We start from the raw sequence: 58636 nt of genomic DNA, 5'->3' as shown, positions 1-58636 counted from the left end.
ATGTGGGATGTTGAACCCTCCCACAGACAGAGGAGCTTCTGTCACTTCAAGTATGGCAGCCTAGGGCCAAGTATAAGGAAATTCTTTTGTCTCTACAATCAATATCTTTCCTATTTTCTCCTGCTTCCTCTGTGTCATCAGAACAATTTCCTCCCATCTAAACCAATAATGTTCCTTTGAAATCATCCAGTTGCCTATAAAAATGTTAAAGATTCGTATCTGGTGGAAGCCTGCTCTTGAAGCTGCAGTGGAGCCATTCAGAAACAATTTCAAATCTTTGGCCACATCCTGCAGGGTAATTATAATCTTTCTCTCTGATATCATCAAGCCCAAGTCCTAAGAGACACAACCTTCCAGATTCATTGATGGAATGAATCTGATAATTTACTAATTTGTTGCTCACAGCAAGTCTAAATCCAGAATTCACTCTCTGTCATTCTTTGAACAATTCTGAGGGCACTATACTAAAAACTGGAGTAAAGAGGAGAAAAAGCAAGTAAAATTTGGCAATGATATTATCTTTGCTAAGAAAGAACACAAAAAAATAAAAGAAACTAAAAGATTGATATTAAGACTACTGCCACTGTAAAAAAATTTTTGAAGAATTACATTCCTATTTAAGCTGCTTGTTAGGGGGAAGAAGTGTATGGAGAAACCTTCTCTTTACCACTCAAGGTGTTTCCTAATAAGAAAACAAGTTGGATGGGATATAGAGGAGTGAATGCAATAGGATATCCTAACTTACTTTCAAAGAGCTATGTCCTTATCAGAACCTCTTTCCTGTCCTTTTCTTCTATATACTATTTCCCACACTAAACTGTAAGTTATATAAAAGAAAGCAAAGAGAACTGAAATGATATATACAACTTACATTAACAAAAGCTGTACTAAGGCTTTAGCTCAGTGGTAAGAGTGCTTTCTTAGCATACAAGAAGCCCTGGGTTTGATCCCATTCACTGCCAAAAATACATTAATGAAAATTTGTATTCCACTGGCCTCTTTAAAATAACTTCATTAATATAGGAATTTGTTGCCCAGGAAAACAAAAGTTGCAAAAAAATTTGTTGTTCATTGCAGCAACTGCTTGAAAGAACCATCAGTTCTTCAGCTAAAAATGTCAAATAACATTTTTCAAGATTGCAAGACTCTTTGAATCCCTTGTCTGAAAATCCATATTTTAATTACAGAAAGATATTTGTTGCATGTTCTTAACCATATAAGGAAGGTTAAAAATGGTTAATTTCATAGAATGAGAGGGTATAATAAAGGTCACAAGAAGCTGCAAAAGAGAAGGAGAATACAGAGAGGATGGACAATAGGTACCAAAATACAGTTAAAGAGTAGGAATAAATTCTACTGTTCTATATCACAGTAGGGTGGCTACACAGTAAAAAAAAAATTATTCAAGCTAAGAAGTATTTTGAATGTTCCTAACACAAAGATGTAATAAACATTTGAGGTGAATGAAATGCTAATTATCATGGTTTGATCATTACACATTGTATACATGGATGGAACTATTACTCTATACCCCATAAATATATAGAATTATTACATACCAAGTAAAAAGTAGATAAAGGGCTGAGGTTGTGGCTCAGTGGTACAGTGCCTGCCTAGCACATGTGAGGCACTGGGTTCAATCCTCAGCACCACATAAAAATAAATAAATAATAGATTTTTAAAAGGATATAAAATCCTTGACTTGCTATGTCCATTAATCCTAAACTATTATGCCAAGTTTCTTTCCTCATCTTAACCAATTTGTCCAAACTTCAAAGATCCTCTTTGTGAGGTGTCAGAATCAGAATAAATATTATTAAAGTCTTTCATTCTGAAATGCTAATGATGTTGTGGAGATAGTGTGATCCTGTTCGACTTTATTTAAAAATATCAACTTTGTCTTATGAATAGGTTATTTGATATTTTTGTAATACAGTATATGAAGAGTATAGTCACTACTGCTATATGTCATGTGACAATAGACTGAGCCTTGGTCCTATAACAAATATCTATGGATATTTCTGAACCACACACTGTCTGAAAGAGCAGAAATGGTCAAGGAAAAATTTTCCACTCCATAGATTTAAATATACAATAAAGCACCCCACCAAAGTAAATACATCTGAATATATTTGTTTTCTAGGAGTGGACAGAGTCATTGCAAGCTTGACAAATAAAACAGAAGAAGGGAAGGAAATCATTGATCAAAGCATGTACAAAAATAGGTATTAAGGGTTGGGGGTAGAGTTCAGTGGTAGAATTCTTGCCTAATATGCTCAAGGCCCTGGGTTTGATCCCCAGCACCTAAAAAAAATGAAAGTTTTAAGATCTTTAATATCTATTATTATTCAGTAGTTCTGAGACACATCCATTCCTAAGGGTAATGTAGGGATGTCAATTCTCATAGTTCCCGGAAGAGAAAGTAAAAACAATAATGATGTGCAAACCCATTTAGTTCTCATGAAAAAGTCTTTTCTGAGGCAGGAAAATCCAGTTCACCATTTTACTGCCTGACAGTGTGCAACATGCCTATTATTGTGCTTGTGTTTTGCTGTTCACAATGCTGTACCAGGGATAATTGTGTCTTAATTCTTCCTACAGTCTTCATTCTTTCTAAGATTCAGCAGGTAGGTCCACAGATCAGTCCTCCCGTGAACTTAAGTGTGAATGTCAGGAGGAGACAGTGGACTTTGAGAGGGTTAAGCAGCACACTATGTGACATCTGAGTTGCAAGGGTCTAGTAGAGGTTGTTGTTATCCTTACAGATAGCACCACTGCCATAGGACTTAGAAATTGTGGAGGAGATGTGACAATGGAGGAAGGTGGTCCTAGTTTTTTCTGTGAGATGGGGAAAGTGTCAGAGGTGCTATTGAAGGTATCCGAATCCTATAAGTGCCTGCATGACCATAGTACAGAGTCCTGAGTCCTCAGTGGGAACTGGAGCAGTGTACAGGGCAAGTAGTGAGGAAATATATGGAAAATGGGGGTTATGTGGAGTTATGACTGTGTCTTCAGCACCTAGTGAGTGGCTACCCATGTTCTGTATCAAAACTTCTCATCTCTGCCTTTGACAGTACAGAAACAGCTCTAGAGGATATCAGAAAGAATGAGGGAGAGACATTGTGTGCAACACAACACATTTTCTTATAGGAGCAAATGGAGCTAGTTAATGGAAGTGTGTATTATGAGCAAGCTATGCCATTTACATAGACAGAACATGTTTGTGTCTTTCAAAACTGTCAGAATTGCTTGAATAACAATAAACTCACAAAACTCCATAACTTTACTTCAATGGCTATTCCTGGTATTTGTGACCATGGCAATTCCAAATTATTTTATTCCATTCCAGTCTTACTTACTAATATCTATAACATTCAAATCACACATCACTCTTCACATAACAACATCTAGGTTACAGCAAAGCTGAGAAAGTGTTAAAGTAACAATGGGATTTAAAAGAGGCAGTACAAGGATAGAAATGCAAAGAGTCACTGCAGGTGGTCAGAAAATTATTTAAACACAGACTCAGGAGCACAACTGCCAACAGGAGGGTACAATCAACATTTTGAAGTGGGCCGCCATCATCATGGGCAACCATGCTGAACTGAATCCTGGGGACAGAGGTTCATCACTATGGTGATCTTCCCGAACAAGGCTCTTGAAATGTGACTAGGTGATACATCAGTGTGCAGTGATACAGTTTGAGGTACCCCTTCTTTTATGGGTCTTAAGTGAGAGTCTGGTGTGATTGATAAGCTCATGTGTCTGATGTTTCTGATATGATTTAATATACCCATGTGTCCATGTGTTCCTCGTCTAATTTGGTAAGTTCATAGGTAGTAATTTTTATTGGTGTGAAAAATTATTTAACCAGTTTATGCCTTATGGTTGTACTGGGTAGATGGTGGTTCTTTACTTGTACAAACAAGATGTAGAATTATTGTACATTGGCATGTGTACTTAAAATGAAGTAACTCAAGACAAACTGCTATGTTATACAATTGAATAACTCAGGAAAAGAAAGGAGTAAGGCACAGCCTGCTCTCTAAAGTGTGACAAAAGCATTAGTCACTTCAGTTTCAATTCTCTAAAAGTATTTTCCTAAGTTTCTCAATGATGAGGAATCTAGTTGCAGAACCAAATATCATCTGAAATGACCTGTCTTCTACCATGTGTCTTGAGATAATGTCTCTGCCACCATGGCCAAAATAAATGACTTTGCAAGCACTTGGGAAGCATATATAATTATACTTTGGGATTTATTTTGAAAGTATTTCCAAATTTTTAAAAAATTACAAATTAACAATTGCCATGGAATTGCTCTTATATAACTATCCTCTTCAATGCATTTTCCAATTACATCACTCTGCTTTCAGTGTGAATTATGAGTGAGCAAGTGAGAATAAGATCTAAATCTAGATGAAGAGATGAAGAAGGATCTACTCAGCTGATTGAGTCTATGGTTGTGAGTGCTTTAATATTTAATGTTTTATGCTAAAAGAAATTTATTTTTAAAAATGAATAGCTGAGATACACTGAAAAGGTTTTCCATGCTGATAACAAGTGGCAGTGGGTCTCATAGAGGAAGGACTGACCCAACTTGAATATATTCTTTTTTATTTTTGTTTATTTATTTTTATGTGGTGCTGAGGATCGAAACCAGGGTCTCACACGTGAGAGGCAAGTGCTCTACCACTGAGCCACAATCCCAGCCCCAACTGGAATATATTCTGCTATGGTCTGAATGGATGCTCTTACATTTCTGAGAAATATGCCTGATGACTTCCTTCTTAGGCATACTAACAACAGATGGCACACATCCTTCCTACCATAGATAAAATACCTTCCACAATAATTGCACTTAATTCCTGTGGGTGTGACCTCACTATTGGAAGAGTGACTTTAGTAACTCCATTAAGAATAAGTATATGGGAGAGAGGAAGATGGCAGAGTAGAGGAAGTCCTATTTCTGGCTGCTTTGTGACGTGAAGCTGGGAGAGCAGATGGGCAGCTTCTCCACGGGGTCTTACCTAGACAGAGTACAGCATCCTAGAGAGTGTGGGAAGACCCCTTTACAGTGGATTTTCACGGAAATCGCCAGCACTGCGACTACCTATGCAGAAATCAGAGCCTCTGGGCACGAGTAGATCTATAGACTCCATACCCAAATCCCACAGTTCGAGCTCATGCATAGCTCATAAGCAGCTTAGCGGAACTACCTATCAGCACCTCTGCAGAACTCCAGACTGTGATCCAATCCTACGCAGGTCACTCAGCTGCTGCTTATCCACAGCACAAGGCCAAAGCCCAGCTCCCCCCACATCACGAGACACCCCAGCACTGGAGGCAGACGGACTCCATCTGGGAAAATCTTCCTTGCCATTTTTTTGGTGGGCATGGCTATCAGATCAGATTGCAATTTGAGCAGGTACCTGATTTCTAGTTCCCCCACCCTCCCCAGCATAGGTAACTCGACACAGTGACCACCCAACACAAAAACAGCTCTCAGTTGGACAGGAGTGCAGGGGAACAGGGCGCTGCCCACGTGGAGTGAGCCTGGGGGTGACAGGTCCCACAGTTGGGACCTGATAAGCAAGAGAGGGGAGGGGACTAAAGTCTGGAGCATAACAGACCAGGATCTGGAAAATCTCTGGGCAAGAGAGGGAGACGATACCAGGGGCTCAAGTCAGATGAGTGGTCGAAAAGAAAGACCTGTGAGGTGCTATTTCCCTGCTGGGACTGGTGAGCCGCACTCCCAGCTTCCAGATGATCCAGAGATCCAGTCTTCACACCCTGGTCACCTACACCATCCTGAGAGCAGAGACACCTACTGGATGAGATAACCCCACCTACTGGATAAAAAGAGAAAGAAACAGATCTCTAAGAGTATTTTTTTTCCTCTTCTTCCTTCTCTTCTACCCTTCTATCCTCTGACCCTCACATTCCCAACATATGTAAAACCAAGAACTTTGCATGAAATAGGACTTTTAGGACTGAGTCACCTGAATAATATAATATAGAGGAGTTGCATAAGCCCCTTTTTTCTCTTTTCTTCTCTTTTTTCTTTCTTTCCTTCCCTTTTTTTCTTTTTCTCCTTCTTTCACCCTCCAAATTTTACTATTTCTACATCCTGTATTTTTCTAAATACATATGTGTGTTTGTTTTATGTGCTCTACTGGCTTCCCACAAACTTTTCTACCCTAAATTACTTCCTGTCTATTCCCCTACTGCTAACCCTCATCATTAGATTTCTCCTTCACATTTCCTAAGATATATTAACTCTATACCCTCACATCTTTCCCCCTCAGCATATAGTCCTATGCCTGACCCCCAGTTCATTGTCCACCACCAGAAACTGTAAACCTTTTGATGAAACTACTGATTATATTGTAAATAATAATTGAATCCAACATTTCTGGACATTGAGACCAAACTATAAATGTTTTAATAACAATAATTTGTTCATAGGTGATGTATTGTTGATATTGGGATCTGTTAACATTGTCCTTCCCCACAAAGGAGGGATCTTGGAACCCTACAAGAACACTACAAATCTATAGGATAAAAACAATAACACCAGATCCACAGAGCTGGAAAGGAAGACACATGAGCAACATGAAAAGACAAGGGAAGAAAGTACCACAAACAAATCAAGACACCACATCATTAGAAGCATTGGCAGCTACAGCAGAAAAATGACAGAGAATGATTTCAGGATATTCATGGTTAAAATGTTTTGGGATCTCAAAGAAGACATAAAAGAACAAATACAGAAGTAAACTGAACCAGAGTCATATTGAATAACATGAAAGCATTTTCCTACTTTAAAGCTAACAGTGTTCAGATTCTTTTTAACAGTAATTGCATTTGTAATATCAGTTTGTATGAAATATGCTGAGGCACTAAAGTAATTCTACTATCAGTTTTAGCATACTTAATAAAATTCTGGACAAAAAAACCCTTAACTTCTAAACCCATCTTCTCTCTTAATAAAAATTATAAATTCAAGGATTAGAGTTGTAGTTCAGTACCTGCCTAGCATGTGTGAGGCCCTGGGTTTGATTCCAATACTACAAAAATAAAATAAAATTTTAAAATAATGAATTCAAATAAGACATATTACATCATTTTCACTTCTTTTTTTTTTAAAGAGAGAGTGAGAGAGGAGGGAGAGGGAGAGAGAATTTTTTTTATATAAATTTTTTTTAAGAGAGAGTGAGAGAGGGGGGAGAGAGAGAGAGAGAGAATTTTTAATATTTATTTTTTAGTTCTCGGTGGACACAACATCTTTGTTGGTATGTGGTGCTGAGGATCGAACCCGGGCCGCACGCATGCCAGGCGAGCGCGCCACCACTTGAGCCACATCCCCAGGCCACATCATTTTCACTTCTGATTATTACATTCACTGGTTCTGTTGGATAGAATACAAAGATATTATGTTTTGCATGGGTTCTTTTTCAAAAAAATATCTGCTTAAATCAAATTATAACATCTGAATTAAGATTTTATTATTACTAAGTGAATGAGAAAACACTCTGCTTGATTTTTTATGGAGATTTGAATGCCTCTTCTTAGGTTATGTCAAATTCTGACTTATATTGCTAACCCTACCTTAACCTTAACTCTTAAAGAAGAATAAAATTAATTACTAATTTAAAAAGATAGCTCTGTTAAATTACAGGGGTATCTATTAGTTTACGTAATGTTGAAAGTGGAAGAAGTTCAACAAAGAATATGAATGAGACACCAACAGTTGTGGAATGTATAATTAAAAGGAAATACATTCTTGAGCTCTGATATTTTCAAAATATGGAAGAAATTGTAGATATGCTAGTAAAGTATGCATTATTAAATATATCTATCCCAATAGTACCTGAATCTAAACATCAAAAATATCATGGAAGAACTTCTGGGTTTTGCCATTTATCTCTCAAATTTTTAGAAACAAATGTTTGACATTTCCAAGTGTCTTGTTCTCCCTTTCCATTTCCCACTCCCTCCATCTATCTCCATTTGTTCCTTTTTTTCTTTTCTTTCCCTTGTTGTGAAACATAGTACATAACTCTTTCCATTTTGATGTTAAAATTATAGTAATGGCTGAAACTAGTATGACCATATGATTTATTTTACAAACTGAAATGTTTTCAAGTATAAAAACATATGTTATTTGCATTTATACCTGAACATTAAATGGAAATCAAGGGCATGTGGCTACCATACTTATAAAATCACATAAAGGTAAACTAGCACCCCCAAAAAAAACAGTTCTGTACTTTTGCACAGCAAGGAAAAGGCAAATGTAATACTGAAATTTTATGTTGTATCATTTATGCAGTTCCAAACAATAACTTCTTTAGCTATCTTATACTTTATAGCAAGTGAAAACATTTCAATTATACATGTTTGTCCATTTCTTTTGTTTCTTAGGTTTATTATGTATTAGATTGTTAGTAAAAGTAAGCACAATTTTTAAATTCTACTTAAAACTACCTTCTAAAGTGTTCATTTGATTTAATCTGTTCTGTATTCAGTGTCTTGGCTTCATCATGCCACTAGAAAGTATGGCAAGTTTAAAACCTAGTAATAATACATGTGCCAAGAAGTCTATCTTCAAAGTCTCCACAGAGGTCTAACCATAAGCCAAAGGGGGTTCCTAGGGTTATGATTGTAGTCTATTTTAGGCACACATTCTGTAAGGGTCCTGCTAACAACGGAGGAAGAGACCACCAAGAGACCGACTCATGCAACAGCAAAAGGGGGTTTATTGAGGATCCAATCCAGCGCGCTGGGGCTCCAGGCTCACTCAAGAAGGAAGAGTGGCCAAGAGCCCTGAGCAGGGGTTAAGCAGTGCTTAAGTACACTTTTTTAGGGAGGGCGGGGGCTTTGCATACATCAGAGCAAATCATCATGAGGCACGGGAAAATTGAACAACAACTCTCAAACATGATTAGTCCATTCATTGGCGGGAACAGGTCAGGCAGGGGTGATAGGTCAGTCCTAAGGAGGGGGGTACATTCAAACTGATTGGTTTGGGCCCTGAATGCCTATGTGCCAAACTGCACAGGGTCCAGGTTATTTAACAACTAAATGGTCAGTACCGGGCATTGTCTTAACTGCCTCAGGAATTTCAGGTTCTGTGTGCAGTTCAGAAACTTTACAATACCTAGTCCTTTACATTTTAACTCAGGCTTTGCAGCTTAGAAACTTTACCCTTTCAACTCTACCACTGAGCTACATTCTCAACTCCTTGGTTGTAAGCCAATGGACCCCATTTCTAGTTGGAACAACTGAATTTCCTGTTTCCAATTGTCACTATGTTTATATATTTGGTTCTATAGAAACAAAATTGAATGACATATATGTCTCAACCAATTTGAACTCACACTGAAATAATAAAAATGGCCCATTTTCACTAAAACACATAAATATATTTAGTTATCCCATTTTATACATGTGATAACTGACAATCTGAGAAAATAAGTACCTTACTAAAGGTCAAAACACTAATTCCTGGGTTGGGGCTAGGGCTCAGCAGTAGTACACTTGCCTGGCATGTGAGGCACTGGGCTTTATTCTCAGCACTGCATATAAATAAATAAAACAAAGGACTATCAACAACTGAAAAATAAAACTAAAAATTAAAAAAAAAACACTATTTCCTGGTGCAATCAGTTTTCAAACTAAGATTCTTGGGACTCACATGTCCTTTCCTTTTTTTTTAATAATAAGGTCTTGAGGGGGAGGAGCCAGCCACCGCGGAGGTTCTAGTCTCTTTGGCCTGGCGGGATCCGCCCCCTTCTGCGGGGTCACGCTGAGCCAGCGCCGGGCCTGGGACCAGGCCGCCTCCGCCTGCCTCTCCTCGACCATAGATCCCCGCAAAGTGAGCGAGCTTCGGGCCTTCCTGAAAATGTGTAAGCAGGATCAGAGCGTCCTGCACACCGAGGAGATGCGCTTCCTGAGAGAGTGGGTGGAGAGCATGGGGGGTTACTCATAAACCTAAATCAGAAGAAAATACCGAGGAAGAAAACATTAAGAGAGATGAGCCATCAAGTGAGAAAAGTGATCTAGAAATTGATAATGAAGGTGTAATTGAATCAGACACTGATGCTCCTCAAGAAATGGGAGATGAAAATGTGGAGATAACCGAGGAGATGATGGATCAAGCAAATGAAAAGAAAGGGTCTGCCATTGAAGCCCTGAATGATGGTGAACTACAGAAAGCCATTGACTTGTTCACAGATGCTATCAAGCTAAATCCTCGCTTGGCCATTCTGTATGCCAAGAGAGCCAGTGTCTTCATCAAATTACAGAAGCCAAATGCTGCCACTGGAGACTGTGACAGAGCCATTGAAATAAATCCTGATTCAGCTCAGCCTTACAAGTGGTGAGGGAAAGCCCACAGACTTTTGGGCCACTGGGAAGAAGCAGCCCATGATCTTGCTCTTGCCTGTAAACTGGATTATGATGATGATGATGCTAGTGCAATGCTGAAAGAAGTTCAACCACGGGCCCAGAAAATTGCTGAACATCGGAGAAAATATGAGCGAAAACGTGAAGAGCGAGAGATCAAAGAAAGAATAGAAAGAGTTAAGAAGGCTCAAGAAGAAGGTGAGAGAGCCCAGAGGAAGAAGCCAGACACAAGCAGGAGCTCAGTTTGGCTCTTTTCCAGGTGGCTTTCCTGGAGGAATGCCTGGTAATTTTCCTGGAGGAATGCCTGGAATGGGAGGGGCATGCCTGGAATGGCAGGAATGCCTGGGCTCAATGAAATTCTTAGTGATCTGGAGGTTCTTGCAACCATGCAGGATCCAGAAGTTATGGTGGCCTTCCAGGATGTAGCCCAGAACCCAGAAAATATGTCAAAATATCAAAGCAACCCAAAGGTTATGAATCTCATCAGTAAATTGTCAGCCAAATTTGGAGGTCAAGCGTAATGCCCACCTGACAAAACCCTTACTGAAGGAAAAGCAACCTAGATCACTTAATGGCTGTCAAAATAATACAAACCAGTGTACCTCTGACCTCATCAGGAGAGCTGGGGTGCTTTGAAGATAATCCCTACCCCTCTGCAGCAAATCCATTTTACAATGGTTTGCCATTAGGGTGTTCATTCAGATAATGTTTTCCTACTAGGAATTACAAACTTAAAACACTTTTTAAACCTTAAAAATATTTAAAACTCAAGGGGGTGTTATTTCCTACATTTTTATTTACTAATCATTTTGGATTTTTTTCTTTGATATTGGGCAAGGCAGATACTAAGTATGGAAAATACATAGTTGTAATGTGAGTGAAATATAGACTTGCTAGTGGGAAGGAAATAAATCTCATTTACATAGATAAGTTTCAGTTGAATGTATGGTTACTGAGACTGAGGCATTTTGATTTGTCATTTAAAAATATTTTTAAATGATTAATTTCAATAAAACTATTGGGACCACCAGTATTTCACTCTAACCTGGGTAGGGACTGGAAGTACTTGGTAAGGCAGCCGCAGAAGGTTGAACCAGGACAGTTCCTTATTGGATAAGCTTTGCCAGTCTATAAGGCACATTGTTGCTGCCCTTGCAAAGAAAAGTCCCAACTTTTAAAAATCTTTGTCCTGGGAACCAAGGTCAATTACTTGCAGTGTTTTGTTTTGTTTTACTTCTCTTTCAATCTGAAATGTATGTGGTGGGTTTTTCCTTCCATTAAAATAAAACTGTGTAGAAAAGGTTGATTTTTCTTAATATATTTTGGATTACACTTAGAGAGAGACAGTATTCCTTTCTTGCCCAAACAAAGGGTGGGGGGGGGGGTAATCCAAAATAAGAATCAGTTAAAATGGAAGGGAAAATGTATTCTGTATTTAGTGTAGATAAAACATTATAATGGAAACAGTTACATAGAGTCTTGTTAGTTCCAGCCATGTTTCCCAGTCCACATTTTACTGACTTGTTATTCTCTATCCTGGAACCACAGGAATGAGAGATAAAGGGCCAAGAGCCACACTTCATATGGCTAAGGAAGGTACTGGGGTAAGAGACATGATGCAGTAAAATCAATTTGCCACCCATCTGGAACCTGCTGGTAGTAACACAGGATCAGACAGCGAAGGATGTTTGAACTCACTAGTTTGTCTGAATATCTTAAACTAGCCTTCTCAAAATCCCAGCAATAAACTGGGCACAGTGGCACACACCTATAATCCCAGCAGCTTGGGAAGCTGAGGCAGAAGGATTGCAACTTCAAAGCCAGCCTCAGCAAAAGTGAGGCGCTAAGCAACTCAGTGAGACCCTGTCTCTAAATAAAATACAAAACAGGGCTGGGAATGAGGATCAGTGGTCGAGTTCCCCTGAGTTCAATCCTCAGTACTCAAAAAAAAAAAATCTCAGCATAAAACACTGTTTTTATTCAGTTTTTAAACAAGTTTGTATACAAATTGAAGTTTACATCTCCATGTGCTGTTGCTCAGTGGTGCCACCAGTGTTTGTTAAGACTGGTCTCTGAAAGTTTTACAATGTCTACCAAGCCCTATACCTCATTACACTAAGTGCAAACATCCTTAATCTCTGTAGTTAGTGGGAAGAAAACAAGTTCTGTGACTGAAGCACACAATAGACAGGAATGAAGAGATAACAGAGGTAATTTTTTTAAAGGTAGGAATTTTTTAATACCTTTATTCTATTTATTCATTTGTATGTGGTGCTGAGGATGGAATCCAGGGCCTCACATGTGCTAGGTAAGCACTCTACCACTGAGCTATCGCCCCAGCCCCACAGATGTAATTTTTAAAGATTCTCCTTACTTGGATAATACAAATCAGGACATGTTGGTGAAGGGCTGTTGTTGCTTTTATTCACAGTGGTTCAGAAGGAGCACAGAAAACATTCTTCAGCATGCTTTTAGACCCAAAGGAGGGGAAAATGGAGTGTATTAGGAGGAGGAGGACTTGTTGAAGTCCAAGATGGAGTAGAATCCCCATGTTGAGAAAAGATAATGCAATATTGTGGCTTTCAGGGATGTTTCGTGTTTATGTGTCCAAAAAAAAATGGCATTCTCATGCCAAAAAAGACACCTAGAAGTTTAAATGCATATCACCTCATGCATGGAAGTAATTTATTTCTCAAAATCAAAACTTTACATGTGTGTATTGATGTCCATTCCACTTGCTCAAATTTTCAAATGTATGTAGGTTAAATACCATTGCTTAGAAATCTTTATCTGTCCAATCATTTCCTTAAGTCTTTTAGAAGCAATGTATCTAAATCAAACTGATTTTACATTTAAATCATGATGCACATAGCAAGCCTACCTTCCAGTCTCACCAGGAGTATATGAAGTTAACTGTTATGCCTCATGCTCTCCGATTTTATTTGCTTACATAGTTTAGTATCTTTTCCAGAGAATAGGATTCAAAGGGTTTCAACCTTGGTATAACAATCTGGTTCTGTGGATAATAATTTTCCCTTGTTAAAGAAAGTCACTGTAACAAGTTTCTCTTTAGACTTGTGATTGTGAGATATCATTCAAATAAACATGCCTTTGTCCTGTTCCCAGAACTCATCAGTACAGTATTCTGATTTATTGTACCAATTTCCTAGGAAAGGCCTCATAGCAGAGATGTTAAGAAGCCTGGTTTGGGGGAAAGTAAAGTCTGAGGAAGAATCCCAGCTCCAACACTTGTTTGTGGTTTTAGCAAAGTTACTGTATCTCTGCCTGCCTCAGTTTTGTGGTACATATCTGCGGGGTAGGAGATGTGAGAGGCATAGATAAGTTTTGAACCCTGGACAGAGACTGGAACATTGCTGAGAGCCATAGCTAAGAAAGAATGACGCATGGCAATTTCCTTGTCAGCTTACCCCATGTTGCTTAGAGGGAGGACTCTCCATTGTAGAAATGGGCTTGCCTTGGACCCAGGTCATTTGCAGTGACATTGCATGAATGTTTGAGAAAGGTGACCCTGCTCAAGGACCAGGGTGGATCTGGGTTTAGGGAGGATCCTGCTGGATTAGGGTGGGTCCAGGTTTAGGGTGTATCCTGCTAGGAATAGGGAGTATCCTGCTGCCTCAGGCGCCCACCCGCTCCTTGGGTTCCCCTTGAGTTCTCACGGGATTCAGAGAGTATTTGGGATGTAGAACCGAGTGGAAGTGTGGATTTTCCCCAGAACATGCGTGTGGAGTGCCGGTATGAGTTCGGGAATAAAGAATTGCTGTTTGAATCTACAAGGCTCTGAGTGGCTCGTGATTTTGTGACCAGCCAGACTGCGGTAGAACATAGTTCCTATAATTCCATCTCCTCTGTTGGAATTGGGCTGTGAAACCTGCCACTGCTCCCTTCTCTCCATAGTATAGACAACGTGAGTTCAGGGCCACAGCCTATCATAACCTTGCCATTAACCATGGGCCTATATAAGGAGCACATCTATGAGAACAAAGGCACCAGGAACCCCAAAAATCTCCCTTAGTTTGGCAACACTCACTGGAATGCTGGAGCCAGATTACATCACACAAGCTAACCCATAAATATCCAAGAATCTTGTAAAACATTTATGAAATTGTTAGCAGCTTGAATTCAGCAACAGCAGAGGTATTTATACCAAAAATGAGCTGACAATGCCACACAGGAGTCATCCTCCCATGCTTACCAGAGCCAACATATCAATGAGACCACCAGTGTACTAGGATGGAATGAGGTTACTCCAGTCCAATTCTTTTTGTTTACACATTTGAGGCACATATTTCACTTCATCCCTAAGTGAGTTGGGCTAAGAGTAGGTAAAACAATACATTGCAAATATGAATTAGCTCTCATAGTTCATGCAGTAGCCCACTACCAAAATTAGAGTCTCCATTCTTTAAGTGGATATTATAGGAAATGATACAGCCTTGAGTGAGTTTAACCCATCTCAAGAACCAAAGTGGGGGGCTGGGAATGTGGCTCAAGTGGTAGCTCGCTCGCCTGGCATGTGTGCAGCAAGGGTTTGATCCTCAGCACCACATACAAACAAAGATGTTGTGTCCGCCGAAAACTAAAAAATAAATTTTAAAAAATTCTCTCTCTTTAAAAAAAAATTCTCTCTTAAAAAAAAAAAAAAGAACCAAACTAGGTAGGCTTGTCAAAGTCCCTTAGGAGGTTCCCAAGTCAGTAATAAACTGATCCTTGTCTCCCGGGTGATGATGTGGGACCAGAAATAAAACCCTTGACAGAGCTAGGATAACTCAGTTATTCTAGCTATATCCTAGCTAGGATAAAAACCTATAAAAAAATTATGCATCAAAAAATCCACTGGTTTATAATGGCTCAAGGTATGACAAATTTAATAACTCATAAACAAACTCCACATTCTGGCTTCTAACCTTACTGAATAGGCTTCTTGTTCTTTATCTTGTTTTACCAAAATTTTAGCCATAGGCCCAGGCACCATCTGGACATAACATTCAATAGAAAATAAACGCCTGACCCTTCCTGTGTGGATCCTATTGTGAGCAAGGAAACTTTTCCTTAACACATAGCTTTTAGATTGCAGCTTTCCCATAGCTCATTTGAATCTGAAAATATTGATGTTTGTGGAATTTTTAACAAATCTCCATCATGTTCCACTCAGTAAAAATAGTTTATAAACTATTTTCCTCCATCCAGATTTAACCCTTGTTGAATAAGCAGAAATTTCATTTATGGTTTCATATATGATTATTGCCCCTCGCTAATGTTTTACATTTAATTATGACTAGAAATATTTATTTAAAAACCTACGTTATGTTCAGTCCACGGGCTCAGAGAAGGAAAAGATAGACATGATCCCTTCCCACAAGGTGCTCCTAGTCTCTTAGCAAAGATTGTGATAAGTGCTTTCTATTAAAGGAGGTCAATGAATGGACTCCTTCTGTACAGAGCAGGAAAATAACCTGATTTCAGGCAAATATCCTAGGGAAAGATAAGTGTAACCCAAGAGCTGAAGGTAAATCTCAACTCGCCAGAAAAAAAATGGTAGGAAAAGCATCCCAGAAGTACGTGTAAGGGTGTGTAAATCAGAGTGTGGGACATGTAATAAACAGAAAGAGACTCAGATTGATTGGAATACAGAGTGTGCCATGCTGTTTGAAGATAGTATATCAAACATAATGAGTCTCATTAAATATGTGTTGAGTTAATTAATTTTTTGTAATGACCCCAATTGGAAAACATTTTCTCAATTCTTAGGAAACTACTGAGAAGATATCTATGAAGGCAGTGAATATGTGACTTATGTGTACCAAGTATGGTTCTGAGCCATGAATCACTGCAGGGATAGAACTTTGGCTCAATTTCCTTTATTATCTAACAGCATGACATGACAGCATTTTCACAACTCAGTCATTTCCAGATAATCATAAGAATCATTCACTTACATCACTTTTTGTAACAGCTTTATTGGAATACAATTCACACAGCCTACAACTGACCATTTAACATTAACAATTCAGTGATATTTAGTGTATTCACAAAATTTTAAAACCATCACCACAACTAAAGAACACTCTAATCGTCCCAGAAAAATCCCGTAAAAATTAGCAGACCTTTCTTATTTCCTCCTTTTTTTCCCCATTCCCCATCTGTAGAGAATAACCAATCTAATTTCTGTCTATATAAATTTTCCTCTTCTGGAAATTGGACATGGTGACACATACTTATAATCGTAGCAACACGGGAGGCTGAGGCAGGATGATCAAAAGTTCAAAGGCAGCCTCAACAACTTACCAAGTCCCACAGCAAATGAGTCGTTCTCTCAAAATAAAAGGTGAGGATGTGGTTGTAGCTCAGTAGTAGAGTGCTTGCCTAGCACATGTGAGGCACTTGGTTTGAGTCTCATCACCACATGAAAATAAAAGAAAGTTATTGTACCCATCTATGATTTTTTTTACCTTAAAAAGCATCAAAACAAAACAGACTACGGATGTGACTCAGTTTTTAGGCACCCTAGGTTTTATCCCCCCAATATTAAATAAATTTGCATATTTTAAACTTTACACAAAAAATGGTATTATACAAAAGGTGGTATCTTTCTGAATGGCTTGAATTCCCAAAAGGTTTCCAAGATTCATCCATGATTTCCTTTTACTGATGTTTAGTGGGATTCCATATGGATATACATTTATTTTTCAATTTGTCAGTCCATTGGGATTTCTATTATTTACTCTTTTGAAAATTACACATAATTGGGCTGGGGATGTGGCTCAAGCGGTAGCGCGCTCGCCTGGCATGCGTGCAGCCCGGGTTCGATCCTCAGCACCACATACCAACAAAGATGTTGTGTCCGCCAAGAACTAAAAAAAATAAATATTAAAAAAAATTCTCTCTCTCTCCCTCTCTCTCTTTAAAAAAAAAAAGAAAAAAGAAAATGACGCATAATTCATGAACATGCATACACAAATTTTTATGTGGACATAAGTTTTCATTTTGGGGGGATATGTACCAACAAGTGGAATACCGGGCCACATGATGCTCTGTATTTAATTTTGTGGAACTGTTTCGAAAGTGACTGCATCATTTTACATTCCAACCAGCATCTTATGAGGGTTTCACTTTCTTCACATACTTAACCAACATGTTTTTTGGAAAACACCCTAGCAGGTATGAAGTGCTATCTCAACATGATTGACTCATAGATACATTTACCTGAAGCTAATGATATGGAGCTCCTTTTCATGTGCTTATCAGCCATTTGGATATCTTCTCTGGACAAACTGTATTTAGCTTCTTTGCCCATCTTCTAATTGGGTTTTCTTTTCTATTGAGTTGAGAGGTGAGAGTGTGTATTTTAGATAGAAGTTCTTTATCACATATGATTTGCAAAACTTTTTTATTACACTTTGGGTTGACGTTTCACTTTCTTGATGGTATTCTTTGAAGTATAAAAGTTCAAACTTTGGTGATGCCACATTATCTATTTTGCCTTGGGTTGTTTGTGCATCCATGTCACATCTAGTAAATTGTTGCCTGAACCAAGGTTTTTGAAGACTTATGTCTCTGTTTTCTTCCGATAATTTTAAAGTCTTACATTTAGGTCTGTAAGTCATTTTAATTGTAGACAGTGTAAAATAGAGTTCTAAATTCATTCCTTTGTGTATGGACATCCAGGTTATGCCAGGACAATTCGCTGAAAAGACTTTTTTACTAGGTAACAGGCTTTGCATCCTTGACAACAATAAGTTGACCACAGAAATACTTCTTTCAGAAAACTCCATTTTATGCCACTATCTAAAATTATGTCAGTACCACACTGCAGTAAATCTATAGTAGGTTTTCAAATCAGGGAGGGTGAACCTTGCAACTTTGTTGTGTTTCAAGATTGTTTTGGCTATTGTGGAAGCCTTTTCCCCCTACATTTTTATTAGGGCTTTAGAATTGTACATAATGGTGGTATTTGATGGTACATACTTGTACATGCGCACAACAATACAATTTGGCCAATATCACTCCCCAAGCACTCCTTCCCTCCATCCCCACCTCCCACTTTCCTGTACAGACCAAACTTTCATTTCCACCTTTCTTTTCCTTTTTCCTCTCTAGCTTCCACATATAAGAGAAAACATAGCTCCTTTTATGGTTGGAGTTTGACTTACTTTGCTTAACATACTGTCTCTAGTTCCATCCATTTTCCTGCAAATGACATACTTTCACTTTTCTTTATGGCTTAATAATTAACTCCATTGAGTACACATACCACATTTTCTTTACCCATTCAACCATTGGACAACTAGGCTAGTTCAATAGTTTGGTTATTGTGAGTTGTGCTATAAACATGGGTATGCACATACCACTGTAGTATGATTTTAATTCAGGAAAAACACCAAGGAGTGATATACTTGGGTCATATGGGATTTCCATGCCTAGTCTTTTCAGGGCCCGCCACTGTGATTTCCATAGTAGTTGCACTAATTTACAATCCCACCAACAGTGTAAAAGTGTTCCTTTTTCTCCACATCCTCTTTGCAGGAGACTTTCATTTCATTAGAATTATAGCACCGTCTTGTAATTTAGGGAGATAAGTAATTAGAATTTTGATAGGGTTTGCAATGAGTCATAAGATCTCCTTGGGGAGTATAATTGACACTAATAGTAAGTCTTCTAGTCTGTGGATGTGAGATCTGTGTACATACATGCAAGCACACATACATGCTCCCAAGTGTGCATACACACATTTGCACGTGCATGAAAACACACACAATGGGTAGGTTATGAGCACCTCCTTCTTGCTACTCTCCGTTAATACCATGCCATGGAGAAAGGCACTGTGATCATGACAAACTATGCATTCCTAGGACATACCGTTGGCCATGGAATTGCCAAGTCAAAGGATGTTTCCTTACCAACATCAATGGAGGGCCTATTAGGTGCCTGACACTGTTCTAGGTGCTGGGGAGAAAGCAAAGAAAATAGTAAATAACAGTCTCCCTCTACTGAGGGGGAGGTGCAGACACAGAGACCTGCAGTTGTCTTGTTGATTCACAGTTCCATCAGTGATGAGGGGAAGGAATGTCCCATTCTGACATCCTAAGTACCACTCCCGGGGCAGGGGCTCCAGCTAGGAGGCTGGACTCTACACTAGGCACTCTACAAGAATAGGAATATGCAACTCATGCATTAGACAATATTAGGAGACGGGAATGGAATCGTCCACTAAGCAGTGTTAGGGTCACAAAGGCAACACCCACTGGATGCGCTGTCAGGGATGGGGTAGGGAATAGAGATGAAAAGACTCATTAGAAACAGCCTAATATTAGCACCAGGGACTGAAATGGAGGAACTTATATTCGACGCACATATGACTACGTCAAAGGAACCCCACTATTATGTATAAAGATAATGCACTAATAAAAACAATTTTAAAAATAGCTAGCTTGAAACTGCCCCTTCTGGGAGAATCAGCAAATACTGGGGACACTGAGAAGGAATAGGCTGGATGAAAAGGGTGGGTGAAGCATCCCTTCACTGAAATGTACCACTAAAGGCCCAGATGAAGCAGTACACTTTGGGATAGACCACTGGGGAAGGGAGCCTTGTATTTTAAAATAAACCATTCTGCGTCATGTGCAATGGGCTTCTCACCAAGCAGGAACCTTAACACATCCAGTCAGGGTGAGGCCTCTGAAGACTCTCAGGTCACTGTCATTCCATTTATGGCCCCAGCTACTTGGCTCTACAGATCCAACCCTAGTGCATCCAAGAAAAAAGGCGAAGAGTTAAGTGAATGGTTCTGGGGTGGAGCAGCAGGGCAGAAATTAAGGATGACACTAAAGTCTGTTTGGTTTAGATGTGATTGCTCATTCAGGACCTTCCAGGTTACAGAGCATGCACCGTCTGGGTGTCAGGGGTGTTATCTTAGTTTGGAAGCTTACAGCCCCAAAGGTGGGGCTTCAAATAGCGGGTGGAGAGTTCAGGATCCTACCCTGGAACCTCAGTCAACTCACCAGTCCAAAAGGCAGAAGGTATTACCAGGTCAGTAAGATCACTGGCTCGTTAAAAAACGCCTAATTGATCCCATTATATTGATCTGAAAGCCCACTATCAGTTTATAGACACACAAAGAAAACCATTCACAGTCAGAAATATGTTCCCCAGAATACCCACGGGTGCAGTTCAAAGAGGATTGGGTTCCTCCAGAACCAGTCCTGATTCCTCCAGGGAGATGGCAACCTGATCCATAAAAAGAAGTAAATGCTTAAATGATGTGTTTTTAGGCATTAGGCAGCAGAGATGTTGAGAGCATCTTGGTAATTAGGGCTTAGGTGGATTCTTAAGGAAACGAATTTATCACCAGGCATCAATTAAGCCCTGACTTTGTTCAAACATCTCCAGAAACGCTTCAGGAATGAGACTGAGTCCTCAGGGAGTGGAGATCCACCAGGGTATCAGAGATGAGCCAGTGTGTGTGTGTCTCCCAAGAAGATGAGGCCCACCCGGAAGGCCACATCAGCCTCACACACAAAACAGCACAGCCTCCCAGCTGTGACTGCCCATGAACCAACAGCCCTACCCCACGGTTGCTAGGTGTATGTGTGGAAAGATATCTGTACTATGTCAAATTACACCAAGCTATGTGTAAGTACAGAGACCCTCACACTCCAATCCCTTTATACCTGATTTATGAATTGGAAGGGGACAAGCAAGCATACTCAGAGGAAAACAGAAAGGACTAGGAGTGAGGAGCTGATGAGGGGGTAGGGTCAGAGGGACAGTAGCACCCCTCCATATCGGTGTATGGTCGGTGCCATATAGCCCTGGCACTCTGCGGCAAACACTTTCACCATGTGCCCCTTTCATCTTGGGTCATTCATGCTCAAAGGATCTGCAGATGGCCATCTGTTCAGGGTTGAGGAGGGCAAAGGAAATCAGGGGGCTCCTGGATCCACATGCTCAAGAGTCAGAAAGACACCATTCAGGGTGAACAGGATGCTGGGCAGGAAGTCCATTATTGAGCTGGAGGCGGGTTCCAGAAGCATCAGCTCTGCTATGACCACTAGAAGACCATTGTGGTTCACAGGGACACACTAGGCCTCTCCTTACCCAAAGAGTGATACTGTGGCATAAGGGCATCTCAGGCCTGAGGGCAGTGAGGGTTCATTTCCAGGATGGCACAAGACATCTTAACCTAGAACATATCCCCAATTTGGTAGGCACAGGACTCCAGGGTGCATCAGGCCTCGGTATATGTGAATCACTACCCAGAATCAGCCTCTGAGGGCAGAACCTGGGTCTTCATCCCCTGGAAAAGGATACTCAGGTGCTTGGACCAGGGTCCAGACGTAGGGGTTCATTCTCATTCTCCGCTATTTCTCTCTCTCGGTAGTAGCGATTTAACTCAAGGACACTCAACCACTAATCCACAGAATCTGCCCAATTTTTGTATTTTATTTACACAGAGGGCTGAACTGAGTTGCTTAGTGTCTTGACAAATTGCTGAGGCTGGCTTTGGACTCACAAGCTTCTTGTCTCTGCCTCCCAAACACCCGGTATTAGAGGCATGCACCACCATGCCTGGCCCTCCTTACTCTTTCATCCCACCCCCGTGTCTCACTCAGGAGACTGGGAGAAACATGGCTGTGGCCCTATCTAGCATGTATCCTGGAAGGAGTGTCATTGTGGGTGTCACTAAGGCCATCCATCACATCACTGAGTTGTTTCAAGGTCTGTGTCCAAAATGAGAGGTCCCTGACCCATTACAGGTTGTCAGTTGTCTGACTAGTTTCAGGATGTCCACCCAGGATGTGAGGTCTGTTGAGCCCTGAGGGGCTTGTGTCCAGAGTGAAGGATCTCAGGGTTCTTTATGAATGTGAGTGCTGGTGTGTGAGGTATGTGATCTGTTTTAGTTGCTGTGTCTACCATATACATTCTCTGCAGTTTTTGTTCTGCATGTCCAGAATTAGGGTTTGAGCTCTGCAGAGTAGCGATGTGCAAAATATGATGCAACCCGACATTCCTCACGCTATGCTCATGAGATCACAGATGTTATCCAAAACAAGGGTGTCTGATCTTTTTTGATTCTGGATCCTGAATGGAACCTCTGTGACCCAATCATAAGTCTGTATCCCAGGGACTGAGGTTGCTGCAATTTTGAGGGGTTGACCATTTCCTGGTTTGCAAACTTTGGGCTTTGTGCACCAGGCTCTGACTTCTCTGAGATGTCGGTTACACATACCCTCATGCATGAGGTCTCTGTGTTTTCAGTACCAGTCCTCTCAGATGTGCATGTGCCTGCAGACCAGGGTAGAAATCCAAGCTTTTGTGGATGTGTATGTCCAGGGTGGGAGGTCTGGGAGCTATTTGGGTTTTTAAGTCGTGAGTTATGAAGCTGCTGGCATGCAGTTGAGTCTATACTTCAGAACTTGACATCTCAGGGCTCTTCTGAGTCCCTGGCCTCATTCATTGAGCTGAGCCATCTAGGTTCAGTCAAGTGTGAGGTATTGCGTGTCCAAACATTTGAGGTCTGTGAGTTGTGCTTTTCTGGATTGCGTTCTGGGTTCTGCGTGGCACTGGGATACTTGGGGTTTGGTGACTTATAGGGTGAGGTCCCTGAAGTAGCTGGAAGTTCATGTCCAAGGTGTGATGGTTCTGAGCTGAGGGAAGATCTGTGTCACAGAGACAGGCATGGTCTGCCTTTTGTTCAGTATTCCAGGGTCTCAAATACCTGAGCTATGAGTAGGTTCCACTCTGGGAAGAGAGACATTGTCACATTCCCAAGTTCAGACAGGAGGGTTCTGACCACCTCCTGATGTTTCATTTTCACAACTGTCCAGAAACAGTGAGAGGTTATCCTGAGACTTCGTTCACTTCAGCTCCCCAAAGCCCAAATTCCTTATCTAAATGTTTAGTTTAGTCAGCTTCCTTCAGAACCTGCCCTGGGTTGAGAATCCTGCTGCTCTTTAGAAAGACAAGGCACCTCCCTCAGCCACAGCTGAGGAAATCTCAGTGACAAGGGAAAACGGGCCCCCCACCCAAGGACGAACGGGACATACCCATCTTGTCCTGGGATATTATGGTCTGCTTCCTTCTAGGCCTCACGACACCCAGAAAGTAACCAAGGCAGAGGCACTGCTGCAGCTCATCACCCACACAATTAAGGGCCTGGATCCCAGGACACTGCTGGGTAAGAGAAGACACTAGCTCTTGGGAGCACCTTTGAAACTCTATGGGACTTTTACCTGAGAAGCACTGACGGCACTGTATCCAGACCCCTTCGGACCCTTCCTCCCATTGGACACATCTGAAATCAGAAGTTGGGGCTGGGGAAAAGAAAGGGATGCCGGGAAAGGCCATCTCTGGCCAGGGAAAGAGGATGGGCCCAACTGTCCAGCAGGAAATGCAGGATGAAAGGGCGCAGATCATTTACCAGAAACGTGGGTTGGGCCGATGATAGTGAACTATCTCATAAGATCACCTCCATCTCCAAGATACCCATGGTTTCATGGTATGAACTTCTGAAAACCACACGTTACACACTGCTACATGAGAGACAGGTTCAGAGACAGAACTCGTGATTCCTTCTCTAGTAACTTGGAACGTGGTGACATGACAGGTTCCTGATAACGACCCAAGCCATTTCCACGTTGCGCACAATGGGATAACAAGCCAAGTGGAGAATGGGATGTTCTCTTCAACTGCCAGGATTAGTGTTTCAAGCCAATTGTACCAGAGCAGGAAGCTTTAGCCATTTCCCAAAACACCCTCTGTTGGAGGACAAGCAACCCCTTGCTTCTACCGCATGTGTTCCCAAACCTGCAGAGTATTGAGGACAGTGCCTTCAGGATCATAGACAAGAGCACCTTGTCTATCACATGCTGGGGAAACTTCCTTCTTTTTTTTTTTTAAAGAGAGAATGAGAGAGGAGAGAGAGAGAGAGAGAGAGAATTTTTAATATTTATTTTTTTTAGTTCTCGGCGGACACAACATCTTTGTTGTATGTGGTGCTGAGGATCGAACCCAGGCCGCACGCATGCCAGGCGAGCGCGCTACCGCTTGAGCCACATCCCCAGTCCCCAGAAACTTCCTTCTTAATGACAAGTGAGCTTTGTGGGACTCACCTTGCACCTTGGCCTCAGAGCACTATTCGCTGTGGAGCCCAGCTGCCAGTCTCTGGAGGGGTGAAGTCTGGGGAAGCCTTCTCACCTGCAGGGTCAGGGGAAAGGGAGTCACACCCCATGACGTTTCTAGCTTCTCTTATTCTCCAATTCCATAAGGCCAATGGGAACTTCATGGATGTGTGTTGAGCCTCCCCTCTTGTAACAGGCATGGGAATTGTCTCACTATTATTTAACAGTGAGATCCTTTGGGGGCAAGTCATCTGAGCACTGAGGGAGGTAGAAATCTTCTGCTTACTTTTGAAACACACACAAAAAAAGGTTGAAAACGAGAAAAGGGACGAGGGAAACAAGTTCACACACAGAGTTCAAAGCATCTCATAGTCACCCAACCACATTAATCACACTGCTCTTCTGAGTGTTTCCTAAGGTGACGCGGTTTGTTTTCAACTTACCACTTCAAGGAATGACTTGAGGCTCCAAACTAGGGCCAAAATGCTGACTAAATTAAAATTTCTGGAAAGTCAGTGTGTGGGGTTTGAAACGAAACCGGGCAGCCTTGAGACTCAGATGACAGAACTGTTCGGCAATAATTGTGCCTCAGACTGATGCAGCTGCTGCCACACAGCGACCTGGCCTGAGCACACTCAGGCCACTACCAGATGGGGGAAACTAGGACCCAACAGGGTCTCAGTCCAGTGGGAAAGGACACACGACCCTTCCAGCGACAAACCCTGTGGATGGTCTTCTCTGAGCCAGGGCAGCTTGCAGAGCTAGGGTTCATCTGGGAACAGAATTAACAGAAATCCCTGCCCAGGGACCTGGGGATGTGACTCAGAGGTAGAGTTCCTGCTTCACATTTGTCTCTGATAGGGACATCTACATCAGCCGCAGCAAAGAGAATGGGACTGTGGCCCTGAGTGGGCACGTCCAGGAGGGCAATAACATACTCTTCGTAAGTGTTGAAGGCCTAAAGAACCTACTCTAGACCTGTTTCATAATGCAGCCTATGCTCCGTCACTGTAAGTGCAGCACAGGTTACAGTGCAGAATGGACTGAAGAGATGTCGAGGTGAATGGGAGCCTTAGCTATGGTGCTCCTGCCAGTGTCTGCCTTCACCATGGTCATGGCCTAGGCTGTCACGAGACACTGGTAACACCTTTGGAAGGCTTCCTGTCTTCTAGTGCTCCCAGCGAACTTCACATTTCTCTTACCCTCCTTCCCTCCTGTTGTCCCATAATCCTTCTCTCTCTCTCTGCACAGCTAACACATGACTTAAAGGGCCTGATTCCCACCCAGAAGCTTGCTGTTCAAAATCTCCAAGTCGTCATATTCTCATCAAAGTGTAAAGGTATAACTGGGAGGAACGCTGAAGAAAACAAATGAGGAGTTTTGTGTTTTACTAAGACTGTCAACAGAAACTCACCTACTACCCAAGCCTGAAAACACCCATCACCATGAGTGACAGCATTTTTCTTAGCTGGCATGCCATGAAGGCCAGCTGCAGGACATGAGATAAAGATATACATGGTACACACACATATGCATATGTGACAGCATGATACCTATGCCTTAGGGAAACTGAAGAGGTGAGAAAGCTACTACCTGGTTTCTAAGATTATGATTTAAAAGATGATTTTAGCTGAAGAATTTAAAGAGCTATTTGCAAAGAACATATTGCGCCATAGTGGAAATGCCCACTCAGCGTCATCTAAAAAATTAACAACTGAAGGAACTAACTGAAAATCACAGAAGAATGGTATTTCTTTTCACAATAGCTAAGGTGAAGGAGAGGTAAAATTTGCTACAAGATAGCAAAATCTGCTCCCATCAGTAAGTACTAAAAACCTTGTGATATTAAGGTAAGACTCATCAATCTCTAGCTACCCTAGTGGTTTTTTGATACCTTTCAGTGCTGTTAAAGGTCAGGTGGGTGGACTCGGATCAGGGTTATGGCAAAGGGACCAAACCGACCCTTCCAAACCACTCTGGAAGGATAAAAGATAGTGCCTCCAAGGTGGCACCTGAACCCTCTCAGGTTACCGACTGGTCCTTTAGGTTTCTATTAACAGGCAAACCCTGAGAAAAGGAACTGCCTTCTGGGCAGGATGAGCTCTGTTTCTGATTTACGAAGGCCTGGACTGTTTTTTTTTTTTTTTTTGAAAGTCTCCAAACACAGAGCATGGCCTTTAATAAGTTAACAAATGATTTTTCAGAGACAGGGTAGGGAGAGGAAGAAATGCTATTGAATCAGAAATATTGAAATGGACAAGTAAGCTGCAGGTGCGAGTATCAAACAGAGTAACTAGAGTCCCCATGGAGAAGGAGACATTTTGACGCAGATGAGAAGAGGAAGAAGATTCAGTCAAGCAGACACCTGGGGTCAGGGTTTTCCACACAGAGACAACAGCTGGGAAGCGTGTCTGAGGCAGAGCTTGCCGAAACAGTGCAGACACACTGCAAGGACACCAGAGCAGCCTGGAGTGAGGAAGAGCTGAGCAGAAGGCTGAAAGTGTGAGGGTCAGAGGGCCAGGCTGCTGTGGGACGAAGAAGCTTCAGCTCTATCAGCCAGACAGTAAAGGACAACGGAGGGTCACAGATGCCCAGGCAAGGCAAGGTGTGGGGAAAGGAGAGAGGTGGGGCAAGAGAAATCAGCAAACAGGAGGGTTTGGGCAAAAAGCTAGGACCACAACCAGGTAAGGCTGAGAGAGCCCATGGGGACCTCACTGGCATCTTCATACTGTCCACAGCCTTGTCTCAAGGGACATCTCTGCTCTAGCCACAGTACCACATACTCAAATACCAGGCCCAAATTCACTCAGTAGTCCTCCTGCTGAACAGGGGTCTAATATGTGCACCAGACACTTGAGAAACTCTGGTGACGGACCAGAGCAATACTACTGGGGAGGCTAGACTGGAGCCTGATGGACCAAGAGACTGCCCAACATATACTCACAATATTTGGAACCTCTTTCCTCAGAGTTCCAGAATTAGACATGGGATGAAACCACGATCTTCCTTTCCACCCTGGTGGTGGAAGACAATCCAAGCACAGGGGAACCCTTTGTTCATTGTCGTTTCTCCTGCAGAAAGAACTGTAACTAAACAGCTATCCGTTTCTGTCCAAGTAACTTTGCTCAAAGTTCTTCAATCACTAAATAAGCAAGTTCTAACCACTTGCTGGGCAAGGAGATGGGAAGGAGCATGCAGGGATGACATAGGCAGTACCTTTGCAGGCTGAGGACCTCCACCACCACCCCCTCCCCGCACTCTGGTGTGGTGGGAGAAGAACTATGCCACAGCACCCCACGAACATACAGAAGGACAACTCACATTCACCTACAGGGTGTCTGGGAGGGTTTGCTCGGGCCACACTCACCAGGGAGGGGTCGGCGTAGCAGATAGGTGCTCTGATTATCCACATCATAGAATGGGGAGAGCTGAAGAACAGAGCTAGACTTCCATCCTCAGTCTGGTGGGCCCCACATCACTATGCTTCGGTGTCTGGTCGACTCCGGGGCTGTGTTGAAACCATTACAAACATTTCTTCTGGCACTGTTTACCTCTGAATTCCTATTATCTGTCAGGGAATGAGATTAAACAGAGTGAGACATAATTTGAAGGTGAAACTGAAGATTTCCTGCTGGAAGAGAAAGCCCTGTGCCACTGTAAGCTGAAGCCAACCTTTCCCACCAAGGAGACTCCAGGGCTCTCGGGTCACAGCAGCTCCTGGGAAGGCAGACACCGAGTGTCCTAGAACCCCCAGGGTGGCTTCACCCGATGGGGGCCCATGTTTCTCAGATGCACGTGGTGTTGGAACAACAAGGACCATCCAATCACAGCACGGTATCTGCATCTCGGCAGGCAGCTCTGAAACCCAAACAGACGGTTTTGTTGTACCTGGAAAGAGGCCTGGCTATAAAATTGGACCGAACTGGGATGTGAATCCCAGACCCAGGCTCTTCTGCATCAGCAATCCAACTTCTTACTGTTCGTCTCCCTTTGCTATGCAGAACCAGATGCTAGGGCCCCTGAGATTCTAGCTTACACTCCAGGCAGGATGAGGTTGGGAATGCTGGTGGTGGGACCGGTGCCATTTCCACCTTTTCTTATTTATTGTTCCCGTGTCCACAGCACATACTTCATTTCACGCTTAGGTGTGCTGAGTTAAAAGGAATTACACTGCGCTTCGGTGAACAAAATTCATGCGCAGTTTACTATGTTGCAGATAGAACCAGCTGTGGACCTGACTTCTCTAGTGGATGGTGGAAAACTGACACAGAATCTCATGTGGGAAGTGGATGGCATCCTTAGTAAAAGATAAATGACGAGTTGCATGCAAGCACTGCAGAGTCCCTTGGAGGGTCCCCGAGTCAAGACTAACGACCTTGGCCTCTCTGCTGACCCACACCCTGGCAAAGGGAGGACAGCTCGGCTAGTACACTTTCTTTTTAGTTATACAAGACAGCAGACTCCATTTTGAGATATTTAAACAAGCATGGTATATATCTTATTCTAATTAAAATCACAGTCTTGTGGATGGACACCCATGTTGAGATTCACTGTGGTGTATTCACATATATACACATAGGAAAGTTATGTCAGACTCATTCCTCTGTCTCAGAATGCTTTGTCACTGCAGAAAGCTCAGACTGTATCTAAGACGGAACCTGCCGTGGACCATCATTACACCAAAACAGTCGTTATCAAGGGCAGATCAAATCTTGTTTACTTAATTTTCTTGGTCAAGGAGGCTATAAAGTGACAGATTCCTTCCTTGTTTCTGCTACTTAACTCTCCACTGCAAGGGAGACTCCCAGCCTGCCTCCCATCATGGTACAAAAAGTATTGCTGCAACTGCAAATTCCAAAGTCAAATGCAACATTGGGTCCATATGAATGAAGGGGAGATCTTTGTGAATGTATGCTATTCTCTTCCTTGAAATCTTTTACACATATGCCTTTATTACTATTTACGTAGGTGTCACTATTCTTTAAGCTTATTTTTATCTTATATAATTAAGGCATACGACATGATGTTTTCCACTACATACACAGTGATTACTGAGGTCTATCAAATTAAACTGTGGCCTTCCACGCTTACCATTGTGTATCGTATTTCTCAGTAAAACTTGCCCGGGAAGCCCAGCTCTCAGACCTATTCCAATGAGTCGGTCGATCTGGGAAATCTATAAGGAATCTTCATCATGTGCCAAGTCAGTAAGCTTTTCCAGCCATCTACTCCTTAAGTAAAACAGAAAGTGCAGCTAGGCGTGATGGCAAACACCTGTAATCCCAGCGGCTCGGGAGGCTGAGGCAGGAGGATCATGAGTTAAAAGCCAGCCTCAGCAACTCAACCAGGCCTTAAGCAACTCAGTGATGCCCTGTCTCTAAATAAAATGTAAAACAAAAGAAAACAAAACACCAAAACCAAAAGGTGGTATCTTGGAGAAAAAGGTGTGCAGAGGGTGGGCGTGGACAGTTTCAGTTTGGGACATGCTGATCATTAACTGTTGTGGGAGTCCACCACAACAGTGACTCTGGGGAGCTGACCTGCCCTCTCAGTGCCTAGCATGCCATTTCTGTGATTGGAGAATAATAAATAAGAATTAGAAAATATGACTTAATTAGTTTCATCTGTTAATGTAGGGGAATGTTCTCTTTTTATCCAGAAGCATGGTGATGGTTATGGTCAGGTACTCACCATGCAAAAATGGGAATCTCTCTACTTACCCACATATAGGCTTCGGGTGTGCTCACCACAGAGCATGTTTTGCAAATGCTGAAAGATTGGCAGGAAGGAAGAGGGGAAGGAAAACTAAGTAAATTGAATATAATCCGAGCTGACCACCTCCTGCGTGGAGCATAATTGTCTGTCTCCTATGGAAGACTTTACCTCTCCTCCTCTCATTCTTCAAGCTCCTGATAATAGGCCCTCTCTCTCTCCAGCCAGCCGGTAGGGCACGGGCTTTGGGATCCACTTTCCCTACCACTCTTTTCTCTTGGAGGTCACGTCCACTGCCCCAGAGTTCACTGAGTGCAAAAATGTGACTGGTGGGTGGTTAGTTGGCTCAAGAGGTCTACAGTTTAGGAGGGAGGACTGATTCAGATATCTGGATCTGGAATGGGGTAATGAAGCCACAGACACTTGGATCTGCATCAGTGATAGCCCAGTTATTCCCTGTGTAACTCTGGGCGGGTTATGAAACCTCTCTGTGGCCGTTACCTCACTTTATAAACATTTTTGTTTGGTGCTGGGGATCCAACCTAGGGTCGCCAACCTGCTGGGCAAAACCTCTGCCACCTGAGCTCCAGCCCTCATTTGGGGCTGGGGACAAAGTTCAGTGGCAGAGGGCATTCCTAGGTGGCGCAAGTCCCTGGGTTCCATATCCAGCACTGGAACACAAAAAGGCACCTCATCTATAAAACGAGGATGATGATCACAATCTGGGACAATTACTGATTTCTGCCTTCACCTACACCATGAGTATGCGACCATCTGGAAAGTATACAATGCTGTTCGTGGGTTAGTAACTTCCAGGGCAAAATGATCATCTCTTTCCATACATATGGATCTGCTTGGAAAGGCATGAAAGATGCCCTGCTTAGTTTGACCTTGTCGACAATGTTGAACATCTCCTGACTCCTGATGCAAGTCATGGCGAAGAAATTCCAGCATGATTTCCTGCTCTGGGAAACGCTGACCACAAAGGACCACCCTTCCCCATGCGACTAAAGATATGAGGACTGCACTCTGTCCACCCGGCCACCAGTCCCACACAACTCGGATATGACAGGCCCTCCTGACTCCTGGTCCACTGTCTGTCTCAAGGATGCGCTTAGTTTCTTCTCCTCGACTAGCTGGGCAGCGATAATCACTCCCCATCCAGTTTACCGAGAGCACCTCTGATCATATCAATAACCTCCGTCCCCGTAAATCTCCCCCAGTATAGCCTGTCTATTCCTCGCGAAAAAGCAAAGGCAAGAGCCACCCCGCCGCGACACTAGTATCCACATCCAGGGCCCTCTGCCTACTGCAGCAGCCCCAATGGGTTCCATGTCTTTGCGTGTGTGCGTGCGCACGCGCGTTCCTTCTCGGTGGGCTCCTTCCGCCCTTGCAAAAGCAGCTAGTGAAAAAAACCCAAATCACAGAGCGGGTATCCGGTCTCGCGTGCTCCAGACCAGAACGAGCCAGCCCGTCCCCGAGCAGAGCAGGTGGCCTCCCGTGACCCCCTCGCCGGTTCCCACGAGCCCCGCCTGTGACGTCACCTCCGCTGCCCGGAATCTCTTCCCACGGCCTCGGCGAGCATCGCCCGCGTCCCGGACCCGCGCTCTCGAGGTCGCGGGGCCCGCGGCGGTGCGCTGCCCGGACGGCGGGCGGCCTCGACGCCGCCGCTCCGCGGGGCCGAGAGGGAACGCGCGGGCCGCGACCCCCTACCCTGCCGCTCCGCGGAGCAACCCGGGGCCGTCCCCTTCCCGACTCGCACTGCAGCTGCCACAGCGAACCCAGGTCCCCGTTCTCCTCCTCCCAGGCGTCCCTGCCCTCTGACGCACGCCAGGCCCACAGACCCCGCCTTCTCTGGCGCGGCCTCTCTAGCCTCCGGAGGGCGGCTCCTCTCGGTGATCTTAACCCTTTCCTTCCAAGCGCCGCGGTGCGTTACCAGGGCTGAGGAGAGCTGGCGGCGCGCCGGCGAGCAGACGCCCGGACCCGCTCCGGAGAAAGACCGCGCGTGAGACAGCCCGAGTGACACCGAGACCTAAGGAGCCCGAGCGACAGAGATAGAGAGAAGCGGGTGGGAGAGAGGCTCGGAGAGACGGAGAGCGTGGGAGCCACAGAGAGACAGGGAGAGACTGAGAGAGACTGGGAGGCGAGGGGGCTGGGAGAGAGACAGACGCAGAGGGAGCCAGAGACCCCGAGAGACGGAGAGAGAGGGAGGCCGAGGGGGAGAGACAGAGTCTCCCTGGCACCGGCTGGGTGAGAGAAGGAGAAGAGAAGGGGGTGGGGGAGAGACTCGGAGAGAACCTCCTGGACCAGGCCAGGTGCGCCTGTGGGTCCTGGGACCGGAGTCCTCCTTTGGCCAGCCGTGAAGGGCGCTTTCCGAGGGGACCGTTGTTTTTCTCAGACGCCCCATCTCGTCCTTATCAGAATGGCGGGTGGACAGTCTGCGTGTGGCGTATTTCTCTTTCTCTAGCTGGGGCCCGGCGTTTTGAAGCCCAGAGATAGGACTGAAACTTCCTCTGGGCAAGCTTAAGCAGCTGGGTGCGATCGGGCTCGAATCCGTGTTCAACAGGTTCAGAAATAACCTGTTTCCTCGGTATCGCCTCCCACTCCGCCTCATCTCCCACCCCACCATAGGAGACAAAAATCTCTGAAGTGATTTCAAGGAAGGCGACATTTCCCAAATGGAAACGTCAGAGAAAGTCTTCCCAGGATGCGTGAGAGCCAGAGGGCTCGGGATGTGACTTAGAAGCAGGCAGGCTCTTAGTAGGCTCTGTGATTCCTGCATTCGCATGCAAGTGTTTGGACCTTTTCCATCAAATCACTATGCGAGCTGCAGTGTGTGATGTTCAGAGAGGGAGGGCATCTTTGGTCGTCCCGTTAGCTGCAGTGCAGCCGATCCTGGGCAGTTGACCTGGGTGGGATCAGAAATTTGGTGTCATGATAGGCTGACAGATTTCCACTGGCACTTCCCTTGCGGTTTCCCTAGATTCACACGGTCCTATGGGGTGTGTTGCATTTGTGTGTTGACCTGCGTGTGTCAGGGTAGTGTTAGTTTTGTCCAAGAAGGGCCAGTGAGTGGCCTTGCTTGGCTGAGCCTCTTGGGGTACCAGCAACAGGGAGAAAGGCCAGAGAGGAAGCAGTTCTCTGTTTTCAGGAGCAGAATCCCAACAGCCCCCTGTCAAAGTGTCTCTTAGCCTGGACCATCACTGGCATTTGAGAAAATGCTCTGGGAATGATTTTCGTAGGGAGGCGCTGGTCATGCTCTCTGCAGTCAGATGTCCATTACATTGGAAATCAGACTTGGGATTGTGTGACTAGCTGAGTTAAAACTAAGCCCCAGATCCATTTTGTTGACCCGGCGTGTGGGTGGCAGATAAACTAAAGATAAATGTTCGATTCTGGTGTGTTGCAAGGAAAATTTATGTTCTTAGAGTAATGATCCCGTGCTAACACCCCATCTGTATTTGATATTTATCAGATTATGAGAATTTAAAGGTAAGGAGAGCCACGGGTAAGTATAAGATGTCGGATGGAAACTGAAACAGGGGACAGTAGTGAGAGGAGAGATTGGTGTGATGAAAGGTACAGAGATATTTGTATTTTAACAGACCTAGCGGAGAAATGGCCAGCATCACAACCTAGCTCCGTGACCTTGAGTGAGTGGCTGAACATTTCTGATCCTCACGAACCTCATCTGCAAGTAAGGGCGATAATACAGATTGAGCCTCCGTCATCTGACACTCCACAATCCGAACTGTTCCCAAACCCCAAAATTTCTGAGAGTGGCTGGGGGTGGGGTAGCTCAGTGATAGAGGGTGTACTTAGCATGCCTGAAGCCCTGGGTTCACTCCCCAGTGGGTATCCACACATACACACAGGCGCCTTAATTAAAGATATCATATGAAACTATCTTTAGGGTATGTGTGTACAAGGTGTGTATGACTCGTAAATGAATTCAGTGGGTCCCCCTCCCAGAGAATCTCATTAGGGTATATGAAAATTTTGCAAAACCCGAAACACTCTGAAATACTTCTGTCCCTGAGTATGTCAGGTAAGGGATAGGTAACCTGCGTTTTCCCTAGGGCACCACGCCCATGGAGAAGCCCTTCCTGACCACGTGGGCCTCGGGGCCTTCTCTGAGTTTTCAGCTCCCCCAGCTCAGGTCCTCTTCCTCATCTTCAGTTTGGCTCCCTGCCCCCAAAGACTGGGAGCCTGCTGAGGACTCTTATCCTGCAAGGAGGATAGAGTGTGCACGAGTGGATGCAGAAAGTATATCAGCTTCATTTTCTGTCCATGCAGAGAGTGTTTGTGTCTTTTATCCCCACACAGTAGAGAGTCCAGAGCCATATACTATGAGCACAGTAGCCATGTATTCCCCTTGGTTGGGAATAGGAACTGTCAGACCAGCTGTTACTCGGGTGGGAAAAAAAATATATACACACACACACACACACACACAGTGTGAATGAGCCATCGTGGCAGGTCCTGTGCTTGAATTTCTGCTTATTCAGAGGAGATGGGGTGAGAAGCATTGTGTCTTCTATCTCTACTCTCTTCTTAGGTGTCTAGTAACAATGTAGCGCCTAGGATTTTTTTTTTCCTTCTGCTTTATATTATACCTTAGAATGTTCCTTACTGGGGCTGAGCTCTGTTCTCGGGGTATGGCTGCTTTGGGTACCTCACTGAGGGGACCGCTGAACAGAGTGTGCCATCGGTAAAGAAGTGTTTGGTGAATACACCTCACCATTCAGGTTTTGTTGTCTTGTAGGTGAGAGGCATAGATCTCACTCGCGATGGCATCAGCAGCATTGACGATGTGAACCTAGTGATCAGTGACCCGGGTGACCAGGTGAGCTCTTCACTTTGCAAGAGGAGACTTTTCCCTTGTCTTCCTCCTGCTGCTTCAGCCTCTCCTCCTCTTCACCCTTTCCCTGCCCCCACCCCTTTGAACTCCCACTGTGGTTCTCTGTCTGTGTCTTCTGGGCCCACCTACAGGAAGATCCCAAATGCCATGCCGGGACCGCGTTTCATTGGTCTTCATTTTCTTCTTTCATGCTGGAAAGCGGGCATCACTGAGTGTTGGCTAATGTCCATGTTCTTTTGCAGCAGAGCCGCTGACAAGACTATCCCTCTCTTCCTGATAGAGGAGAATACAGCTAATCCGTGCAAGTGACAAAGATACAGAACAGCAGCGTGGCACTGCATTGTCTGGAACTCAGACTCCTTTTACCCTGGCGTTGTATAAGGTGGGCATACGCTTTTCAGCAGACAGTGACCCTGCACTGATCTCAGCCATTTTTGGTAGAGTCTTGCCATTTCTGGGAAACCATCGTAGTATTAGGTAGTTGATAGTAGTATGTGAACTCAGTTCTTCCGAACTGAAATGGACTCATTTTATAAGGATATGTCATCACATTAGGCAGAGTTGGAAAAAGTATCGTGTGTCCTTGTCTCAATCGTCAAAATCAGCACAGCTCTCTTCCCAGTGCTCATCACCCCCACACTGTATGCATTTACTTGTTCGGCTATTTACCTTCTGCTCTCCCGGGCTAGAATGCAAGCTGATGAAGGCACGAGGTTTGAGCAGGCTTTGTTGAGGACAGCATTCCAAGCACCGAGAACAGAGCCTGGTACCAGTAAGGGAAGGTAAACATTGGCTGTGACAGTTGCCTGATCCCTGGACCAGCTCTGGACACGTGGGCCAGCTCCAGGACTTTCCTGGCTGGCCTCTCCCCCGCAGGATTACTTTGTAACTCGGGCTTCCATGCGGGTTGATAATCCACAGAGGCAGTGCCCTGCCCCTAAGAGAAACACGCACCTGGAGTCAGACAGACATGGCATGGAATTTTGTCCCTGTCTTAGATGTGTGACCTTGGGGCTATTACCCATCTTTGTGGTGCAGGAATTTGCTTCCTTGCAACATGGGACGGTACGGATTGTACAGGGTTTTACTTACAGAGTGAGACATTTTGTGGAGGACCCCAAATTCTTCTTACTTCATTTGCAGGCCGTTTGTGACCGTCCACCGGAGTCGGGGCTCTGTGATGGGCAAATTCTGCCAAGTCGCTGGCCACTGTTGGCTTCTGGGCTAGTGAGTGAGGCAGGCAGAACCATCTGATGCTAACTGAATGGGGCTGGGGCTGGGAGAGGGGAAGTTCAGGGTGCTGTGTGAGCTCATCTAGGGCTTGGGAAAGAGGCCAGAAAAGGCCTCCTGGAGGAAGTTCTTTCTAAGCTGATTCCCCAAGGGTGGATAAGAGGTGAAAGTCCTCCAAGGCACAACTCCCCTCCAAAATCTCTCATCCAAGACTGCCATGGTCATCCATTCCACCGGCTCCCCACTGACTGAGGAATGGGGAACTAACCCAGAGGGAATGTCTGTGGGGGCTTCTGGTCTGTTCGCTTGCTACAGAGAATAGAAAGTGCCTTCCTGTCCTTGGACATTGGCATGTATCAATGTCAGTCCTAGAACTGATATGGCCGCAAAGGAGAGCTCCAACAGATAATCCTGGGTGGCACTGGTGGGTCACAGATTATACCTGGCCTGGGCCCACCCTTCCTCTTCACTCTGTTTTGTGAGTTGGCAAATTACCTCTCTGCTTAGGTCTCATTCCTCTTCACTCATTGTCTAAAGCTGACTGCCGGATACAGTGACTGTTGTGGATTTTATTTGAGGGAGCAATATAGTTTCCGATGATTAAAACTGCCAGTGCCTCTGTGGGACACACTGGAGGAAGGCGGGGCCCAGGCCATGCTGGGAACCCTAGAGAAAAGAATATAAGTGTCAAGATAGCATCCTCTGGCCAGCCCAGGAGCCTTTCTTTCTCCGCCCCATTCTTCTGGGCCTCACCAGCATGCTGGCCATTGCGTGGTGGTTTCCCCATCTGGGAGCCATAAACACACCTCGCCTTCTATTATGTGGATCCATCCAGTTCAGCTCCAGCTCTATCCTCAGTAGTTTGGGGCTGCTTCTGCTTTGGTGGATGCCCCAGGACAGTGCACAGAGGGTGTGACTTTTTATTGCTCCTGCGTGGCTTGGAAGTCCTCCATGAATTGGTCCCATCTGCTCTGTTCAAACCCATCTCCCCAGTCTCCAGACTACTCCCCAGCTCTCTCTCACACTCCAGATTCCAATGTGGGCCCTGCCACCGACATCTTTCTCCCCCATAGGCCTCTGATTCCCCATTTGTAAAATGAGACCAAATGAGATAATGGATGTGGAACTCCCAGCCCACATTTCCTGGCACGTGGAAGACGCTAAGTCAACAGAGGCTGTTTTCTGTCAAACATCTTGTCATCCACCTGGCACTTGATAGTGTGGCAGCTCGGTAAATGTTTCTTGGGTTGGACTTCAGGAAGATGTGGTATGTTGTGGGTATGTGAATCAAGGTTCTCCGGAGAAACCAAACCAATAGGACGTCCGTGTGCCTCTGCATCTGTGCGTATCTCTATCCATCTGCACATGGATAGATGGGTTTTAAGGAGTCGGCTCCCCGGGATCTTGAGTACTGGCAAGTCTGAAATCCAGAGGGTAGATGACACCACTGGACTTTCACATGACAGTTGTAGTCTTGAGGCTGAAATCTGCAGGCAGGCTAGCAAGCTGAGAACTCAGGCAGGGTGTCTGTGGTCTTCAGGCTGAGTTGCTTCTGCCTTGGGAAGCCTCAGTCTCTGCTCTTGCGGCCTTCAGCTCATTGGCTGAAGGCCACTCACGTGATGGGGGCAGTGGACTTTAATTAAAGTCTAGTGACTGTGCAAGTTCATCACCCCCACAAATACCTTCACAACAACACCTAGATGAATGTTTGAGCAACTGGGCACCGTAGCCTAGCCGAACTGACAAGTAAGATTCACCAGAGCCGTGGGCAAAGAGGTTGCCGAGGGACGTCACCTGCCGAACTGAGCTCAGACCAGTAAACTTGGTGGGTTCATTCGTGTCCAGTGGTCCTTTCCTTCTCTTCAGAAGCTGGGTGTGAAGATGAAGTAAATCCAGAACCATGGTGCTTGCAGCAGACATTTGATATGAGATCTTTATCCCTCTGGGACAAGGGACTGTGGAAAAAAGGAAAAGGAATAAGATAATGAAGGATGCGGAAGTCATAGTGATTGACTCGGCTGCTCCCCTCCCCCCAAATAGGGGACTTCTCTAGGCCCCAGTGCCTTTGATGGCTCCGGAGAAGATCATGAGGACCTTCTTGTGTGTGGTTTGGAGATAGGACAGTGAAATAGTTCACGGGAACGGTGTGGGGAGAGAGGGAGAGCAAAGGGTGATTAAGACACAGGTCAGTTATGAATTGATGTTTCCAAAGGCTTGGTGTTTCTTCACAAAAACGGTGTTCGTGAGAATGATTTTCTTTCTGCGAGAATCGCCTTTCCATATGAGGAAATATGATCCTGAGGGAGTCCCTGTGACATGTGAAAAATCAGTTGGGGAGGTCAGTTTCCAGATGTTTCACACATAAGCATTTACGTGGGAGGGCGATGGCCCAGAGGATGTAACTGGACTAACTCCTGAGAAACAACAGCTTTCACTTACTGACGTGTTAAGGGAGACTCTCTCTGGGACCTTTGTCTGTGTTTGTAGGTCAGATGATTTGAAACATCTCTAATATTGTTCTGTGTTTCCTGCTCTGATGCTTGGTTAATACAAATTCCCAATTGCCAGTATGCTCTGAAGAAAACCGGTGGATTCTTGGTTTCCAAGTTGGCTAAAAGGACAGAGCCTGGGCTGCTGCCCTGAAGTTTCAGTCTGGCATTGCATGTGAAGCATTTTTAGACTCCTTCAGGACATGAGTATTGAGAAAATATAGAGAGATGCCCTTGTGGCAAAGTCTGCCACTTGGGTTTTTCAGCTACCACCCAGTAAGACCAACATTTTTGTTTCTTTTGAGTACGGTTCTGCAGGCTTTATCACATGTGTAGCTGCTCGTAGCCACCACCACGATCAGGACCGTGTACTCGCCCTTTGCCCCCACAATACTCCTTGTTGCTGCCCCTTTGCAGACACACCTCCCCACCCCTACTCCCCGGTAAAAACAGATCTGTTCCCCTGACCTGCAGTGGTGTGTTTTAGAGAGGGTCATGGATCTGAAACCAGGAAGCCTGTGGCCTTCCAAGATGGGCCTCCTTCTTTTAGCATAATGCAACATCTTGGTGAATCTCCGAGCAATACTCTATTCCTTTTGAATGCCGAGCAGCTTGTCATTGTGTGGACACCACAGTTTGTTTATCCTTTCATCTGAGGAAAGAGCTGCTGCAACCATTCGTGTGCTGGCTTTTGTGGGAACCCAGGTTTTTCTTGGTCCAGGGTAGAGGCAGGCATGGGATTCCTGGGTCCTCAGGGGAACACAGGTTTAGCTTAGGAGAAAGCATCACTCTAGATTCAGAGTGGTTGTAGTCTTTTGCCTTCTCGCCAGCAAAGTGTGAGGGTTCCATTTGTTCAGTCTGTCCTCTCTGGCCCTCAGTACTTCCAGTGCTTCTCATTTAACCGTCGTAGTACTGTGTAAGGGGATACTGTCATCATGGGTTTAATGTTCAGGTCCCTGATGGTTAATGATGTTGAACATTGTTTCACGTGCTCACATGCAAGTCTTTGGGGTTTTTTGTTTTCTTAGCGGAAAGTTTTGCAAACGCTTTCTTTCTATGCTCTGGATGTAAGACTTTGTCAGATCTGTGATCCTTATGCATAGCTCTGCTTTTCATCGTCTCGACACACTGTCTTTTTCCAAGCCAAAGCTGGTTGAAATTTTTATTCCTTCCTTTGTTTTAGAGACAGGGTCTCTGTGTATTGCCCGGGCTGGTCTGAAACTGATCCTCCCTCCCTCGGCCTCCCCAGTAGCTGGAACTACAGGTGTGTGCCATCATTCCTGGCTTCAGTTTTACATTTTGATGGAGTCTGTTTAATCAGTTTTCTTTCTTTCGTGGATCGTGCTTTTGCTGTCGTGTTCAACTTACTCTTTCCTGTCCTCTGGCTCCGGAGATGTTCTCCTGTGTTGTCTACTGAGAGGCTCACCAGTGGACTTTTCACTTTTAGACGTCTGAACCATTTTCAGTTAGCCGTGTATAAAAATGGTGGGGTCGAGGTTGGTATCCTGGCACACGGATATGCAACACTTTCAATGGAAAGATTCTCCCTTCTCTTGAATTCACCTTCGCATTTCTAGCAGAACTCATATTTTCATGGGTGTGTTTACGGACTCTTTATTTTCTTCCGTTAATCTATCTGGCTACTCCTTTCCAAGACGGCAGTCTTGATTACTGCAACTCTGGCAAGACCTCCCCCAAATTCATCATTGTTTTTGAAAATTTGGACGTTCCAGGTGAAGCGCAGAATCAGACTGTGTATGTACACAGAACTCCTGCCAGGATCTCGATGGGAATTGATTGCATTAGTTCTACAGAACAACTTGGGGATAATTAACTATTTTACCACATGGACTCTTCCACGTCATGGACGCATTGTTTCTCTCCATCGAATTAGGTCCTCTTTGATTTCTTTCATTAGGATCTTAAGGTGTTCTGCAGGCACTTCCTGTAAATTTTTTGTTGTTGTCGTTGGTTTCGTACGTACCTATTCCCTTGTGTGTTGCTTTTCAGTTTCAGTTTGTGACACTCACGGTGGTTTTCCATGTGTTGACCTTGTCTCTTTCATCGTTGCTAAATGCACTTATTAGTTCTAGGGGTTTGAGCAGAGATACGTTGGGGTGTTCCATGTAGCATACACGGTCATGAGATCTACGCCAAGGGGCAATTTGATTTCTTCCTTTCTCATTTGTGTGCTGCTCCCTTTCCTGACATCAGTGCCCTGTCTGGGACTTCCAGGGTGACATCAAACAGTCGTGGTGAGAGTCACCACCCTGACCTTGTTCTCAGCCTTACAGAGAAAGCATTCCATTCTTGACCTTGCAGGTTTGGGGGCACATACCCTTTAGCAGGTTCAGGGAGTGGTCTTCCATTCCCTGTGTGTCAGAGGATTTCATATCATCAGTGGATTTTGTGTCTTGTCAAATGGCTTTCCTTCGTACCTTCATATCATGCTGTCATTTTTCTTCTTTGCCTGACCTCAACCTCTGTGGGATTATGTTGATTTTTGGCAAGAGAAAGCACTACCTTTGCATTCCCGGTGTGAAACCCACTTGGTTGTGGTTTGTGATTCTTTTCACATACTGCTGGGTTGGAGCTCTTGTGTATTTTGTTGAGGAATTTGGGGCTTTTGCTGATAAAGCACCAGTCTGAAGTTTTCCAGGTATCAGTACAATACTACCTTCATGGCATCACTTGCAAGTGTTCCCTCTGCTCTGATTTCTGGAAGAGATTGTGTACAATTGGTGTGATGTCTTCATTGAATGTTTGTTAGAATTGGCCAGGAAGACTCTCTGGGCCTGGAGATCGTTTTGCAAAGGTTTTCTTTCTCTCTTTCTCTTTCTTTCAACTACCAGTTCAGTTTCTGTAAACGATAGAGGACTGTCTACGCTACTTCATCCTGGGTGAATTTTGGTGGCTTACAATTTTCTAGCAACTGGTCCATTTCAACTAAGGTGTAGCATTTATTTTCATGGAGCTGACTGCAGTCTGACCATGTTGTTCTTTTTGTTCTCCGAGTCTGTAGTGAAATCTCTTCTGCCATCCCTGCTATTTATACCTTCTTTCCTCCCTCTTTTGCCCTTCCTGCTAAAGATGTATCAATTGATCGTTTCAAAGAACCAGTTTTCCATTTAATGGAGATTCATCATTCTTTTTTCTCCCCCCCCCTTCGCCACCCCCACCCCCCCCACATGTGTTGTTTGCACTGTCGTGGTTTTACCTCCTGGATTTTTAGTAGAAGAAATTCTTAGTTACACGTATTGGGACTTTTGAGATGATTTCCTTCAGTACGAGCAGCCTTTTTAACTAGATGTAAAGCCACTGATCGTGAAGGCAGAAATTCCCAAGGGTGTGTTGTCACCGTGGTACAAATATGTACAATTTACTGAAGGTCTACTCGATGAAAGTATTCGAATGCTTATGAGAAGAGCACGTGTTAGTCAGGCATTGCTTGTTCTTATCATCGTTCCTGAGCCTGGGTTACAAAGAATCTGCACGGAGTTAACCTCGTTCAATATGTTTCTCCATGTTACATCACATGCCTCATGGATGCCATCAGTGGTGCCATTTCTCAAACCTTTATGCTATGCCATCAGCATTCTAAGCTCTGGACATGTGTTATCTCATGTCATCCTCGGAGGAAGCCTAGAAGGTGGGTCTCATCACCAGCCCCATTTTACACCTAGGAAGCGGAGGGACAGAAAGGTGGAGTAAGATGAATAATCATGGGTTTTCTTTCTTCTCTTGTCACCCTTTGTTGCAGTCTGGTGTGTTCTGGCCACACGCTTCCCTCGCCACCTCTTAGCTATTCGAAAACCTCCAGCTTCACCTTCCCGGCTAGACCCCCGGGCTGGGCGGAGCTTCTAGCTCTAACTGGACCCCCATGGATCCACTCCAGAAATGGAACCCAGCGTTGGTTTCCGGATCTTCCCAGGTGACCGCTGGGGAGAACTCGCAGGAGGGCACGGCAGCCTCTCAGCCTTCTTCCTCGGAACAGCTAATGATGGGCCTCAGCGGCCTGAACCCCAGTCCTGGTCCTGGCCTCCCTGCCCCTCTGCCAGAGGGGCTGTTCCAGCAGCAGTACAGGGAGGAGAAGACCCTGCGGGAGCGGCGCTGGGAGCGGCTGGGCTTCCCTCAGAGGAAGAAAGCATTCCTGGGTCACCTGAGACGCAGGCACCGCGATCACATGGCACCTTACCCAGTGGAAAGGGAGACCAGGGTCTACCCCACAGGCGACAGAGCTCAGAATCGGTTCCGATGTGAATGTCGCTACTGCCAGGGCCACAGGCCGAGTATTTCTGGGCTCTCTGGCGAGAGGAATGGGGCCCCCAACCCTTCCTCCTGGGAAACACTAGTGCAGGGCCTCAGCGGCTTGACCCTCAGCCTGGGCACCAACCGGTCTGGCCTTCTGCCAGAAGGGGCACAGCAGCAGCAGCAGGAGCAAGAGGAGAAGTGCCAACTGGAGAAGCAGCAGGAAAGCAAGAGAATGTTCCAGAGGCTGCTCAAGCAGTGGTTGGAAGAAAACTGAGAGCCCCCTGCCCCCTTTCATGGGGCGGAGACCTGAAGGGATTCAGACAGTGCTGTGTTGCCAGCTCCTGGGGGTGGGCTCCTTCTGGGGACCAAACAGTCAGCTGTCGTCGGAGGAGTCCCAAGACTAGTTGTGTGACTGGATGGATTCCTATTGGCGTGAGATTTGACCCACTCCCAGGGAGGTCCTCCTCTTCCTGCCTGTCATCTGTGAAGCGCTGTGAGGCACCCTGGGGCAAGGGAGACTGCACACCAGTGGACCTCACCTCATCCCATATGGCTCCCATGCCGCATGTTGTCGCTTTCCCAGCCTGGATCTGCGTCTTTGCTCCCTACCTTGTTGTCAGTAAGATATAAGATGTCTATGTAGTGTGAATGCCTTGTTCATGTCCTTGTGCTTTTGTGCCGTTTTATCGACTGCCTCCTGGGAGCAGTGCTAGGGCTGTTTGAAATGGCGGTGCGCAACACTGAGATCCAGGTTCAAGAATCTGCAGCTAAACAAAGTGTGGGAAAGGGGTGTGGCATTGGAACTTGGTGGCTCACTATTGTACTGTCTGTGTAAACTATTATGACTATGATAAGCTAACTGTAAGTAAATGTTCCCCTGCTCCTTAACCATTGAGTAGTACTCCCCCGTGCAGGATTTTCTGATGGGGTACCTCATCGTCAATACCAAATAAACACGTGTATGAAAGGAAAGTAACTTTAGAATTCAGGTTTGTTGATCGATAGTGGTTTGTTTCTTGTTGGACCTTGACATCCCCGACCAGCAGACCAGAGCGTGTCAAGAGGAGCTCTGCACTGTGGAAATTCAGAACGGGGGAGAAGGGGGCTCAAGAACCCTGTCCGATCACTGTTTCAGGTGCTGTAGTGGGACCAGCATTCAGACCAGTCAGGCAGCGAGGTTGGAAGCAGGGTCCCCAGATCCCAGTAGGAGCCCATGCTGGTTGCCGCTGATGCCCTGGCTGAGGGGTCCAGGGCCATTCCTTGTCGACCGGTGCACTGGTTTGGTGAAAGTGTACAGCAGTTTCCCGCCTGCTTCCTGAGAACAGAGCATCACTGAGTTATTTCAAAACTGTATCTGGATTTAGACACGTTGTCTTTTGATTTCAGGAAGCCTGAGTGATTAAATCTACCTATTTTCCCCTACAGAAGCCCGTGATGTGTACCCAGCCACGGACCATGTGATTCCTCTGAGCCGAAAACAAATTCTGCTTTGTGTCAGTCTGTTTTTAGGGAGGCCCCAGCACTACATTGCTGCAGAAGTCTGCACGTCTCCTGCCAACACAAGTGGCTCGAGAGCAGGTAAGTTTCTTAGATTTTCAACTTGGGATCCCCTCAGAGAACTTGAGAGCTAAACTGACCCGATCAGGATCGTCTCCCAGTTCCAAGGGAGAGGGTAAATAAAGAAGGGCGAATTCTTTCCTGAAACTCAAAGGCCTAAATCCTAGAATGGAGATTCTGCAGTGTTCAGAAGGGATGACAGGGTGATGCACGTTGGCCGGTTCTTTTACCAGGTGTCAGACAATGCCCTGCGTGTTTCTATATGTTAGCTCTTTTTATCCCCACCACAGACCCATCACTTAGGAACAATGTCAGTCCCACAGTAGAGAGCTTGGCCAGGGTCCCCTGGGTGGCAAGAGGCGGAACTGGCACACAAGCCTAGGCAAGGTGGATTCTAGCTGGCAACCTGAACCTGTTCCCCCTTTGTAATGGCTATTGCAAAGTCACCTTACTGACACCTCATGCCTTCAAGGACCAAGTCTTGGTAAGATGTGTTGTTGAATCCTCAGCACAGCGCAACAGGGCAGGGGTGCTTATTTGTCGCTGAGAGTCTGTGGAGGTTGTAAAGTGGTGGCCAGAGAGGCAGACCTTTGTCTGACTCCCCACACACTGAGTCACGCTCCTCAGACCTCGCCTCACCATCCTCAGTTCATCGGCCACGCCAGTTCTGTGATGCCAGTGACGACCAAGCGTTAAACCAATCCCCCGGGGTTCAATTTCTACACTTTAACTCCCCCTAGTCTAGGCCATGCTGACGGTTGTGGTGGGGAAATGAGGAAGAATGGTGCCGTTGGTCCTTGCCCTTAGGCACTGAGCATTGAATCAGGGAGGAAGATTGGGCACTGTCTCAGTCTCTTTTGTAACAAGATACTACAGACTGGGCAATTAATACAGAAGAGAAAGTTATTTCTCATGGTTCTGGATGCCTGGAAGTCCAAGATCAAAGTACCTGTGTCTGGTTTCTGGTGAGGACCTTCTTCTCACATGGCAGAAGGTGGAAGGGCAAGCGGAGATGGACATCGTTCCTTTCATGGCAGTGGAGCCAAACCCATTCACACAAGCCCCCTTTTAACAGAATTAATGCATTCATGAGGGCAGATCCCTGGGGACATAAATACTTTCCGTTAGGCCACAGCCCACCCCACCCAACCCCGGCACTACCACATTGGGGTTTGAGTTTGTACACCAGTTTCAGAGGGGACAAAAAGGTTCAAACCCTAGCATGCACCAACGGATGGGCTAGGGAGCAGACAATTGATCCCTTGTGTGGGCCGGTTTGTTCAGGGTGTGAGAGGAGTGAGAAGGAACCCCGTTGGAACTCCTCCATGCAGACATGGAAGGCTTGTGGAGGAATTCATTACTACAGAGCAAATCAAAGTAATCAGGAGATCGTGTGGAGAATGGCACCATATCCCCGCCTCCAAGACAAAGGTCTCTATACCCATAGATGGGTTGTAGGAGGGGTTCTGGAAGGGATGTCTCAGACATCAGGCTATCCAAAGCTACAGGCTAGGAGCTGGAATCTCATGGTGTCCACAGACATCCAACATGTCAAATTCTAAACCGGACACTGAATGAAAGGTACCAGCAGGCAAGAAAACACTGGGGCAGAGAAAGGTTACAATGGATGCACAGGATGAAAACCTGGACAGATTTAGAGCATTCCTATGAAATGGAGAGAGGAAATGAAAAACATCTTCCCACAATTGAGAAGTCAGGCCCAGGTGACTTTGGGGGTGAATTCTACCCAACATTTAAAGAAGAAATAGTACCAATCCTTTGCAGACGCTTCCAGAATGTGGAAGAGGGTGGGGGGTTGGGGGGCATTTCCCAACTCATTTGGTGAAGAGTGTTTACTCTGCTACTAAAGCCAGACAGAGACATCACAGGAATGCGACAGACCGATATCCACCATGAATATCGACACAAAAAGGCTGAAGAAAATATGAATGAGTCAGGTGTAGAGGTGCAAACCTGTAATCCCAGCTATTTGGGAGACTGAGGCCGAAGGATTCAAAAGTTTGAAGCCGTCCTGAGCACCTTAGCGAGGCCCCGTTGCAAATTGAAAAAGAAAAATTATTTTTACAGGGCTGGGAGTGTACTTCAGTGGTAGGGCGCATGACCAGCATGTGTGAGGCCCTGGGTTCCATCCTCAGTAGCACCAAAAATAGAGAAAATATTCATGAACCATATCCAGCAACAGATACAAAATGTTACGCAACATTTCCAGGTAAAATTTCTCCTAGGAATCCACGATTGGTTAACATTCCAATTTCAATTAAGGTCATCCACCATGTTAATATAATAAAGGACAGAAGCGGCATCATCATCTTGATAGAAAAAGAAAAGGCGTTTGACAAAACCCAAGACACATTCATGGAAAAAGAATTTCTCAACCAACCCCACATGGTTAGAAGGAAAGGTTCTCAACCTATAAACAGCATCTACCATAAACCTACGGCTGACGTTATATATTGTAGTGAAATAACAAACACTTTAGCTGTAAGACTGAGAGCAAGGCAAGGATGCTCGTTCCCATCGTTCTCTCCACAGATTCTATCTGGCGCAGTCATGTAAGAAAAAGAAGTGGAAACGTGGATACATTAGAAAGGAAAACACATGACCACTCAGAGACGTGCTGTGGTTTGTCCCCTCCAAAATTCATGTTGAAATTGAATCCCCATTTTGAGATCTTAGGAGGGGCCTGTGAGAGGTGATGAGCGCTCTGCCCTCACCAATGGACTAGTCTAGGACGAATCGGGTAAGCGGTTAATGGGTTGATCTGGAGAGTGGGTCTGCTATGAAAGCTAGTTAGGACGGTACCCTCTCTGATGCTCCATGTCTCCGTGCCACAAGATGCCCTACTCCACCTGGGGACCCTGCCGGGAAGAGGGCCATGGCCAGATGGGGAACCTCGACTCAGAACCATGAGCCAAAATAAACCTCTTTCCTTTATACCTTCCCAAGTTGAGGATATTGGCAACAGCAAACAGGCTAAGACAACGTGTACGCCATGCTTATGGCAATATTATTCATGATGGCCCCAGATGAAGACAATTAAATGCCTGCCAGTTGTTGAAGGTATAAATAAAAGGTGGAAAAAATAAAATAAATAAATGAAAAAGTGGAATTCAGGTTTCCATATAGTAGAATATTAATGAGCAAAGTACAGGGACAAACTACTAGTACATGCTATGGCTTGTTTGAAACTTGAAAATATTTTCCTAATGGCCAGAACCTGGGGAGTGGGGAGAGGGGAAAGTCCGCTTCTTGCAAGAGTCAGTTTATAGGGAATGCCTGGGCCTGGCGGTAGTCATGGAGATTGACTGCTACATGGGTATGAGGGAATCTTTTGGGGGCAAGGGATAGAAGCATTCTGAAACAGGGTTGTGGTGATGGTTGCACAACCGCATGAATGTACTGAACGTCACTGCATTGTACCTTTAGTTGCATGAATTTCATGGTATGCCTCAATAAAGATGTTTTTAAAAATGTAATGCACACGTGGAAGTTAGTCACGGGGGAAAGGTGTGCAGTCGTTTCTCTACAACAGTAAGGAATCTGTTGCTCTCTCTCTTTCCTTCTTCTGGGTCCTGCCTACATTTCCTGCATCCCCCATGTGCACTTGATGCTCCAGCCAGACGGTGGCACTGTGCACGTCTGGGTAGAAGGTGTGCTGGTGAGTGCACAACATGACTGTGTGTGTGCACCAGTATGCCTGCGCAATCATGAGCACAATTCCATATCCGTGGGCAGGTTCCCATAATCCATCCTGCGTCCTAAATTCCACATACGTCATTTTTTACTCACGAATCTCAAGGATCCGGCTTCAGTCTCCGAATCTCAAGGATCCGGCTTCAGTCTCCCTGGTAACCAACCTCGGCTCTCAGCTTCAACCTCTGTTCCCAGGAAGACATCAGAGTGGGGAGGGCTGTTGTCTCACTCCAGGGCCCCCTGCCTGAACAAGGGACCCTGTGGAGGTGAGCAGCAGCACGGTTTCCAAGACAACGGCATTCAGAGGCCTCACCACCTGTGAGGCCCTCCTCCTCCCCTCAGCCATCAAGTAGGAAAGGGGACTTTGTGGAATAAACACACTCCTGACTCCTTGAGATTTATCTACATATGCCTATAAAATGAATGGCTCAAACATAGCTCTCCACAGGGAAGATACCCAATCAACCTTTTGGGGGAAAAAAATCAGTTAACAACAAACAAGACCCTCAAGCTCAAGATTGTATTTGAAAACAAGACAGGGGGAGGAGGAGTGTGTGTTTAGGATTCTCAGCCTCAAGCTGCGCATGAGATCTCTGGTGGAGTCCCCAGAGATCCTGATTTAGTCAGTCTGAGATGAACCACCACCAGCACCACCACCCCCCCCCCCCCCCCCGCAAAGAGTGTTACCTTATGCTCCACTGAGGAAAGCCTAGGCTGCAGCTGTGGAAAAGGACCTGTCTTTATAGGAGGAAAACCAAAATCAGAAATGAGAGGCCCCTCCTTATGAAGGAAAGCAGGTTTTCATCATTCACTGCTGTGCTGTACAGATTTCTTAGGCTAAGGAATGGGGAAAACGTTTCACAGGAAATGCATGTTTTCAAACAGTAAACTACCCTTGAAGATCTCTGTATTTCTGCAGTTGCAGTTTTTATGTAGAAACCCTGCATTTGCTAATGAAACATGAGATTCTTTATTTCTTCTGATGATCCCTTGTGCTTGGGTTCTTTTCACAGTTGGTGAACTGTTGTATAGCACCTTCATCAGATACAGCACAGCTGTTATTTGAAAACGGAAGATGGCTCCAATTTGTGTCAGTTGATGTGGATGAACCAGCTCTTAGGCATACTTGCTAAGTGTGTTGAGTTGCATTTGTGACGCTTTATGACACCTTGTAATCAAATTAATTCGAGTGTTTAGGCAACATCCCAAATAGTGCCAGGAAGATTGATGATGAACAATAAGATGCAGCAATGCCTTATTTCAAACACAGACACGGAGAGGTGTTTCCCCAACCATTCTTTAATTTTTAATTTTATTTTACTTGCAGATTCTTTTTTAAAAATTCTTAAATGTTCTTTTTAATTATACATGGCAGTAGAATCTATATTGATATTATATATATATATATATATATATATATATTTATACAAGCACGGGATATATCTTATCCTAATTAGGGTCCCAGTCTTGTGGATGTACACAATGGTGAGATTCACTTGGGGGTATTCACGTACGTACATAGGAAAGTTATGTCAGATTCATTCCACTGTCCTTCCTATTCCCATCCCCACCTCCCTTCCCTTCATTCCCCTTTGTCTAAACCACTGAATGTCTCTTCTTCCCCTCCTCCCACCTTTTGTTGTAGATTAGCATCCACACATCAGAGAGAACATTTAACCTTTGTTTTTTGGGGGATTGGCTTATTTCACTTAGCATGTCTCCAGATCCATCCGTCTACTGGCAAATGTCATAAAAAGTCACTCTTCTTTTATGACTGAGTAATATTATGTGTGATATATATATATATAGTAATATTACATATATAATATAATATTAATAATCTTTTGTATATGTATATATGTATATGTATATATATGTATATATACATATGTATATATATGTATATGTGTGTGTGTGTGTGTGTGTATATATATATATATATATATATATATATATATATATCTCCCACAGTTTCTTCATCCATTCATCTGTTGATGGGCATCTAGGTTAGTTCCATAGCCTAGCTATTGTGAATCGTGCTGCTGTAAACATGGATGTGGCTGCTTAACTCCTTCAGATATATACCAAAGAGTGGGATAACTGGGTCAAATGGTGGTTCCATTCCTAGTTTTTTGAAGAATCTCCATACTGCTTTCCAGAGTGGTTGCACTAATTTCCAGTCCCACCAACAATGTATGAGTGTACCCTTTTCCCCACATCCTCAACAATGCTTATTGTTACTAATACTTGACAGTTGGTGTTCTGTTTGGAGTGAGGTGAAATCTCAGTGTAGTTTTAATTTGCATTTCTCTAATTGCTAGAGATGTTGAACATATATTTACTGACCTTGTGTATTTCTTCTTTTAGTTCCTTTGCCCATTTATTGATTGGGTTATTTGTCTTTTTTTGGTGTTAAGCTTTTTGAGTTCATTGTATATCCTGGAAATCGATGCCTTATCCGAGGTGTGGGTGGCTAAGATATTCTCCCATTCTATAGGCTTTCTCTTCACACTCTTGTTTCCTTTGCTGTGAAGAAGCTTTTTAGTCTGATACCATCCCATTAATCCAATCATTGTTTTCTTAGCTGTTTCTTCTGCAGAGTGCTTGGATGAAACCCGGAGCCTCGCGCATGCTAACCAAGCACTCTACCACTGACCCACAGCGCCAGTCCTGTCTGTTGAGTTCTTAGAGCAACTGAGGATTTCAACCACCCGGATATATTACAGGGCCCAGGCCTTCTGCCTGGAGTTTATGGTGGGGGCTACCCAAACCAGGGCATATGCCTGGGCTCAAGGTGTGTCCAGAATCTCTGCAAACAACAAAACCCTCGTAGGAGACTTTCCTGGCATCTGCGCCGATGTGGACTTCATGGTTGGCCTTTTCCAGAGAGTCCCAGGGAAGTAATGGGCTGGTTGTGATCAAATGGAGCAGCATTCCCAGGTTTGTGGCTTAAGAGATCGTATAGGTGGCAGTGCCTACCATGAGACACGGGACCCGGGTGTGGGGACACCTGTTGATTGCAGGGCTTGAGGGATAATCTGAGTGGAGGTGCTCCAGAAGTTGTGTCCTCTGGAGGCTCTGGGAATAGGCTGAGGGTTCCTATGTAGAGTTGGCCACATGAAGCCATTAGCACGCAGGGACATAAGAATGTAACAAGTTGGATTGGTGAAAGGTCTGGGTGTAGATTTGGTCACCTGAAATCATGTGTAGAGTGACAAGTGTCCCAGGCAAAGGTCAGAAACCAAGAAGAATCGTGATTTTTCAGGTGTTCCAAGAAAAAGGGACCAATAGTAGTCTGATGGGTAGGAGAAAGCTGGGGTGCAGATGTCACAGATGCTGAGAAAGCAGAGTGTACTGAAAAGAGGAATGTTGTCTGTGGCCAAGACAGCATGGGGCAGGCTGGTTCGGCAATGTGTAACTGGCTGGAGAGTTTAGCTGGAGAATGTGTCACAGATGTGAGGACACACTGAGGAAGACAGGGAGAGGTGACCAAAAAGTATTTCATTGTAGTCTACACTTACAACAAGCTTGGCTTGTAAAGAGGCAAAGGTGCCAGGTACTAGAAGCTGAGGGCTGTGGGCTTTTCAGGGTGTGGTCCTTTCTGTTCCTCCAGAGCACCTGTGAAAAATAACATACCGCATGTGCCGCCAATCTGTGATCATCACGAGGACTGGTGAATGAATAGACAACAAAGACTGACGCAGTTGGGACGAGCCCCAGGAGTGGTTCCTCGCACGCCAAGAATGGAGGCGCAGTGGTCTTAAGGTAGAGGCTGGGGTTCAGGAAGGCTGCCGTCTTCCCTCCTGCCCCCAATCTTTCTTCTGTGATGCACGGTGTTGAGGGCAGGGAGTACTACATCTTCTGTGGAAAAGGTCTAATTGGATGGTGTCGTGGGAGGGTCCAAGATTGAGTTAACCCAGAAGAGTGGCATCAGGGGCAAGGTTTGACCTATTTGAAAACAATACAGGTAGGAGGAATCTGGCTGGGCAGTGGGGAGGGCACAAAGCAGTCTTTTTCGGGGGGGGGCGGTACCGGGGATTGAATTAGGGGGCACTCGTCCACTGAGCCACACCCCCAACCCTATTTCATATTTTATTTAGAGACAGGGTCTCACTGAGTTGCTTAGTGCCTCGCTTTTGCTGAGGTTGGCTTTGAACTCGAGATCCTCCTGTCCCATCCTCCCGAGCCACTGGGATTACAGGTGTGTGCCACCACACTTGGCCAAAGCCGTCTTTTAGAGTACCTTGGATTTGGGGCGAGGGACGAGGGACAGGAGCACTTGGCTGGCTTGGAGATTCAGACCGAATGTCTGGGACAAAGATACTTCTTTGTCCAGGAGGGTGGCAGCATAGGGAGCTGTGGGCAGCTAGGAGAGGTTGCCTTGTCTGTGGCAAGCCTCTGCAAAACTCTGGCAGGATCACGAGCTGCCAGCTCAGAGGCGAGCCCAAAGGGGACAGAACTGAACTCCTTTGTGATTCTGGCCTCTGCGGTGCTAGGGTGTCAGTCTGAGTCCTTAGCTCACTAGAAGGGGTGCAGGGCCCAGTGCCAGGGTGGTAAATGGAGAGGACCAAATCCGGAGGTTCAGAGATCTTACCAAGGGCCACCTGAGTCAGCCCACCATCAAATTACTGAGGTGTGTGCTCTCCAGTAGAGGAGTAGGGTCCAATCCAAGAGAGGATTTTGGCACCATTGGGACCTGAAGGCCTTTGCCAAGGAAACCCCGTCTTGCCCAACTCCTCAAACTGTGGTGTGGTGGGTGCTGGGGTCTGGTGGAGTAGCAAAGTCCCCGATCTGAAAGGGAACCGCCACAGGCTCACCCTGATGGGAGGAGACCAGAAGGGGCTGGACCACGACAAGGGGAGAACCAAGCCGTTTCTCCACAGGACCCCATTAGAAGTTCTCAGGATGAGCCACAAGAGCCCTGATCACCCCCTGAGGTCTGTGTCCTGGCTTGCCTTTGCCAGACTCTCGGGTCTCACAGCACTACCATCTCAGTAAGATGTGAGGTAGGACACTGTTGTTGTAGAACCAAACAAGGCAAAAATTGGGTACCCCAATATTTTCTACATCATACAGCTCCATATAAAGTAAGGATGTTCTCTCTGATTTCATGTAAGCTTCTACTATAGGATGGGTGTCCTGGAAAGAAAACACATCCCAAGGGGCCAAAGAAAGCCCACTTGCTGGAGTCGAGAGTTGAGAGATGCCCTTAAGTTAGAGAAATTCCCTGCGTCTCCCCTGGGACAGAGGGCAGTGCTGGATACATGGGCGTGCAAGGTCTAGGAGAAATGAAGGATAGGTTATCTGACAAAATGATATGGTGGGCAAGAGATCCCGGGAGATGTTTCTGGGTCAGTCCAGAACTGAAATATCCATTGTTACCTCTCAACCCTTGGGCAAAGCCCGGCATTACTGAACTTTAAAACAATCAGTAATAAGGAAAGAAGTACTCCTTTTAATAAGAAACACCGGTCTTCTGCATCTCCTCTGAAGGTCATTTCCTGGCATGGAAGAATTTTCTGAGTCCAAGCTCCAGGACACAGACCCTGGGAGGTAGGATCTGTGTTGCTAATGGACAGTGGAGCCTGGCATGTTTTGGGGAGTGCAATGACAGGCCTCCAGGAGGCCCTGATCACCTCAGGAAAGCTCACCAGATGCTCCCCTCTGTGTCTGTCTTCTGGCCCTCTCCGCTTTCCTTGCTGTTCTCTGGGTCTGACAATGGGGGTAAAAATTTTCCTAGGTTAAAGGAGAAGAGGCCGGGAGGCCCCATTCCCCCATTCAGGTGGAGATGGGGAGCCAGTGGAGATAGACGCTGGCTGGTCAGCTGTCCCGGTCAGCTCAACGAAATGGGTCTTGTCAAGGCAGACGCCATAAATTCACTGGTGTCCCCAGTGAATCTGTGGGTTCATTTGTCCCCTATGGCTGATCTGATCTTCACCAGGAGTGTCTACCCTCTGTCCTGGACAGTAAAGGGAGACACCACCAGATTGATGTCTGGGTAAGTGTCTTCTGATGCTGTCACGTGGATGGTCCATTTGACTAAGCACTCAATCTGTTCCTGTGAAAATGCTCAGTCTCTCAGATTTCCACCCCACCTCCCTACTCCCTCCTTTCCAAGGTGACAAAAGAGCCTGTATGGCTTTCCAGTATCTGCACTGATGTAGGAAGTGGGCCTATGACATTCTTATGCTGCTCACCGTGTCCTCCGTCACTCCTGAGGGTCCTACTGGTGATGTTGACCTGCTGGCTCATGCCTGTGGCCAGGGTAACTTGCATTTGTATCTTTCTCCTCTTTGTCTGGACCTGGTGCTCCCTGGCTAACTAAGCCTCTGCTGGTGTTGCTGGCATTGCTGGCATCTGCAATTCCAGAGAACCCTCCGATTTTGGGTCTCATCCTCCATCCTGCCTCCCTCCAGGGTCGTCCACTTCACTGCCTCCACTACAGGGTCCCCTGGTCCCTAGATGGGTTAGGCTTCCTTCATGATAGCTCCCCTGATTCTTCAGTCGGCTATTTTCCACATTCCCTTTCAGGGAATGCAGCCCCACCCCCACCCCCACCCCCGGGTCTCACTGGCAGCACAGAGGAAACCAAGATGAGCTCTATACATGGAAGTTCCTCAACTCCAGCCATCCCTGTGCCCATGGAGGCTACTGGGTCATTCTGCAAAGTGAACTCTTGCAGGTCCCAAATGCATGTGGGATAAAGCCCTCTTAAAAAACAAACAAACAAACATTTTTTTTTTTTTTAGACATTGATGGACCTTTATTTTATCCACTTATTTATGTGGTGCTGAGAATCGAACCCAGTGCCTCACACATGCTAGGCCAGTGCTCTACCACTGAGCCACAACCCCAGCTGAAACCCTCTTTTGCTTGGAGCCCCCGTCCTCTTCTCTAACACCCTTCCTCGTCTGAGATGTTTGACTCTGCATGCCACTGCCTCTGAGGACCTTCTGCCCCATGGGACTGCAATGGAACACTTTCTTTGCCCTGTGTTCCATGTTGACGCAAGCCTTGCCCTGCCATATGTGGGTGAAAAGGGGCATCCTTGGGCATTACAGGAAAATATTTGTCACCCCCCCTCCATCAAGTGAACATATATAAATAGATAAAGAACAGAATGGTCAAGTGTGCCAAAGATGCTTAAGACCTCAGCTGAGGCGTGCATAGAGAAGTGTCCCATGCGTTTGGCTACACGATTACTACTGGTGGCCTTGACAAGACCCATTTCGTTGAGCTGACCGGGACAGAAAAGCTCTGAGTTGAGGAAGGAATGGTCTCAGAAGTTGAGGCTGTTTTGCATTGGCAGATAAAGTGCCAGTAGCTGCTGAAGGACATGTGGGTAGGACTGAGTTTTCTTTCCCCTTCCTTTGTGGCATGTTCCAGGACAGAGGGAGCACTGGATGGCGCAGGAAAGAGGTGTGATCATTTCAGGAGGCCTAGGATCCTGAGCCGAGGTCAGGGTGATGGTCGCAGTTAAGAGTGTTGTATGCAGAGAGGTGCAGAGAACGCCAGGCGAGGCGCGGGCAAATTTGGCTTGGGAGGCCCTGAGAATTCCCACCCCAGCGCTTCTGCCTTCTCAAGGAATCTTTAGGAGAAATCATTCCAATGGAGGGAGGGTTGCTAGCATTGTGGAGGAGTATTATAGTAGTACCGGTGGAACTGGCCTGAAAGCAAGAAGCAATCCTCTCACGGTCGTGGATAGAGGTAAAGCAACATACAGAAGGTTTTAAGGTTTCTCTCATCACTGCTAAGGTGCTCAGACATAGGCACGGTCAGGCGCGCCATGCCCAGGGCATGACCGCGGGCGAGCGGGGAGACTTGGGAGAGGAAGAGGACGGAGAGGCTCCGGTTGCTGGCCGGCTCAACCTCGGGGGCGCTGAGGTCGCCGGGAAGAATCAGAGGGGCGAGGACTGAGGAAGTGTTCCGCGTGAGAAGCGTGTTCAAAGGCTAAGGTGGGTGGGACGAGAATGACCCGACCGGTGGGGGTCCGGACCGTTGGCCGGCGGGGGCGGTCAGGCAGCAGGGCCCGGACATCACCGACCCCATCTCTTGGAGAGGGAAGTCCAGGTGGATGGCTGCTGAGGCCTCAATGGGCTCCCGCGCGCAGGCCCACAACCCGCCAATCCTAGGCCAGCCTCAGCTGCGTTCTTCCTGTTTTGCCGGAACTTCCTGCTGCTGTCGCTGTGGTTCCAAGGGCGGGACTAGCATGGTTCTGTCGGCCCGCTTCGGCCGGTTCTAGCGCGTTCTGTCACCCGGGCATTCATCCCTCTCGGCCCCCACAGCCTTTATCTCTAGGGCTCTGGGCAGAAAATCCGCGGGAAGAGTGGATTTTCCTCCGGTGTCGGCCGACCTCAGTTTCTGTGGCCTGTAGATGGCAGTGTTGCGCCGTCCGGCCTTTTGCGCGATTCTCTCCCCCGCCCTGCGCGGTTGAAAAAAATGTGGCGGAGCCTTTTTCTAGGAAAGAAGCCTTTTCCTTCTCCCTACAAAGTCTGCACAGCCTAGGAGCTGGGGATTGAAAGGCCGCCTTCTGGGACCGACTCCTGCTTCAACTCTAGGGCTTCTGGACAAAGCCCTCTGGTTTTCGGATGGGCATTTCTGCTGTGGGGCCGCCTAGACACCCTAGCAACTTGTATCACTTAGCTGAGGAATAAACGTAAAATGAAAGAAACCGCAGAGCTCCTGTTGCGATAGTCTTCTTGGAGACACAAAATTTTGTAAAATTGCATTTCCATTTTACATAACCAGTGTACCTTTTACAAAAGTTTTCCATTTTTTTCAATAAAAGTAAGCCAAATTATAAAAAGTTAAAAAAAAAGCTGAAAAAGGAAGATGTCAATGTCACAATTCAAAAAGCAGATCTCATATGCTAAAAGTGCATTTTTATGGATCAAAATCTTAGTAGGAAATGACTGCAAATGTTAATTAACAGTGAGAGTTGGGTGAGAAGACTGTGGATAAGGTTTATTTCACTTTTTTTTTCTTTCACTTTATCAGTACAGAAATTTTCCAGTTGGAGGTTAAATGACATCTATAATGAAAGAACACACTGATAAAAGTTCCATAAAATTGAGATAGGTGAACTCTTAGGGACCCCTGTGTGGCAATGGTTGTGAGTCCAGACTAGAGCCTGCAATAAAGACTCTTGTGAGATTACATCAGACTCATCTCCTGGAGGTCTACTGGCATCCCAGGAATCTGGGTTTACATCATAATTTCTTATGATTTGCTTACTTACTATTTTAGTTCTATTAATATTATTTCTTGGTATATTTTGAAGGTATTGTTGTCACTGATGTCTTTAAACATCATGTCTCCTTGAGGATCGAAGAACTAAATTTAAATTTTTAAGGGAATAATGTTATTTCCTTTAGGTTTTCAAATGAGTTTGCTTTAAAGTTGTTCAAAGTAGGTTTGTGATGAATAATAATTTCTGTTTGATGGTTCGTTCTCTCTTTACAAGAATTTTTAAAAATATATTAATGCTTTCCTTATTTTATTTATTTACTAAATATCTTTCTTTTATTTATTTTTATGTGGTGCTGAGGATTGAACCCAGTGCCCCACACATGCAAGGCAGGGACTCTGCCACTGAGCTACAACCCCAGGCCAATCTATACTTTATTTATTTATTTTTTATTTATTTATTTTTTCCCCGGTGGACACAACATGTTTATTTGTATGTGGTGCTGAGGATGGAACCCAGGCCACATGCAAGCCAGGTACCCTTTGAGACACATCCCCAGCCCTATGCTTTATTTCTAAAATTAAGTTTCCAGTCATTTGTTTTGTTGATTCTTTTAAATACATACTTTTGTATCTCATTAATGTTGGCTTTTAATGTACATTGTTCTTTTTCTGATTTTTTTTAATTGGAAATGTATGCATTTTTCTTTTTCTATTTTTATTGAATAAATATTTAAGCCTATGATTACTGATTTCTTTTTTATATATTAGATAAACTCCCTATTTACATTATGAATTTTCCCCTAAAAAAAAATCAGGATAGGTGGGGAAAAGAATTCCCCTATTTGAGAAAAAGAAATACAAGCCTCACAGCAGAAATGCCCATCCGAAAACCAGAGGGCTTTGTCCAGAAGCCCTAGAGTTGAAGCAGGAGTCGGTCCCAGAAGGCGGCCTTTCAATCCCCAGCTCCTAGGCTGTGCAGACTTTGTAGGGAGAAGGAAAAGGCTTCTTTCCTAGAAAAAGGCTCCGCCACATTTTTTTCAACCGCGCAGGGCGGGGGAGAGAATCGCGCAAAAGGCCGGACGGCG

The 58636-nt window shown here is 45.1% G+C and overlaps 2 protein-coding genes and 1 pseudogene across 9 annotated transcripts; 2 read left to right on the top strand and 1 right to left on the bottom strand.

The window, feature by feature from the left end:
* Nucleotides 1-5396: 5396 nt before the first annotated feature.
* Nucleotides 5397-11073, top strand: LOC101968511 (hsc70-interacting protein pseudogene; annotated as a pseudogene).
* A 13466-nt stretch (nt 11074-24539) lies between these two features.
* LOC144371590 (uncharacterized) lies at nt 24540-32874 on the bottom strand. The gene is made up of 6 exons (XM_078033948.1): nt 32548-32874; nt 31805-32292; nt 30269-30317; nt 27916-28406; nt 27493-27619; nt 24540-24624 (listed from the first exon to the last, which is right to left on the bottom strand). Exons 1-4 carry the CDS (start codon nt 32872-32874, stop codon nt 28290-28292), a joined length of 981 nt encoding a protein of 326 aa, XP_077890074.1. The 3' UTR covers nt 24540-24624; nt 27493-27619; nt 27916-28289.
* Nucleotides 31903-44063, top strand: Fam156b (family with sequence similarity 156 member B). 8 transcript variants are annotated; one of them, XM_040280824.2, is made up of 5 exons: nt 31903-32045; nt 33866-33957; nt 35026-35106; nt 35364-35503; nt 42601-44063. In XM_040280824.2, exon 5 carries the CDS (start codon nt 42721-42723, stop codon nt 43363-43365), a length of 645 nt encoding a protein of 214 aa, XP_040136758.1. In that variant the 5' UTR covers nt 31903-32045; nt 33866-33957; nt 35026-35106; nt 35364-35503; nt 42601-42720; the 3' UTR covers nt 43366-44063. The 8 variants fall into 8 exon arrangements, with proteins under 8 accessions (XP_040136758.1, XP_040136752.1, XP_040136773.1 ...); XM_040280818.2 differs by lacking the exon at nt 31903-32045 and adding an exon at nt 32129-32265; XM_040280813.2 differs by lacking the exon at nt 31903-32045 and adding an exon at nt 32186-32328.
* The last annotated feature ends 14573 nt before the right edge of the window (nt 44064-58636 follow it).

Source organism: Ictidomys tridecemlineatus, chromosome X (assembly GCF_052094955.1).
Source record: "Ictidomys tridecemlineatus isolate mIctTri1 chromosome X, mIctTri1.hap1, whole genome shotgun sequence".
NCBI classification, from domain to species: Eukaryota; Metazoa; Chordata; class Mammalia; order Rodentia; family Sciuridae; genus Ictidomys; species Ictidomys tridecemlineatus.
The sequence above is the reverse complement of the archived record's forward strand: the minus strand, read 5'-3'. Positions and strand labels throughout refer to the sequence as shown.

Excerpts from the sequence above, each read along its gene's own strand:
- LOC144371590 (XM_078033948.1), bottom strand. The coding sequence starts at position 32,874 with ATGAGGCGGAGTGGGAGGCGATACCGAGGAAACAGGTTATTTCTGAAC. Across the intron at positions 32,293-32,547 it reads GTCCAGGAGGTTCTCTCCGA|GTCTCGGTGTCACTCGGGCT; the intron begins GTCTCTCCCCCA and ends CGGGCTCCTTAG. Across the intron at positions 28,407-30,268 it reads CACCCGAAGCCTATATGTGG|AGCTGCCTGCCGAGATGCAG; the intron begins GTAAGTAGAGAG and ends TTTGGGTTTCAG.
- Fam156b (XM_040280824.2), top strand. The coding sequence starts at position 42,721 with ATGGATCCACTCCAGAAATGGAACCCAGCGTTGGTTTCCGGATCTTCC.